The 60,948-nt window shown below is 33.9% G+C and overlaps 2 protein-coding genes across 2 annotated transcripts; both read right to left on the bottom strand.

Annotated features, from left to right (window-relative positions):
* Positions 1–241: 241 nt before the first annotated feature.
* Positions 242–2,598, bottom strand: LOC139096597 (EF-hand domain-containing family member C2-like). Its single transcript, XM_070648333.1, has 4 exons — positions 2,452–2,598; positions 1,424–2,143; positions 879–1,300; positions 242–581 (listed from the first exon to the last, which is right to left on the bottom strand). The coding sequence occupies exons 1-4, from the start codon at positions 2,596–2,598 to the stop codon at positions 242–244; spliced, it is 1,629 nt and encodes a 542-aa protein (XP_070504434.1).
* A 12,199-nt stretch (positions 2,599–14,797) lies between these two features.
* Positions 14,798–35,286, bottom strand: LOC139096536 (uncharacterized). The gene is made up of 3 exons (XM_070648273.1): positions 34,236–35,286; positions 33,460–33,710; positions 14,798–14,854 (listed from the first exon to the last, which is right to left on the bottom strand). The coding sequence occupies exons 1-3, from the start codon at positions 35,284–35,286 to the stop codon at positions 14,798–14,800; spliced, it is 1,359 nt and encodes a 452-aa protein (XP_070504374.1).
* Positions 35,287–60,948: the final 25,662 nt, after the last annotated feature.

The raw sequence follows: 60,948 nt of genomic DNA, 5'->3' as shown, positions 1-60,948 counted from the left end.
CCTTATAGATTGGATGCAATCGTTCACGAATTTTGGTAATGATCAGGTGTGGATGACTCATTGGATACTGAAAACGAGGAGAAAGGTGGAAAATGAGTTCAAGTTTTTGAGAAAAATAAAGTCATTGGTGAGTCATGTCCAAAATTTTGAGTCTTATGAATCTTTTCTGGGAAAATTGCATGACTTGCTAAATTATTTTGGTGAGTTTAATGCCATAAATCATGAAAATTCTACAAAATTCCTAAAAAATACTCACAACTTCCTTATTCTCCTCCATAAACTTAAGTGCAAACAAGTCAGCTGATACAATCTTAAAGATAAAATTCCTCAAATTTATGACAGCACCCAAGTAAAAATCTTGAGATTTATAAGCAATTGGACGTTCACTTGTGTATTTATCCTGATCTGGCCAATAGAACTTTGACTTTCCAAAGAATTCTCCTCCTCTGAAGCCTAAGTTACGACATGAAAGCTCATAGACTGAAATTGTATCTTCACTAAGGTAGTAAGTGATTATGAATAATCGATCGTTGTTCTCCTTGATTGAGGATATCATTTTGGCGCCGAAACGAAGGACCAGTCTGGAAAGGAAATTCAAATTTAAATGGAATATAGTGATGTAATGTCTTGAGCATTAAGGTGATCCTTGTCGTATTGACAGCAACTCTATGTAGTGATATAGAGGTCCAGTCTCTGGTAGGAATCAAACCTACGTACTCACAAGCAAGACATACAGATATCCAGTCTGTTGCCTAACCACATGGCCATAGATACCTGACAGATTCACCTATATAAGGCTCGATACCCAAGATTCCATTCTTACTCAGACATCACAAGTCCAACTACTATTCTAACTATTTAAAGCATCATCTACTTACTTGTCATACTCCAAGAACTTCTTAAAATTAACCTTCGGCAATTTCGGTTCAATTCCAGTGCAATTTCCTTCAGAATCTTCAAAGCTACCCCATCCATTGTACGGCGGATATTTAAACTCTCTAGCAACTGGTTCACATGGCTTCACAGTACACGGAGTAGAAATAGGAAAGAATTCTTCAATTCCATACTTTTCCTGATAATATTCTTTGGTCTTTCCATCACAATCAGTCATTACTACATTACGGCCATAGACATTGATGGACTTTCCAATCTGCAAGTCGGTTTCGTTGTAATATTGAGAATTGTCGCCAAAACTAGTTTCTCGTCTGTCTTTTAGGAATCTACCTTTAATCATGTTCTTGCCGAGGACATTAAGGACGACAAAGTTCTCTTCACCGACTGGTTTGAGTTTGCCGGCGTTCTGGAAGTTTAGACAAAATTAATGAGTATTATTGACACTCTCCCGAGTGGTACAGGCAGCCTTACAGGCTGCCTCGGGTCAGTAGACCACTCAAATCCATTCCTACATATCTAATTCACTTACCCTTGGCAACTTAGCCCTCTTCAAGAACATCCCATTCGAGTGCCGTCCACTATTTGGCTGCAACTTCTCCTTAATCTCAAAAGTGTCATCTGACAAATGAAACAGTACTTCCAGATTCCTAACATCACCATTATCATCCCAATAAGCTGAAAATCGCAAAACTTTACGATCATTTTGAAGAAATTTAGCAAATCTGAAGTCCTTTGAGGTTGCATGATTGGCAGCCATGCTTGCTCTTTCAGCTTTTCTTAATTCGACTACTGGATCTTTTGGAATCTCAACAGCTGGAGGAACGCAAATTCCGAGACGATTAAGGAAGTTCCTTGTGAATGTGTCGCACTCTGTGATGTGATAGGCTCGATCCAGAAGAGTTATTGTCTTGTCTACATTCAGGTCCAGCAAAGATACATGAGCATCTGAACGCAATGAATGTCCTTTCCTTATCCTTTGCCTTGATACAATACATTGAGAGCTTGACTCTGTCTTTAGTTCCGTAATTTGGATCGTATCATCATCAAGGAAGTAAGAAATTTTGACTTTCCTAATTTGGTATGGAATTCGATGTTCAGGCACAGTTTCCTTGAAATATCCAAAGAATCGGAGGACTTGCTTCTCAAAGACAATCCAGGCTGGAACTAGACCGTGTTGTGAACGTGGAAATAAGGATTCTTCTGACTTTGCTGGATGCATAAGCTTGCCTGATGATGATCGCTTGTTTCCCTGGAAAGAAAGGGGAATATTGTGAATTTTTGGGGATGTTTTAAGGGGTTTTAAGGGTATGGAAGGTACATTTAAGAGGCAAATGACGTAGGAATGGCCAAAAATCAGGTCTAAAGCCAACGTGATGCTGGCTTTAAGGCTAATTTGATTAAATCTGACTTCATGCTGAATGAAAGTTAGCCAGAGGTCATTTCTATGGTTTGTCCTTTTTGGGACATACATTGAAAGTTGCCAATAGCTCGAAGTTGACTTGACGTCGAGTGCAGACATCTTCCTGACCATATCCCTCAAAATCCATAAAATCTTACCTCAGCCAACATAGGAACCTTGTTAAAAACATCAAAATGATGAGATTTCCTGAACATTGAGCTATGAGATCGTCGAAATTGTGATGGATAATCGCCCAAACACAATGTCAATGCCAATGGTGTACATCGATACAATTCTTGACCCATTTTATTTAATTTTTATAAGAATTTTTCTAATAAATTAAAAAGAACTTTTTTTCACTGCACAACGATCAAACAAAATATTGAAAAAAATATCCAAGGTTACTATGTTTATGGTGGTATGTTGGAGACGATGTTATGAAGTTATTGTGTTGTGATGTTGTAAATTTGTTTCTTATCGATTAGGGTTAGAAATTTGATATTTATGATGAATGTCGGTGACTATAAACATGGATATTGACATGTGTGGGAATTGTGGATTGAGGAAAGTTTGGATCAGCTGTTTTGTTTGTTGTTTGACATATTTGGTCGTAAATCCTTCAATTTTGAGACGTGGATTTATGACTGAACTGCTGGATTGAGGTTTTTGACTTGGAAGAGGTTGAGGTCGACTCGGATTTTGTCAATTCTGCTCGATTCGAAACATTTGAGTCGATTTTGAGTTCTGTGACTTTAAAATCCCAAAAAAAATCATAACAACCAGCACAAGTCTGCATGCTTCTCACATTAAAGCAGCTTCGAGTTCATTCGCCTTCCTCAATTCCAACCTATTTTTCCATTTTCATTCATTTTTTACAAAACAATTTTTTTTTTGGACATAAATTCCATTTGTCTACAGTATCATGTAGTATCATAATAATAAAAGTAAAAAATATAATAAAATAGCGAAAAGAAAATGAAGTAAAATCATTAGCGAAAATATTTTCCGTTATTTTAATCGAAACTGATTTTTATTTTATTGTTGCTGTATGCAGAAGAAGAATGCACACGAGTGAGTTGAAAACAAAAATGTTTCGAAAGAAAAATTGATAATGTAAGAATGGTGAGAGTGGGTATTGATGTTCTGGTGGGGTTTGGAGCGCATTTTAGGAATTTTGGAGATTTTTGTCAATTTTGTTGAGATTTTGATGAATTTTGGAACATTTTCAAATTTTGTTAGATTTTGGTGACTTTGTGTTCAATTTTGGTAAGTTCATGTTCAATTTTGGTAAGTTTGAGTTCAATTTTGATGAATTTTTGGTTCAATTTTGAAGTATTTTTGGTTCAATTTTGATGAATTTTTGGTTCCATTTTGATGAATTTTAGGTTCAATTTTGATGAATTTTTGGTTCAATTTTGATGAATTTTTGGTTCAATTTTGAAGAATTTTCGGTTCAATTTTGATGAATTTTTGGTTCAATTTTGAAGAATTTTTGGTTCAATTTTGATGAATTTTCGGTTCAATTTTGATGAATTTTTGGTTCAATTTTGACGAATTTTTGGTTCAATTTTGATGAATTTTCGGTTCAATTTTGATGAATTTTTGGTTCAATTTTGAAGAATTTTCGGTTCAATTTTGATGAATTTTTGGTTCAAATTTGAAGAAGTTTGTGTTCAATTTATGGTGAGTTTATGTTCAATTTTGGTGAGTTTCTCATTCATTGAAATATATTCAAACTTCAAAGTTTTAAAGTCCCACCCAGAAAATCAAAATTACATCAATTTCCTCATCATCCACCAAATCCAGCAAACCTCAATAAAGAAGCTCAAGAGCACACACACTACACAATAAAGCTTAACTAATTTAATTTCGTTTAAAATGAAATTAATTTCCATTGTGCATTTCATTCACGAATGTATATAGGCATGGAAAAATGATGCCACAGAACTTCTTGTTGTTTTTTTATTTTTTCAATTTTTTTCAGGGCGCTTCGACAGCACCAAACAAGCAAAAAGCAATAACTTTTTTCAATATTATTATGTTTGCTTTAAAAAATAATAATATTTTTTTGCGGTCATTTGTTGTGGTTGTAATTTATTTTTAAGAAGAAGGAATTCGCTTCTTTTTGTTTGTTTGTTTGTGCTGCCAAATTGGCGGTTTATTTATTGATGAATTGAGCCATGAAATTTCTTTACGTTAACATGAAGCTGTTAAAATTTTACTTTTAAGTTTGGTGGATTTTACAGCCAGTTTTTAAATTTTAATGAGATTTTTTAAGGCGAAATTATCAAATTAAGGCAGTTAGTTGGTGCTGTTCACTTTTTGCATGCCTGTGCAATTTTGCATGAGTTTTTAGGCTCAATTTTGAGTATATACATGAACTAGATCCAAACTGTGTGCCACAGCACTGAACTAGATAGTCAGCATCATGTCTACATCATGTCCAAACCATGCGACACAGCCTGATCATCAACATCAATCCCTAATTACACCTCATAAATTCCTTTCACAAGCTACAAGCCAATCCAAACATTCATCAAAATAATTCAGCCTACTTGAGGAAAAAATCAATTTAAGTTCCTTCAGAAAAAAGATCAATCTCTTTCTTGTTTGTTACAAAATTGAACAATCAATTTCAATGAGCGCACATTATGACCCTCTTTTCTACATAATCAATGTACATGAACATATTGCCTTTTGGTCATTTTTTTCTTGTTGTTGTTGTGCTTAAGATTGAGACTTTTTTTGCTTTTTTGATGTAATGTGATCCTTTAGGTTGGTTTTGTGATGAAATTTAAATTTGACTAGTGTATCGGGTAGAAACCCAATGCGGATATATTCACACCGTCCATAAAAAGTCTCGCGGGTAGGCCAAGCTTCGCTTGGCAAATGTTTGAGGAATCGGGCTCCAGCGGGTAGGCCAAGCTTCGCTTGGCTAATGTTTGAGGGATCAGGCTCCAGCAGGTAGGCCAAGCTTCGCTTGGCACATGTTTGAGGAATCAGGCTCCAGTGGGCAGGCCAAGCTTCGCTTGGCAAATGTTTGGGGAATCAAGCTCCAGCGGGTAGGCCAAGCTTCGCTTGGCAAATGTTTGAGGAATCAGGCTCCAGCGGGTAGGGCAAATGTTTGAGGGATCAGGCTCCAGCGGGTAGGCCAAGCTTCGCTTGGCAAATGTTTGAGGTATCAGGCTCCAGCGGGCAGGCCAAGCTTCGCGTGGCAAATGTTTGAGAGATCAGGCTCCAGCGGGTAGGCCAAAAATGTTTGAGGGATCAAGCTTCGCTTCGCTTGGCAAATGTTTGAGAGATCAGGCTCCAGCGGGTAGGCCAAGCTTCGCTTGGCAAATGTTTGAGAGATCAAGCTCCAGCGGGTAGGCCAAGCTCCAGCGGGTAGGCCAAGCTTCGCTTGGCACATGTTTGAGGAATCAGGCTCCAGCGGATAGGCCAAGCTTCGCTTGGCAAATGTTTGAGAGATCAGGCTCCAGCGGGTAGGCCAAGCTTCGCTTGGCAAATGTTTGAGGGATCAAGCTCCAGCGGGGCTTCGCTTGGCAAATGTTTGAGAGATCAGGCTCCAGCGGGTAGGCCAAGCTTCGCTTGGCAAATGTTTGAGAGATCAGGCTCCAGCGGGTAGGCCAAGCTTCGCTTGGCAAATGTTTGAGAGATCAGGCTCCAGCGGGTAGGCCAAAAATGTCTGAGGGATCAGGCTCCAGCGGGTAGGCCAAGCTTCGCTTGGCAAATGTTTGAGGAATCAGGCTCCAGGTAGGCCAAGCTTCGCTTGGCAAATGTTTGAGAGATCAGGCTCCAGCGGGTAGGCCAAGCTTCGCTTGGCAAATGTTTGAGGGATCAAGCTCCAGCGGGCAGGCCAAGCTTCGCTTGGCAAATGTTTGAGAGATCAGGCTCCAGCGGGTAGGCCAAGCTTCGCTTGGCAAATGTTTGAGAGATCAGGCTCCAGCGGGTAGGCCAAGCTTCGCTTGGCAAATGTTTGAGAGATCAGGCTCCAGCGGGTAGGCCAAGCTTCGCTTGGCAAATGTTTGAGGAATCAGGCTCCAGCGGGTAAAGCTTCGCTTGGCAAATGTTTGAGGAATCAGGCTCCAGCGGGTAGGCCAAGCTTCGCTTGGCATGTTCGAGGAATCAGGCTCCAGCGGGTAGGCCAAGCTACGCTTGGCACATGTTCGAGGAATCAGGCTCCAGCGGGTAGGCCAAGCTTCGCTTGGCAAATGTTTGGGGAATCAAGCTCCAGCGGGTAGGCCAAGCTTCGCTTGGCAAATGTTTGAGGAATCAGGCTCCAGCGGGTAGGCCAAGCTTCGCTTGGCACATGTTCGAGGAATCAGGCTCCAGCGGGTAGGCCAAGCTACGCTTGGCACATGTTCGAGGAATCAGGCTCCAGCGGGTAGGCCAAGCTTCGCTTGGCAAATGTTTTGGGAATCAAGCTCCAGCGGGTAGGCCAAGCTTCGCTTGGCAAATGTTTGAGGAATCAGGCTCCAGCGGGTAGGCCAAGCTTCGCTTGGCAAATGTTTGAGGAATCAGGCTCCAGCGGGTAGGCCAAGCTTCGCTTGGCACATGTTTGAGGAATCAGGCTCCAGCGGGTAGGCCAAGCTTCGCTTGGCAAATGTTTGATAATTTTCATACGATGTTTAATGTTTCAAAAAATCGTAATAAACATTGATTTTGAAATTTTGTATGAAAACGAAAGTTTTTGGCTTTTTTAGAAGCAACGGCTGCACCTGCCATGCCCAAAATCTAATCAGCTCTTCTATAGATCAGCACGGATCGATAGCAAAAAACTAGAAGTCTCTACGATGTCTCGTTATTGAGATTTCTTGCTGATTAACTTGTTTGTTTGTTTGCTTGCTTACAGAAAACGAATTTTTCGATTTTCTCGGCAATGCCTCAACCAATTTCAAATTTGTTTTTTGATTATGGTGAGGAATTCCAGGCACAAACTTTTTGCGATATAACAAAACTTGCAATTGTGCTTAGTTTTGCTGAAAAATCCAAAAACTGATTTTTCAATCTGAACAAATTCAATACATTCACACGTGAAAACGGTGTGAATATAAAAAAATTCTTGAAAGATTGAAATTTCTCAAAAATTCAAAATTTTTCAGAAATTGAAAATTTGTTAAAAAAAATTGGAAAGTCTTCAAAAACTGAAAATTCCTCAAAAATTTGAAAATTCTTCAAAAACTGAAAATTCCTCAAAATTTAAAATTCTTTAATAGGTATTTGAAAATTCTTCCAAAATTGAAAATTATTCAAAATCTGAAAATTCTTCAAAAATTGAGAATTTCTCAAAATCTGATAATTCTTTAAAAATGAAATTTTTCAAAAGTTGAAGAATTCATAAATGTTGAAAATTCTTCAAAAATTTAAAATATTTCAAAAATTAAAAATTCATCAAAAGTTGAAAATTCATCAAAAATTTAAAATTCTTCAAAAATTGAAAATTCTTCAAAAATTTAAAATTCTTGAAAAATTCAAAACTCTTCAAAAATTGAAAATTCTTTAAAAATTCAAAACTCTTTTAAAATTGAAAACTCTTAAAAATTTAAAATTTGAAAATTCTTCAAAATTTGAAAATTATTTTAAAATTTGAAAATTCTTGAAAAATTCAAAACTTCAAAAATTGAAAATTCTTCAAAAATTCAAAACTCTTTTAAAATTGAAAACTCTTCAAAAATTTAAAATTTGAAAATTCTTCAAAATTTGAATATTCTTTTAAAATTTGAAAATTCTTTAAAAATGAAATTTTTCAAAAGTTGAAGAATTCATAAATGTTGAAAATTCTTCAAAAATTTAAAATATTTCAAAAATTAAAAATTCATCAAAAGTCAAAAATTCATTAAAAATTTAAAATTCTTCAAAAATTGAAAATTCTTCAAAAATTTAAAATTCTTTTAAAATTCAAAACTCTTCAAAAATCTTCAAAAACTAAAAATTCTTTAAAAATTGAATATTCTTCAAAATTTGAAAATTCTCTAAAAATTTAAAATTCTTCAAAATTAAAAAATGCTTCAAAGATTGAAAATTTTTTGAAAATTCAAAATCCTTCAAAAATTGTAAATTTTTCAAAATTTGAAAATTCTAGAAAAATTAAAAAATTAGTTTTAAATTGTTTCCAAAATCACCCTACAAGCAATATCCCAAAGAATCCCACAAATCATTGCAAAATACAAAAAAAAAAAATTTCTCCAACATTTTTTCACATAAAGTCTGTAATGTCTTCCTGGTTCTTTATCGATAAATGAGCTTTCTGCTCGCTAACTATCTATTTATTTGCAAACATCACGAAAGCCTATCATCATCTCCCAATCCATCTATCTATCTACAGATACTTAAACCATCTCATTTGCCTTCTATTCCCATTTTTTCTTTCTCATTCTTTTCCTAGTCTTTTTTTGCTTCTATTTCTTTAAAGAAAAGAAGTAGAAATAAACATAAAAGTTTACATCAGTTCATTGAACTTGTTCTTCTTTCTTCTCCCAATCATCGTATTCGCATTTCTTTCACTTCTCTGTATATCTGTTGTTATTCTCTTCTCATTCCGCGCACGACTATGATTTTGGCTTTTTTTTTGGATTGTAAGCAACAACAATTTCTAGAGACTTTTTTTGGCATAATATTGTAGAATATAGAATGAATGGCAATAAATTTGAATAAGTTGGGAGGGAAATGAAGCTTTTGTGGGTAATTTTTGGGAGGTTATGGAACTTCCTTGAACTGTCTTGTTGTGGATTTAGTGCTTTATGAGATTCTTTTGAGTTTGAGGCTGAAGAATGCTTTTGAGGAATTTCTTCATGGACATACATGTGGTCATACCTTAGTACCCCTCCCATACCCCCATCTATGCATCATCCATCAATAAATCCACAAATTCCATCAACTAAACGGTCATCATAAGTGAATGACCTACAGCAATTTCTGCACACATAGAACATCCGGTTCTCAAAGAAATTCCTCAAAATTCCTCCAAGAAGAACATCCAATTCAAAGAAGATTAACAAACAAGCTAGCTGAAGCCATGAATGAAAAGAAATGTGATAAAAATCAGTTCTTTTGAGGGATTATAAATTGTTCTACAATAGAAAAGAAAATCACCAACAGTTAACTTTAAAGCCGTTGTTCTTAAGAGAATTTAAAGCAACAAATAAATTATCATTGTAAGTGGATCTGACAAATCGACTTGTAGAACATGCTGTCAATTTGTTTTATATGACAGACTAGCTTGATTGGAGGGAAGTGGATGAGGTGATGTTGTAAATGATCTTGTTCTTAGATATTGGGTTTGGAAGTTGTTAGTTGTCGATTCTCTAGTGGATATGAAGAGATAATATGGTATGGGTATGTGAGATAGTCAGGTATTATATAGTTTACCTCAGTGTTGACCAAATTGTGTGCTACCAAATTTTTTTTTAAATGTCATGAACGCATATAGTGTGTGGTTTGAACATTGATTATAATCAAGGTGAGCCGGGTCACATAAAAGTTTGGACAACACAGATCTCACCGAATAGCATAAATCGGTTAATGAGTCAAAAATTTGATCCTAGGCTGGCATTTTGATGGCAAATTTAGTGGTTTAAACCCAGGAACATCCAAGAGTTACGCCAGTCGGTTGTTAGATTTTGGAACTATTAACCAAATTGTATTAGGATGAGCTTGAGCTATTTTGAGCACATAATAGATTAATTTTAGGATTAAGTCAATTGTAACCATATCAATCTTGTTGTCACGTTTCAAACTCTCTGTTTAATAGTTTGGTGTATTGCTTTTTGGAGGAAATTGAAGATGCATCCTAACAAGATCGAGAGAATCGCATATTTCTGCACTATTTCTTTTCCATTAGACTGAACCATCTTAATCCTAGAAATTGCAGAATAGTCTCCATAAATATCAAATTTAAGATTCTATTCTGGTTTGCTCTGATTAGCTACAAATGCACCCTATGTATTGGATTTTGTGTTTTGGTCCAATACAACATTAAGAGCTATGAATTGAACATTGAATAAAGAAGAAGGTTTAAGTAAACATTGTTCTATGCTCTCTAGCAAGTCCCAATAGCTCTGTAAAAAAGAGGACTGAACATGAACGTTTGTGTTCCATTCAGACTATGTTGTAAAGATGTCCACTTTTCTGCTCTAAAACCTAAGTATGTAGTAAGGTTTTGAGCACTATGTGAAATATTAATTAATTTACAACTTTAAGATTCCATTTTTGCAGTATTTTAGCCTTCAATTATCTCAATGTAATCATAATTTCTCCACAGAATTCATCAAAAAAATTCTATTCTTTCTAATAATTCATTATATCCACAAGACTAGAATTATTTCAATTGAATCAATTTTCATTTCACCTCATCTCTCACAGAAAGCAATTTTCATTTCTCTTCATAATCATTATTCGTTTCATCTCATAAATCAGCATAAAATTATCTAAGACAAAAGAAGCATAAAGAAATTCTTAATAAAAGAAATTTAAAATTAACAATCCAGAACTTTTTTCCTCTTTTATTTCTTCATTCTCGCTTAATACATTTTTTCGCTGTTGATTGCTGATTAATGAAATTGAAAAGATTCATCAAGAAGAGCCACAGCGAGGAACATTGAAAGAGATCAAAAACCTCAAGAAAGAAAATGTGTTTACCACCGAAAATAAAAAGTAAATTTCGCTCGTTGGCCAGCCACGGCCATTCACTCACTTTTCATTATATGTATTTTCAATTTTTTACCGTTTTTTAAAGAGCACAAAATTCACGTGCGTTGATCTTCTCGCTTGTTATCATCTATTTTTTTCCTTCTTTTCTCGAATGATGATGGGCGTCTTGCGGTGAAATTGTGTGGATTTTTCGGAAACTCATCATTTTTATGCTTTGGAATACTTTTGGAGACTTTAAATTTTTTATGAAAATTTAACAAATCTCCCGAACATCACATGTCCGTTACTTACTTTCTTACTGCAATCATGTTCCTATGTGGAGCTTAGATTACAACAGAAGGCTTTCCATCTGACTCTGTTGCTGGCTCTGTCACCTAGTTTGTACAAATTCTCTGTCCACACGCTCAGCTGACATTCTTTCATTACTGCTCTACACCAAGTAGCTTTTGGAGCTCCCGGACGCCTTTTCCTTGTGGATTCCATCCAAGGGCTGTGTAACAAACTTGTGTTTCTGTCCCAGCAATGATATTTTGACAATTGAGCAATGACACAAGTCGGTTAATTGATTCAAAATCTTGCAGAAGCAGCGTTACTTTGACAAGGTAACGAATTTAAAGGGAATTTGGCGCCAAGCAAGATTCAAAGGAACAAATTTTTGATCGAAAGTTCGATTTACGTTGATCTACAAGGGATTTGTACCTCCATCATAAAATATTGAGTACCATCTAGTCAAAGTTGCTCAGATTTATAACAAAATGACGAGAACTTGATGGATCAGACTTATGAGCATAACCAGGGACTAGGGAACAAAGTAACCGAAAATTCGAATACTTCCTAAATATCTACGTTCCATACAATTTTAAACCCTGTTGAAAAATTCCAAGTTTTGGTAGAATTGCAATTTACTTTGAGCCAGAGTTGACAGAACTTTAGGAATCTAGACTAAAAAATTCCAAAAAAGAAGCTCCATTATTGGTCGCCTCCAAAAAAAGTGGAGTCCGGAGTAAGTGGAAACACCTCCACATTGCAATCTTACCAACTCTATTTTTAGCCAGCACAATGAAATGCTGCTTGATAAGCGTTTGTTGCAATCAATCTACCTATACAGGTGACTGCATTCAGTGTATTTTGAGTAGAATGGGGCTGGTTTGCTTGCTCAGTAACCAGTTAACATATGCTTGATAGAATGATAGTACAAGAGCAGCTACTGCCACATAACATCATTCGAGATCTTAAGAAGAAGATTATGGATTTATTTGTCATATTTTAAACTACTTGGTAAGATTGTGATGACCTTCAATTCTAATGCTTGTATAAGGCTATTTTGTGAATATGTCTTGATGCCTTGCTATTATTAAGCCCAAAAAAGCTAAAAGCCCTTCAAAATTTCCAAAATTCTTCCCAAAAAAAATCCCAAATCATCTCCACAAGGGCTTCATTGCTTTTAATTTTGGCATCCAAACTACTCAATAATTTTTCTTAAAAAACCTCAACAACAACAAGTAGTCAGCATTCAATATCGAATAAAAAAAAAAAAAAGCAGCCAAGAAGAGCATCAACCAAACATAAAGAGAAGCAGAAAAAAAATAACAAATTGCGAATAAACATAAATCTCATTTGTTGGCTGTACGGAGTTCAATGAATTGTTTTTGGAGCAGGCAGCAATTAAACGTTCAATTTCTTTTTTACATAGCTTCTGATGCTGCTGCTGTTGCTCTTGCAATTGCGTTCTTTTTTTTTCATAATAATAAGCATGATGATGTTGATGATGATTGTGAATCAGGTTTTTCTGCATTGTGTCCACTTTTTGTACATTCACTTCCTGGTTCTTAAGTGCTCTCATATACACTCAAATTGTGCATATGGTTAACATATAGAATGCGATTCAACGCATGTTGAAAGTAGTTAGAGGTAATTTGAGATTGCATTGGATGTATGGATGTGGAGTGTAGGATGGGGAAGGGAATGTAGTGGGATTGGATGGAATTTGGTTTGAAGGACAAAATTCTGGAAATTTTTGAATTTGGAAATTGTTAAAAAGAATTATAATTTGAACGCTTTTTGGACATTGTTGGCTTCATCAAGGACATAGGCATTTTGTAGAGAATTTGGGATGGTACAACAAATCATCGATCGCAGTGCCGTTGCTATAAGCAAACCCAACATTATATTCTATTCTATTCTAGCTGCACATCTAGCCATCCAGAACCCCATCCCATCCCATCCACATCTATTACCTCAACAAGCAGAAAAAGTTACACAATAAGACTCCTAACAAGTCGTAAGATGATAAAAAATAGAGAAGAAAATCCCACCTCATACAACATCAATTACTAGTCAACTCAATGTCAAAATAGAATAGCAAATTACAACGGTTTACGGTGTAAATAAAAAGCAAATACGTAAGTGAAGACAAAGAATATTGACTTTAACGTTCTTTTTTCTCTTCCTTCATGTCACTTTAATGCATGTGGTTCTATGTCGTGATTTTGTTTGTTAATCGGTCGGTTCTCTTAATGGCTCTTCTCGCATTTCTTATATTTTTTCGAACAAGTCACTAAGTAAATTGAAGAGGTCGGATATGTGCTATTTTTGATACCAGGAAAAAAAAGTGCAATTGCGTGTCATATTATGCCAAATGGGATGGACGTTGCTGTTTTTTTCATTAGGGCATGCATTTTTAAAAAGCTGTGAATGTTTATGTCAGATGGATGTTTGCTTGAGGGTTTTTTTGGATGTAATGAGAATGTAAAGCTGCAAAATTTCCTGTTTTGATGTTGTTTTTTGCAATAATTTTTGAGTTCTGAATGTTGTGCTGTAATTATTGTGTGTTGTATTGATGGGTTTTTTGGGTTTTTGGGTACTGATGGGATCAAGCATTCTGTAATACATCGTCCTATTCAGATCTATTTTGTCTTATGAGTTCCAAGTCATTTAGGGAAGCAATCGAGGCTCTCATGAAAAGACATGGAGCATGCTGACAAAACTGAGCATGTTCAAGTATGCATATTGATAGAATATATTCCTGTGAATGCTTATTTTGGTGAAAATGCTGATTATCTCTCAGGAAAATCACACAGAGGTTCCATAGAAGCTCGTGTCACCTGAAAGTACATCGGCCCAGCCAACCTCCATCTTAACTACAACCCAAGCACCCCAAATGAGAAACCATGAGTCACAATAAATCTGTTCAACAATTGAAGCAACTAAGTTTTCTTTTCTTCCTCCTTAATATCCCGAACTGGCAGAAGGTTTCGAAGGATATAGCTGTCTTCAGACATTCCCTACGCGCGACAATGGGCCCTCGTGCGCTCCAGCCAAGGAAGTAAGCAACTAAGAAGCCTTCCAAGTTGCTAAGTCTATATACAACTACTCAATTCAACAATTGAATCTCCAAAATTCAATGCTAAAACCACAAAAAATGAACCTCACATGAATATCTAAAAATAAGCAATATCTCAACACTCTTCTTCATTGCCATCCATTCAAGTCTTTTCAGTTCAAATAAGGAAATGGAAACAATCGATAATTGACATCGTGAAGTAAAAATGTGACATCTATAGATGAAGGAATAGAGCAAAAATTGCAATGGAGGAGTTATGTCAAAATGTCAGAATGTAGATTTTAGAATTGGCCTTGATTGATTGTCTAGGGAATCAAGAAGATGAAGCAATTTGAAGCTCTGAATTTAGATTCGTACTCAACAGAGTTCAGCCATCACTGTCAGTTAGAACCTTTCACCAAAAAAATGCTCTTTGTTGTGTGCTTCTTGACTATTTATTCTGAACTTTTCTTTTCACAAAAAATACAAATTCTTTAAAACATGAAAATGTTCCTTTACATAACATGAGCGTCTCATTGTGCTGTTGGTGTCAACATCTTATGTTCATTAACCTTACATCTTTCGAGATTCTTTTTCAATGGTAATAAATTTTTTAGAAAGAAATGTTTATTCATTGATTTCTTTTAAGAATTAAGTGTTGTCATTGTGGGATAGAATTTATATATTTTTGTGGTTCTGTAATGAAAGATTTACTAGGGATTGGGTGGCGTCTGGTAAGGCGAGGGGTATCAATGGAATTGAATTTAATGGGATATTGGGTTTTCTTATGGCAAATTGTAATATTATTACAGATCTGTTGACTATCCTAAAGCTTCTCTCGAAAACTTACTGACTTACTTGGCTGGGGCGAACATGGGCCTTTTGGGGCTATTGAGATCCTTGGTTCTATCCTTCAAGAATTTCTGCCAACTCCGAATGTTGCAAATCCACAGAGTCCAATACTGTCAATCTACATACTGATGATATCTCCCGTTTGAAATTATACTATAGAATTTGATGATATAAGAATGCAACTGGAGCTCATTTGTTCTGGTCTTAGACAGTCTAAAATCGTCTTAAGTTCACTTTCGAATTAAGGAAACCATTTGTAGTGACCCTGAATATTCAAACATCACCCTTGCATCACCCTAAGTACCCAAAATCAGACAAATAATCAACGATAACTATTCAAACAGAAAGCTTAAGTTCTTTGTTCTTTTCTGGTGTTAATGTCTCTCTCACTCAGTACACAACAATTCTATCTCATTGACTTCATAAGAATAGCGGTAAACAGCATCGAAAAAATTGCGGTACTTTTCATTTTCATTACAAATCAGAATATTTTTTTTTTTCAATGTGTAATTTTGTTGCCGCTGTTGCGTTTTTTTTATTGCTATTAAACTGTGTATAGAGGTGCTGTATGAAGAAGAAGCTAGAGGGAAATGAATGACGTTCATACTATTCTCATCAACATTATTTGCTATTACGACGATGCGATGAGGTAAAGTGTAAATGTAATTTTTATTTAGCCTAGATTTGTGCCGGCTGAGGTCACTGACTTGTTGTGTTGTTTAAAATGCAGATTGTGACTTTATGCCTAGAATTTTTGGAATTAAATTAACATTTTTTAGATCCTGACTTGACAGCAAAAAAATTTATTCGAAATCCACGTGAAAAATTTACAAATTTAACATAAAATAAAATTCCAGGTCTTAAAAATATTCAGCACAACATTTTTTTTCTGGTGGGTCTCAATTTTTTTTGCAATATATTCAGTCCGTCCACGTATCAACCTTTTTGTGTCACAAAAACATATCCAATTTCATTACAAATTCATTCAATAAACTTCTTGCAGGCAAAAAAAAAAAAAATAGCAGAAATGAACTCACGATGTCGTCGACATAATCATCCATACATACGTTCATACTAAGCAATTGGAGACTTAGGCAATTGAAAGATAACTGTAATGTAACAGTGAATTTTGTAACAGAGAGTGCGACACGAAATAACAATAAAAAAAGAGAAGAAATGCTTTCATCGCTGATTTCCTTTTGATGTCTTGCTTCGCTATGCGAAGTAAGTGAGCAACTAGTCTTTGCAACATGAGTCTTCGGTACAGGTTATTGACTTCTGTGCTTACTTCTTTTATTTTTTTGCAGCTTAGAAATTAAATCTGTATGTGTGTAAAAGATCTTGATGTAACATAAATAAAAATGTGTAAAGTCTCACATGTTGCTTGATGAGTTTAGGAAAAAGAAAAGAAATTGTCTATTGCTGACTGCTTGTGTAATAATAAGAAGGTAGTTAAAAGGTCATTTAGATAGAAATTGTTTGGAAGGTGACTAATCGAGACATTAATCTTAAATTAATATTTTTTTGAGGCACAAATTGTGTAATTTATGACATGAAATGGACATATGAATTATTAATGAAGGGTAATTGTGGTCATTTAAACTGATTTTAGGTATAGTTGCTGATGGGTACGGTAATTGTCTTATTTGGTCAATTTTTAGAGCGAATTTTTAAAGGGTACATGTGACTTGAATGCTTGGTATTTAATTGGTTAGCTGTCTTACTGTTCATGCTTGCTGTTCATATGTCCGTTCTTCTGAATGACAGTTTATATATTTACCTGTCTGTCCTGCTTAGTCATTCACTTATTCACTTATTACAGTGCACAACCTTTTATTTTTCATGGTGATAAGCCTTGACCGAAATGGTATACGACATACGATTCATGGTATCTGCATAATTCTAGTTAGTAAGTAATTAAGTATCCATCTGCCATCCAATCCGTCCGTCAATCCAGAAAAATGCGCCATATTCAACCATAAGTGCCCATTTCACATCAATACTCAATTAGACCTGACCAAAGACTTGCTAAAGACCTTTTTCATTTCTTCCTCCTTTCAAAAAAATTTATTCCCAACATTAATCCATAAATAGCTCGTTCCCAAACCATAAATACTCTGTCCAATACGATCACCATCAACTATTCTCATGTTACAACATTCATAATTTTTCGCAAATAATCCGTCCATAATTTATATACGCACAAGTAATTAACATCTTTTTCCATCTTATACTTAATGATGCCTTTCACAATTCTTTTTACTTTAAGAGCCTATAATAAGATCTCATCATGATCATTACACGTCCATGACTCATATTAAAGTAAGAATAATTCTCAATAATTAAAAGACTCTGTCATGATTTATAGAACAGTCCTAATGACAAATGTCTTTAGTTCTTTTACTTCCTTATGTCAATTGAAATCTTACATAATGTCCATGCATTCTTACGGTTCTTGGTTAGTTTGCATCTCTTTTTTTTAAAGCACCTACAATGATATTTGAAATCCTACACGTACAAGAGAAAGAGAATGTGCGAAGGAGATTATGTGCGGCAGCTTAATTTAATTTCCATAACATTTCAATAAAATGAAAAGAATGAAAAGAATGGAGGAAGAAAGGAATAAGGAGGAAATGTATAAAAGAGAATTTTTTTTAATAACTTATGCAGGCTAATGGACAATTAACATTACACGCGTTTATACTGAAAGTAATTATCACATATATTTAATTTTGTTTATGGTTTGTTGAAGGTTGGGCTGATTGGATTGGAATTTATTGGAGGATTAAATGATATTTTTTTTTGTTTGTACTTTAAAGGTGGCGTTGTTTGATGACATTATATTTAGCAATTCAGGAATGATCATAAGGAGATGAACAAAGGGGGATTAGAGGGATAGTATAGGAATGGGGATTAGAGGGCTGGTTATTTAGGTCTTTTTAATAGAATTTTACGGATCTTGAGATTAAGACTTCGTAGAATTCTCTTAGAGTCTTAGTGTAGGTCTTGGTTTCGATCTCGCTCTCGATCTAGTCGCATCTCTAACCCGTCTCTAATCCTAGTCTCTGGATCAGTGATGCGCTACAAATTTTGTGTCACACAAGTGTACCGTGCCACATAGTTTGCCCACCACTGATCTAGTTCGACTATAATTATATGAGGAATAGTCTACTTTATGCAAAACTTTGATTAGACTTCGAATTTTTTAGTTTAGTGAAAAAAGAGCCCGTACTGTTCTGAAGGGTTACGAAACTAATAATTATTTAATAAGTGAGTGTAAACGATGCAAAAGTGCTGAGAATTAGAAACTGACAGAAGTTTTCTAAAGACAGATCAAGCTTCCGAAGAACTCTAAATGCGGCAATGATCATCGTACGTCTTCGTCAAGGAAGTAAGGAAGTTACAAGTGAGAGTGTGTGACAGACCACTAAATTTAGTTAAAGTAAGAAGGAGACTCTACAAATCAACAAATCTTGGTTTCATTCTCGAGAGTCCTTAATCGGAAACACTCCTTTGATGACATTACAGCCTTTAGTCTACTAAAGAAGGCTGTAAATTGTATTTCCACGACATTTGATTCAAACTGAACAGTTTGGTGTACCAAAGCAGCAGTTTAAGCCACTTCGACGGAAGTATTAAATCCTAATATTATCTGAATCTCTTTTAAATTTAAGAATCTCTTTTAAAAGAGCTGACGAACAGCATGAACCCTCGTAAATAAAACCACAATTGGCTATCAACTGCGATCAACTCCCGTGTATAAGAACTTTAATTATTTTTTAATAAATTATTACAATTTTTTTAATTTCACGTCCATAAATAATTCAAAAATTCAACAAGAATTTTGTGGAAGCTTGCAATTAAAATACACAGATTTGCATCGATATAATTATTAATTTCGGCATCCAAAAACAAGTCTGCAAGCTTCCTTCATCAATCATCTTTTGGCATCAACAATTACCAATTTAAATTGTCAAAATAAGTAAGGAAATTCTCAAAATTCCCTTCGAAAATGAGAAATCTTCTCAGAATCGATATGAATCAAATGTGAATTAATGCGTCTACAACTCATAATCATCTCATTTCCATGATCATATCAATTCTTTAATTTTTCTTTAAAAATTTATTCATATGGAAAGTGGTTTGTATCGTACAAAGATACTTAATGGCGAAAAATATAGTTTATTGAACTCGAGTAACCTTCAAAAACCAAAATTGTGTGTGTATAGTAAGCATAAGAGAGATTTCGAGAGAATTCGGTGCTAAGTCTTTAAACTCTTAAAATGTATAAATCTCATTTTGTGAGAATAAAGAGAAATAACGGAATTATAAAGCACCAAGTTCCATCGAATTCACACTTTTTCGAGAGACAATCACTTTCATATAATTTGTATATATGTAGAACCAGCCTTGGCATCACAGAAGAGGAAGAATAACAACAAAAAAAATTTTGTTTTTTTTTCATTCTTCCTTCTTTTAATTCTTAAAGACAATTTAAAGAAGAATGGAGAGTAAATTGGAAAGATACAAGTTGTATATATTGAAATACAGTTAGGATTTTTATTTTTTTTTGCGCAATCACACTTTAGGCTGCTATGGACCCGAAAATTTTGTATTCAAGAGTATTACTAAGTTTGTTAGTTGGGAATTTGAGACGCATTTGTCTGACATTTGGGGTATTTGATGATATTATGAGTCAGGAACAACATTTTGAGTCACAGCTTATAAAGACAACTTCGTTGGCTGTCTATAGAGTTTTTATGATGCTATGAGCGTTGTTTTCAGGTCCTATGATTTACAAATGTGTCAAGAAATGCTTTTAGGGGTCAAATCCGTGAATTTTGAGACAGTAATCCATCTTAAAGGCACCATGAGAGCTGTTCATTGAATCGATCAAAATACAAAAGAATTCTGATTGCAATCTTAAAAAATTCGTCTGGTCACTTGAACCGAGCCCATCATTTTATCTAATTTCGGCAAAAATTCTAGAGGAGCCTATTCAAAGTTTGGCCAAAATTGCATGAATTACAATCGAAACCAGGAACGGAAGGACTCAGCACTAACCAGCTAACCATGTCTGATAATCAATTAGCATTAGGTCGGTATGACTCTGATTCGGTATAAATTCTGTGCCATACCAGAGAGACGCCGGCCTAGAGTCGGAATTTGAACAATCCACTGGGGTTAATCAATTATATTTGGGTAAGCTATGAAGCTTCACGGCTTAACCTAACCTTCTAAAAATGAAAGCCGTCAATCCAAACCTCATAGTGGGGTGGATTTAAACGAGGCTCTGATTATTAAGGCTCTGATTATTAAGTAACAACGACGACCAAGTAACATCAACACCCAAACCGCAAAACTTCAAATCTCCTCCATCTCCCAAAAATACCAGCTAATATTAATTTGCTTAAAAATAATTTATATGCTGTACATAAATCGTCTGTAGGTCGATGGTGAGATGTTGACATTCTTAACGAAGATTAAAAGAGTTTTATTTTTAAAATAAAATATTATAAGAGCAATATCATGAATAATATGTCGTGAGCGTTTTAAAATCTATTTGAAAACATAGCTTTGAGGAATCGACACAATTTCAATTTTTTGCTATCTTCGGTGTCGATAGTTCAATGTGCTGAAATGAACTTAGTGAATTGGAGTATATTGATGAGTTTGTATGTGATTTTTTTCATTTATTTTGCAAAAGAAGGGGTTGTGAAAAGGATTTAAGAAGATAAATGGAAATAGAGATGTTATGCATCGATGATTTGCAATCATGTAAAGGTGTAATGACACTAATTACATCATTTAATGGTTTAATGAGCATTTAAATGGAATTTGTTGGCTGTTGACAGTATGAATTGGATGATTTTTATCGGAATTGATTGATTTTGTTGTAGATCCTGCTACAGTAAGCAGTTGAACAGATCTAAGAGGATATGCTCCTCCACTTAAGCGTGATTTATGGTTGATTATAGTTTGATGTCTTTGACAGGATTAGGGCGGACTTTTAAATAAAGATCTACAATTTGAAAAGAAACCAAGAACAGGAAATGAATTATGTAGTTTAATTGAGGAAGATATAAGAGCTGTAAACTCGCCGTTTAGGGATTTTACGAATCTAGATCACATACCAATAATCGTGAGTTCTAGCCAAATTCTAGCAGTTTATCGACTTCCAGATTTTATTAAATTGGACCTGAAGAAGCTCCACTAAATAAGGTCTTTAAATCAGACTTTTTAGATGGTAAGAGAGCTCGTGGTAGACCGAAGAACTCCTGGATGGAAGCTGTCAATAGAGACAGCATTGCATTTGTTATTGTCAATTGGCAGGCGGAAGCCGACGATAGAACCAGTTATAGGCGACATCTAAGAGAGGCCATGGATCACAGTTGATCTGTTCGAGGAAGTAAATAGGACCTGAATAACTGGCTAATTGTCGAATAATTTAAAAGGCAGCTGGCATAAACAATTAATCCAATATCTGTTGAGTTTGTGATTAGTTTCTTGACGTATACCCAAAGTTGGCCATACATATCAGCTGCGATCTATGGCATCTATCATTTAACGTATAAAATTGGCTCTGTCGCTGACTGTCCGAAGAGTACGCAGGGTGGAAAATAAACAGTGACCTATGCCGACATGACACTTGACTGAAGTCGGATTTTACCGAATTCATTGACTTAGCATTTCAGATTTCATGGACTAAAGTATTAATAATCCTCATAATCTCAAAACACAACAGCAACAAGCTTCTTACTTTCATCCTTCATTGGTCTCACATACATATCAATTGAAACCCATAGAAAGCAACAAGTTAATCCACAAAAATCACCACCTGATGTAGATTGTAGCCAATTATAGTCGAACATTTTCGGGATTCTTTATTTTCACATTATCAGTAACATGATATCCCTTCAAATATTTCAATAAGTTCCATCAATTCAAATAAAGAAACCGAAAACTTCACCGTATGGTCACAATCAATGCACGACCACAAAACGGTAAATGTAGAAAAATATCAAGGAACAAGAAAAATTGTACCTGCAACAGCAAAAGGATCTCTACCGGTAAAATGTTGTGGTAATATGATCCTCAAATTGCTATTTATATTTACACATAACAATCCACAGACGTATTTATTTTCAGAGAAATTTCTCACACACCAGAACATGCCGTGCATGTTAAATAAAGAATAGAAAGACAGAACATTCTAAAAACTTTACCGTTAGTCAATTCTATTCTTAATTCTTATAATATCCACTGAGCATGAACAATTTTTTTTACTTCTTCTTTCATTTTCGTTACTTTCTTTTCTATTCTTTTTCTCGTCATGCTGTTCTTTATAGCGAATAGATTGGAATAGAATGGAAAATTGCTGATAAATTGCTCCATTGTATATGCTTTATTTCATAATAAATCACAATCTATTTTAGCTCGGGAATATAAAAATATTAAATTTTTTTATTATTATCAATAAGGAAAGATCAGAAAATTTAAAAAAAAAAATGCAATTTTAACAATGCTTGAAGAATTTTACATCATGTTTGATTATACAACGCGAAAAATAGGAGCTAATAGGAATAAGGTATAATGTGTGTAATAAAAAAATAAATAAATCTGATTAAATTTTATTGCATTCAATTTTGCAGTTATTTATTCATTAGTTAATCATAATCTGGGAAATATGTATGTTAGTCAACTCATGTATGCCTGCATGTAATTGAATTTTATGGGAATTTTTTATGGTTTCTAACTTAATTTTGCTGCATTTGCTTAGAGCATTGGTGAGCAACCTGCTATTTTTCACAAGCACATTTTGTTGATAAGCTTTGACCGACATCGCACACGACATACGACACATGGAATTTGGAAAAAAAATTAGCAGCTCAAAGGTTGCCCACCACTGTCTTAGAATATTGGTTTAATGAATTGGTGATAAAGCTGTTGAGAAGGTTAATTGGATTTTTTTCAAGGATTAATGTGTAGTAGATGAGAATTTATGGCTGGATTTGACATACACTTCATAAGAAAAATGCTTGAGATTATGTAATTTCTGGGACAGAAACCTAAGTTTGCTATATTGTACTTGATTTAAATCCCCAACGGAACTTCGTTCAGGAGCTCCAAAAGGTACTTGATGAAGGAATGTCAGCTTAACGTGTGGAAATATACTGTAATGTGCGAACGAGTTCTTATTTTCGGAATTTTAATTTCGAATGGTTCTTATTTTCGGAAACAAATTTAAATTTCAAATGAACGTTAATAATCTAAACGAAAAAAGCTTTAGATTAGCTTTTAATTGTTAATTTTAAAGCAAGATTTTGCTTAAACTAAACTAAATAATTGTGAAAAATTTAAGAAAAAGTCTAAAATAATGAAGAAAAGTGAAATAAAGACATTTAAGTTTTTCATTGTTTTCTCAGAATGTTTGTAAACAAACAATGAAAACAAAACCAAAAATTTGGGATAATTTTTGAAAAAAACTAACTTTAAGCTGATAAGTTAAGCTTTAAACTTCGATTAAATGATTAAAAAAGCTTCAATGAACATAATTAAATTGATTATTTTGATTTAAATGAAACATTCAAGCTAAAAATCATGAAAAACTAAAAATTTTAAAAGTTTTGATGTTTTTCAAGATGGCGGATTTTTTTCCGAAAAAAACATTCGAAATATAATTCAAATTTGTTCGAATCAACGTCTGCATCAACTGTTCGCACATTACAGGAAATATAATTTAAACAAACTAAGTGACAGAGCCTGTCAACAGCTGCTACAGACGGATTCTAAAAATGTGGGTGGATTTGGAATTAGGAAGACTGGTCATCAAATAGTATATTATTAAAAAGAGCTGGCCAGGAAGACATTTATGATTAAATACTCTATGCATAAAACAGGAGAAAATGTCAATTCGGGGGAAGAAACGCACGTTTGTTTTACAGCCCTTGGACCCACAAGGGATTAGACGTCCTGGAGATCCAAAATTAACATGGTGTTGAATGGGTCTTGGAAAATGCCAGTTAGAAGTCAATATAGAGTGAGATATATAGCCTTTTGTAGCAACCTAAACTCCATATTGTTCCATGGCTCTAGTATTTGAATAATTGACAGAGCCAGTAACAAAGTAAGATGGAAAGCCTTTCGATTTAGTCTTAGCTCCAGAATGAAATGATTTTGTGAATGTATAATATTGCCCATACTTACTTATTTGCTTCGCTGGCCGTACAGATCAAGTGTGATTAATTGCCTCCCTCAGTCGGCTCCTGTAGCTGGCTCTATCGCTGGCTACCGTTTGTCAAATACCGATTCTAAGTGTGACACCATCTCTATCGACAGCTTCTTTCTATGAGTTCTTTTGCCTACCGCGCGATATATTGCCCTTAATTTTAACATATTCTACCTCTAGTATGGCTGATCTAGGCAACCAGATTTGGTGATGCCTTAACAGACAAAGAGTATTTTTTCATGGTACAGAAATATCACTACAGTACCTTAATAAGGTTTCTTTGTCTATTAAGTTGAAGGTTTTGTATGGGCATTGTGAGCTTATAATCCAGTAGTTCTCTTGACATGTGATATCACATTTAAGTATCATCGTACTAATCATAAAGAAAGCAGCCAAAAACTCACTACTTCATCATCACATGTTTGTCACATTTTCATACCTTTTCATCGTTCCCTCAAATTATCTATGCCAATCAAACAGCAAAAAGTCTGCCAAATAAATATAAAAAAAAATTAAATGTACCCGAGCATACACATATATATGTAGATCAAGAATGATGAAAGTGTTTCTTTTAATACTTTCAAATTTCGCAATGAGACAGGCATGACTAATATTAATTATGAATTTTCATTCTTTAATCATTATTTTTATCGTATTATCGAGATTTTTGTTTTGCTGATCTTCAATTTTTGATTTTGATCGGGCTGTTACATTCAGCTATGGATTTAAACTCTAAAGAGGTCGATGGAAAGAAATACTTGAAGTAGTTTCAACACTTGAAGTTCATTGCACTTATCTTCTCAGATGTGAGAATTGTTAGAAATGTGAGTAAACAGAAAGAGAGAGGTTGGGCTCGTACCATTAGCGTAAAAAAGGTAATATTGGGATATAAAATTTATTGTGTAATTTTTAAATAAATTTGCTCATTGACGTCCTACATTTTTGTGTGGATTTAATGTTCGATATTTATTGATATTCTAGAGAATTCTGTTGGTTAATAGATAGAAGATTGTTGAGAGATGCTAGATGGAGCAGATTGAAGTAGTTCTACTGAGAAGCACGTTGCGAAGAGCTGCAATAGCTGCATTTCTAGGCGTTAAATTGGGTCAAAATCAGCGGTCATGGTGCCTTGAAGGTAACCGTTGAAACGGCAATGTAGCAGTATGCTTTCTCGAAATCCTGGTTCCGATAAATTTTCGGGATCGGGATTGAAATTTTCGGGATTTCCAAGGATATCCCGATCCCGATCCCGATAGCGAGATTAAGCAATGAAAATTCAAGTTTTCATCAACTTCTTAGTCTCTCCAACCCAATGCACCTTCTCGTTGTGCTTCCTGAGGCTTCCTGAATACTCATAATCATCTGAAATATGAGGTACTTACGGAAAAGATTATTAGTGAAAAATTTTGCTGTTCGGGTCTTTTTCAGTCTTAAAGTTTTGGAAACTTCGAAAATACAAGTCAAATTGAAAGTTTTTGAATTGTCTGAGATTCAATATTAATCAGCATATTTACAGTATATGTCCAGGAATCAGGTAAAGTCGAAAATTCAAAATCGAAGACTGCACGAGATCATCCTGAAGCCAGATGTAATCAAATCTTACTCTAGGTCAGAGGCACTTGAATAATACAGTTTTAGGATTGTGGGAGATTAGTTTGAAGCCAAATTTGGCCGATTCTAGTTCCAGATCAGAGTCACATCGGTCAGTCGACGAATTTTTGCCATTTCCATATTTTGTACCTTTCGATCTAATAAAAAAAATTAGTTTTTCAGATAATTGAGATCCAGAGCTATGCTAGGACGTTTTGTGGCTAAAGATTGGTTAACGAATCAGGTTGCACTTAGTAGACTTACAGTTTATAGTGGGACCATAACCACTCCTTCTTCTTATAGGTTATATAATATTTATTAAGACTATCCAAAAAAAAAAACCCGCCTGGACTCTGACTTGAAGCTGAATTTTATTAAATCTAGTCTGAAGCTAAAATCACCCTGTCCTTGTCGTGGTACACAAGACTTAAATTGACAACCCTGTCCCTCACATCATTACACTCCTGTCCTAATTCCATAAATTAAAATCATCAATCTAGTTAACTGCCATCATGTTTTAACAAAAATCTTGACCAATAAACACCAAAATTAGCTCAGTCAATTCCACACTCAGTCCCAAATTATTCGACCTTTCACGCGTCCGTTACATCCACAAACATGTTTAATCACACAATTACTTAACATTTGCTTAAACTCAATAACAAAAACTTCACTTAATAAAATAATAAAATAAAAATTACCTCATTTTTCTTTTGGACATTAAGAACTGCTTCTTACAGGTTCCATCATTTAAAATTCAATTGAATTATTTATAAATAATTTCCATTCAAAGCAAAGTGACTCAATCTCCTTCGTAGTCAGTCTGAAGAGTAAAATAATAATTACTTATTTTGCTTTGTCATTCATCGACCTAATTTTATCGTTTCTCCTTTTACGTTCTTCATCCAGACATTGACGATATGAAGTAATAACAATTTATGACATATTGGGACACTGTATATGCATGTGAAATTTTTACCGTTATTGCCAAATTTGACCTCAGCTCCTGAAATGGGAGGATCCTTCTTTCTTCTTAATTACCTTAGGTAGACTTGTTTAATAATTGATTTGTTTCAGCTTATATGCATCCTTAAATGGTCGAATGATGGAGGTAGAAAATGTTTGTGTTTTGTAACGGAACGGAAAGGAAAGTGAGTCCTTGAGAACTTCTTGAAATGTAAATAAAAACAAAGTCATAAACAAATCCTCTTAAATGGGGTCATTTTGGAAGTGATGGAAATTGAATTTTAGGACTTCTTTATGGATTTTAGTCATTATTTAAAGTATAAGGATGTATATAGGCACTTAATATCCTCCATATCCTTCTAAACGTGTCCGTAGTCACCTGATTAAGTCTGTCTTTATTACTTACTTACTTACTTACTGGAACCATGCTCCGATGTGGAGCCTAGGTTTCTACAAAACGCTTCAATCTGCCTCTGTTGCTGGCTTTATCACAAAGTTTGTAAAAATTTTTCGTCTTTGCATCTAACTGACATTCTTTTAAAACCTTCCTACGCAATGTTGCTTTTGGAGCTCCAGGACGTCTGTCCTGTATATTCATACTCATTCGAATAGCGCAAATCGATTAATCTATCAGAAACTTAGCTCCAGACCAGCGTGAGTCTAACTTACAGTCGAATTTGGTTTAAACTCGAGACTATACCAGTCATGAAAGTCATACAGGATTGATGTCAAAATCGGTTTATAGCCTGCACAATGCCTCATAGAAAGAAGCTGTCGATAGAAATAGTATCACACTTGGTATTGGTAATTGGTAAGCGGTAACCAGCGATAGATTCAACTTCAGGCGCCAACAGAAGGAGGTTATTGATCACACTTGATCTGTCTGATCAGCGAAGCAAGTAACTAAGTACAATGCCAAAGTCACGCTGGTTTAGAGCTGTATTTTAGATTGATTTAATGCCATTTAGATGAGTATGTATGTGAGGACAGACCTAATAAGGTGCCCATATAATTCCAACTCGGAGTCAGAATTCGGATCGATCAACCAACTCATTCTATCAGATTCATATGTCCTTTAACGTCCATATGTAAAAATATCCTTATCCCTTCAAAATTGGGCATCACCACTGAACTACCCCTAATTTATTGCTCACTTTCCTTTATCCCCATTTATTATATCCATCCGACTTTCATTAGTGAAAACTTTTTTTCTCTCTTTTTTGCAATAATTCCAACACGCAAGAAAATAACAAGAATTTGAAAAATTTCATTGCCATCAAATAAATGAGATTCTTTTACTGCCTTTTTTTTCGCTTTTTTTTGGGATGGTCGAAAATATATTTTTGCGGTATCTTTCGGTTTTTGATTGCATTTTGAAGAGAAAGATTTTTTTGTTGATTTTTCTTGTGTTTCTGTCGGCGCTCATCGATGGATAATAAACTTAGATGGAATTATTTGGTTAGTCTTGTATGGGACGAATCTCATTTCCTTTTCGTTTGAAATAAATTCTTTTTGGCTCTTTTTTTTTTGGTTTGTTTTGCTTGTTGATTATTTAATAAAAAAAAGTGAATATGGGAAATAATACTGTTGGATGTTCAATGAACTTGGATTTTTATATTATGGAATTTTTGTGGTTTTGGTGTATTTTTGGAATCTGAATTTTATGTAGGCAGACGTGATTCTGATTTCTATCTGGTGTGATTCATCAATATTTGTGTTCGCTGTTGTTGCAGAGGGAATTGATGTGCAATTCTAGTAGGCATCAATTACTTAGCCTCTCCTACACAATACACCTCCTTTTTGTACATCCTGAGAGTGACTTTTTGCGTCGACAGAAGTTCTGCAGAACGCAAAATGTCACAATCGTGCATCCTGAATATGCACGACCATCTGAATTGTGTGGTACCTACGGAGAAAGTAATTTGTGAATGTGAAGGTTGGTAAATCCATCAATATTCCGTAAAACAATCAATAGCCACGATACACAAAGCAAAAATTCTACTGACGGATTTACTAATGAAACAAAAAAATAATTTAAAGTCCTTTACATTCTGAATTGACAGAAGTTCTCGAAGAATACAACTAGCTTCAGACATTCTCTCTGTGCGGCAATGGGTGATTCTCAGCCAAGGAAGTAACTAAGCTGTATTATCAGCTAAATATGTGTACAACCCTAGACTTAAACACTCATCTGAAAATTGTTGAAACTGTACAATTTCACAATTTTTTCGACGAACGGTGAAGGAATCAAGTTCCTTTTAGTCAAAAAAGTCAGAAGATAATATTATTTTATAAGTAAAAAAAATGAAACTCTAAAAAAAAGAAACAATCAGAGACGCGGAATTTAATTTTCTATAATCTAAGGATTCGAACTCAAATTTAAATTATAATTAATAACTTTTCTTCTCATAAACTCTGTTTGAGAATTAACAAATTCACTTCATAGTAACTTTCTTGACTAAGACACACGTAAAAACATTGTCTTGCGGAGAGAGCTTCTAAAGCCGGCTCTATCCTTCGATAACTGCTCACAGTTTGGAATGTTAAGGATTTTACCCTAACAGGCAAGAAGCATACTCTGAGTATACTCGCTTTTGTAGGCATACTTATTTGTATGTAAAAAGCATGCATATTATTGTGAATCTTTGTATTTTAGGGTTAGCGTCCTTTTCTACACATCCAAATGTGAATGAAATTCACTCCTGCCAAATATGAAATCAATTTTCACTTAAACTTCCTATTCTATCCAATAATTGCTACAAAACATGATTGATGTCTGACTTCATGCTAGCTTCTACTATATGACATTCATAACTCATTCAAATACTTCATCAAAATTTCACAGAACATAAAAGCTAAAGAACAGCTATGTCAAGTAAAACAAAGTCATTCAGGAAGGAATAAAAAAGAAAGTCAAAATCATAAAAAATTCCTAGAAAATAACTGAAACCTTTTGCAAATTTTCATAACAGCTCATAAATATTTTAGCATGACAAAGGACAGTAAATAGAAGACATTCCAAAAAGAAGGTAAATTATTCACTTTCTAGTAAGGAATATTTGTTTACAAATTTAAGGATGAGAAGGCTGACAGTCAAAAAGGACACTTGAAGATGTGACTGGAAGGGATTATCCCATGATAAATGACTTTTCAATTCCTCAAAAATTACCACAAAAATATTTTTAGGTAGAAAAAAGATTCATTTCCTATTTACTGTATGGCAGTTTAAGGCACAACATATGTTGATTGATGAACATCAGCATCTCAATTAAGTACCGTGATTCCACATCAATCCTTTTTTTCCCCTTTTTTTACTGTAAAATAATTTTTAATAATTGATGCAACTTCCTCATTCCTGCATTTCATTCATGAATATTCCTACTACCTATAATGATATACCTTCACATCCACCCCAACATCCATTCATTCATCATTAACAATGAATAAATTCCGTTTGTTTTCGGAATAGCTGATTATTTGTGCCTATGTAATTATTACATAATACAGGACGAGGAACCGAATGAAAAGAACTGTAAATCGATGTAAAAAGGAGAGGATTAAATTGTGTGTGCCGACATTGTCTCGACAGCAGTTATACATAATAATGAGCATATGGTGTGATTCAATCCTTTTAACCCAGATAAAGTTTGTTTGATGTAAATTCAGTTCCTCTTTAATAAAAAAGTGCAGTCTTTTGATTTAGTTATTGAAAAATTTAGTGAAACTTATTTGGCAGCAGGGATGGGATTAAAGGGGAGTTTTGAGGAGCATCAGCTTATTTGAACCAGAGGGATACAATAGTCTTGAATTAAGGATCTATTTAAAATTTGAGGGACATGGACTTGGTGGTGGAATGGTATAAGATTCAGTACATACCCAATATTGGTCCTTCGATCATCCGTTGGAAACTCGATAGAAAAATTTTAGATTGTCCTTTTTCGTTCTTCCTTAAGCCGTGGTGTGTGTCCTAAACACCTTTCTTTGTTAAAGGATGACAAATGAAGCCAATATCTGCCTAATATAAGGATGAGATTGATAGAATATCGACCTTTCAATCTTAATGATCATGGTTCAACCCTCAGTAAATTCAAATGGGGTTCTGTGTGCTTTAAAGTCAGGTTAACGAGGTTTGTGTCTTTTCGATACTAAAGCACTGCTACGTCGTTGTATTAGCAATTAGACAAGAAGTTGCACTGAAGGAACCGTGACGGTTAATTTGGATCAATTTTCAGGCCGAAAAAGGCCGCTCTACTATGTACATTGTATTGTGTTGATATAGTCTGGATCATCAACAACAAGGGTTAACAATTGGGTCTACAATGAGGTTGCCATGTGCCTAATAAGCAACAGCTATCTCGTCTTTAAGACCCTTAGGAAGGGTTCTTACTGTTTCGACATTGAATAAGAAGTTTGAATTCTCGAGATCAAGACAGTGTATAGAATGAGATATCCCAGGACTGTCTTTGACGATAGAATCATTTTGGAACATTCCCTATGTTTGTAAATTTCAAAACATTAAATTCAGCATCCCCAACTCTGTAAATCTTCAACATTATTTTTCTCAAATTTCATTTTTCATATATATTTTTATGATCGATCCTATCACAACAAACCATAAATTTTTATTTCTCAATCCTTTCCTTTTATTCTATTTGTTCCTACACGTCCTTCGTTCCAGAACCAAAAAAAAAAACTATAAATTTCCATTATTCAAATTTGTATAGTTCATAAAAAAAAGGTAAATAGCAATGTCAGACAGCAGTTTTTTATGGGAGTAAAAAAAAATAAGTTTTTTATGGCATTTTATTTATTCTTTCACTGTGCAATTGCATAACGGTGCACCACCGTTACTTCTTCATTTACTTGATCCTTTCCATTTATGGAATATAATAAAATAAAATTATATAACACCAAATGTTATGGATGAGGATTATGATGATGTAATATAACAATTGAAATATAGGATAATGTTACCATTATTCAGCATTGTGGGAATTAGAAGGTAGGTATAATGTAGGAAATTGATGCATCAGGATGTTCTTTAGATTTTATGGACCATTTTTTATTGAATTATTGAGTGCTGTATCCTTATAATTTTTAATAGATTTATTGAGGATATTTAAAAATTATTTTTTTAGTTCACTTATTGTTCATTTTTTAAGCACTGCTATATATTTTTAAAAAATGTAATAATTTAGACATTTTTGGGGTACTTTATGGGATCGTAAAAAATTATTTGTGCATTATTATAGAAAGCGTAAGGAAATGATCAGAAAAGATAAAATAAGTAACAATTTAAGGATAGTTTTTTGAAGGTTTTACAGTTACTTAATGTTGTTGCAATAAAAGGAAGAGTAAGTGAAGTGTTTACAGGAAGAGTAGGATATGAAATCTAGAAAAACAAAAGTACTTCCTTGATCGTTTGATTGTTCGATTGGGTTTTTTAAAGGCGTGAGAATTTGCGGTACTTATGAATAAATGCGTAGGCTGAGATGCACAACATATCTTTATTATCGACATAAGATCGTCCAGAATACGAAGGAACACTATTGTTGTTCAAAATGGCTTACTACCACCTTGTGTTGCTTTTGTTTTATGTATCTAAATAAGTAACGTTGAAGTAGAACCTCTTAGTATTCACGGTTGTTGATCTATCTATTGTACCAAGTATTAGGTACGTAACCAAAGTATTTTGGACTTTAATCAATCCATACTTTACCCCCTTTTTCAGCAAAATTCTTCAATTTGTTTGAATTGTTTGATTGCTTTACAGATCAACTGTGATCCATGGCCTAATAAAGCATGGCTTATTAAGGTTTAAACTCCTGAATGTTTGTGTTCCAAGAAACTTATCCTATAATACTAGTAGTAGTGATCCTATAAATAGCAGTGAAGATTTATTAAATGCCAAAAAACTCAAAACACAAACTCAAAGTCGACTCGAATTTTATATGGAATCGAGACAATTAGAGTCAATTTTTCTTTATAAAATTTACTTACTTACTTCCTTGGCTGGGGCGCACGGGGGCCCATTGCCGCGTTTAAAGAATGTCTGTAGACAGCTCTATCTTTCGATAACCTCTGCCAATTAGGGATATTGAGAACTCTAGCGTCCTTATCCACACAACCAATCCAGGACATTTTCGGTCTTCCTCTTGATCTTTTGCCATCCACAAAGTCTGCAAAGGTTACTCTATATACTGGGGCATCCTGTGGTCGTCTGTTCAAATGCCCTGCCCATCTCAACCGATTCACACGAAGAACAGTGACAATATCAGCATCCTGGAAAAGCTGATAAAGTTCATGATTATGTCTACATCGGTATACTTCACCTTCTTTTGCAGGTCCATAAATCGCTCGCAGTATTCGTCTCTCAAAGACACCAAGTGCTTCCTCGTCTGCTTGTGTAGAATTCCAGGTTTCCGAGCCGTACAATGCAATGACCCGAATGAGCGTCTTGTATAGCATCACCTTTGTGCCTCTAGACAGACTCTTGGACGTAAAAAGGTGCTTTAAGCTGTAGTATGCACCATAAGCTGAGTGGATCCGTTTGCGTACCTCCATGCTGACATCTGCTGTGGTGTTAATAAAGGATCCGAGGTACTTGAAGTCTTGCACCACTTCGAATCTTCTGCCATTGACACTAAGATGACTGCCTACTTTCTGCTTTGTTCTGTCTGATGCAGCGACCATTAGAAGCTTAGTCTTCTCCTCATTTACCTTTAGTCCAATGCGTTCAGCTTCACGTTCCAGCTTCGAGTACGCATCTGTGATAGATCGTAAATTCCTTCCGACGATGTCAATATCATCTGCGTATGCCAGTAATTGAGTCGATTTGTTGAATATCGATCCACTAAGTTCCAACCGTGCCTTCCTACACACACCTTCCAGCGCAATATTAAAGAGCTTAGTCGACAACTCATCCCCCTGCTTAAGTCCAGTTAATGTCTCAAAGCTGTCGGATAGCTGCCCTTGGACCTTAACACGACTCTGGACCTTACACAGTGTTGTTCTAAGTAGTCGAATCATCTTATGAGGAAATTGGAACTCGGTCATGAGATTCCACAATCCTTCTCTATCAACGGAATCATAAGCTGCTTTAAAGTCGATGAGCAGATGCAGCGTTTCCGTGTTCTTGTCACTACTCTTCTGAATGATTTGTCTCACGCAATGTATTTGGTCTATTGTCGACCGGCTCTTCCTAAACCCCGCCTGAAACTCGTGCAGAAATTCTTCGTAGAGAGGCTCTAGCCTTGACGAGAGAATTTTTGAAAATATTTTATACGCTGAACTTAACAGTGTAATGCCGCGAAAGTTGCTACATGTCAACTTACACCCTTTCTTATGGAGCGGGCATATGACTCCAACTGTCCATTCATCTGGCATTTTCTCCTCATTCCAGACTTGTACGATGATTTCATGCATCTTCTCCTCTAACATAGAACATCCAGTCTTAAACAGCTCAGCTGGTAAACTGTCCTCACCTGGAGCCTTGTTGTTCTTTAGTCTAGCAATTGCTTCACGTACCTCACTCAATGTGGGTTCAGGGCATTCCTTGCCATCATTCCTCTCGTACAGTCTTGTTGTTCTGCTTTCTTGACAAGCTTCACCGACATTTAAGACCTCTTGAAAGTGTTCCTTCCATCTGTCCAATACTTGAGTTTGACTGCAAAGCAGTTCACCATTCTTTGATTTACAGATAGCTACTCTTGGATGGAACTTTTTCCTTGCGAATTTGACAGCATTGAAGAATTTCCTCGACTCATTCATTGACTGGAGCTCCTCAATATCATCAAGACACTGTCTGTCAAATTCTCTTTTCTTTCTTCTAAAGAGTTCTTTTTTGTTACGTTGAAGCTGTTTTATTTCTTCAGTTCGCGCTCTCGTTGTTCTCATATTTTTTGCCTCAATCAGTCTCTGAACAGCTTGCTTGCACTCGTCATCAAACCACTCTTTCTTTTCTGGTTGATGGTACCCAAGGCATTCTTCAGCAGCTTGCTTCATTGCAATATGACAATCCTGCCATATCGTCAGTTCGCCATTTCTCTCCTTCAGTTGTTGTTCCACTCGAGCATTGAAATTTTCCTTAACTCTGTTGTTCTTGAGCTTTGTCACATCATACTTCTTTTGTTTTGTGCTCCTTATTCGTCCAATGTTGCTCAACCTAAATCGAATTTTAGCTCCAACAGCATAATGATCAGAATCATGGTGTTCGATGTCCGCTTGTGTGTATCTGAAGCTTCTTACATTCAGAATGTTTGATGCATGACGGTTGTCGATCAATATATGATCGATCTGGCACTTTTTTCCTCCTCCAGGTGCACTCCAGGTTGCTTTGCGGGAACTTCTCCGTTGGAAATATGTTGAGCTTATTCTCATGTTCATTGCGGCGGCGAATGTGATAAGTCTCAGTCCGTTTTCATTTGACTTAGGGTGAAGACTAAAGGATCCAATCGTTGGTTTAAATGTCTTTTCTCTTCCAATTTGGGCATTTATGTCGCCGATGACAATCTTAATGTCACTTCTAGGACAGTTGTCATAAAATTTAAGTCAGGTTTAAGTTCTGCACAAAGCTGCACCCAACAAACGATAAATTAGACATGATCTAGAATGGAACCTCAGACCTTTGGCACTTAAAGAAATTAGTCAACAATTAGGTTTGTGAAAGACTTAAGTCGATAAGACTATTTTTGAAATTCTATGTGCATCCGAAGACATAAGAATTCAAGGATATGCTAAGATTCGGATGCATTTGTCCATTTAATGTCAGTAACATATCAGAGGCTAATTTCCTAAGAGAACAAAAAACCGGTAGAACTAGATATACATCAACTAGACATTAACTTCCCTATAACTAGTTATAACGCATTTGATGTCCATTAAAATGCCAAGGGTCAATTTTACTTCATCATAGAATTATTAGATATATATCTATCATTGGGGATTTTTAAAGCCTGTTATTGCCAACAATGATTTTAAGGAAATTTAATAATTCTGAGAATCATCGAAGCACCTAAAATCCCTGCTGTATGAGCGGAATTCTAAACCCCAATGATATTCTAAGCAGAATACAGTATAGATTTACACGTGACTAGCCTACAAATTGCCTTCTCAGATTCTCTCTGGAAATCCCCTTTGATCAACCATGACAAATTCCATTAGATCCACCTTGAAGCTTTTTATTGTGCATGAATGAAAATTCTTCTTAAAAATTCTTCTTAAAATTCCCCAAAAAAAAAATCCAATTTTAATTCCCGCTGAACAAAAGTCTTCAAAACAATGAAAATAAACAGTTTTTCCTTGCAAAAAAAAGCTGTTCCACACATATTTTTCGGTGCCAGTCAATGACTTCTACTTCCATTTCACTTCCACTTGATGTTATTGTACCTAACATTTATCTTCTTGTTCCTCTCATAAGCAGTAAACTTTGTTGCTTTTTTGTTACATTTCACTGCTGATTATGATGTTGATGATGCCTATTGCGCGTGCAATAAAATAAAATTAAAATTGAAATGAACAAAAATTTCTTAATTATTTTACGTTTTTTTTCTCTCTATTTCCTCTCTTCTGTGTGTTATACCTCGGCATGTGCAGCCTAATTAACAATGTTTTTTTTTTTTTTGAAAAAAATTCTTCGTTTTTTCGGCTGAAATGAGAGTAAAAAAAAAAGAAAATCGAAAGATCTGTGAAGAAATTATCAAGGCAAGGTTATTGACTTGTAGATTTTGTAGAAAAATAAATCTCGCTTTTTTGTTGATATTAGAGACTGATGTTATTGAACTTTATTTAATGAATATGAAAAGTGATAATTTTTTCCCTTTTTGTCACCTTTTATTTATCTTCTTATTCTGGTTCTATGATTGAAATAGTTGATGGTATTCTTTTGTTGGGCATATGAGGAGAATTGGAGGAATTAGAGATTGAAGCTGGTTCTTGTCGGGGATAATACATTTCATTTGCTTTGTGACAAAATAGTCCATGAATGGACAAAAATACTTTAGAACCGTCAGAACTAGTCATCCACTGGACATTAACTTGCCATCATCTAGTTATAATGTATTTTTGTCCATTCGGGAGTAGATTTGAGACCTAAATTACAGTTGAACTTGCTTATTCGCTTATTATACAGTTCGCAGTTGGGTTCTTGGGTGTGCTGTCCTAAAATCTCAATTTTTACTATTTTTTAAATCAAAAATTTGGGATTGTTCACAAATTTTCAAGGCAGAGGTAGAAGTCGGATGATTGTTAGTCGGCTGTAGTCCACTAAACCAACTTAAATCGACTATAGTCGACTAAGACCGACTTTGACCTCTGTTTCAAGGGTTCTTGTTCAAAACTGCAATGAACTCATGCAAAGAAGCTGTTAAGGATCGATCAGCGATTAAGTACGCAATTACTAACATTAAGAGACACAATTGATCGAAGCACTCTCATCTGGGACCTATTCAAAAATAACTTCTCTACCCTCCAAATACTTCAGTCTACCCTTCCTGTCAACACGTTGACGCGACAGAATCCTGATGTCTTCATTATAGCAGTTGCTCGGGATGATCATAACTCTTAGACCAGTGATGGTCTTTTTTTTAATTTTCTGCTATACACCTTTGTGGTTAGCCACGACCGAAACAGCAGACGAAACACAGTTCATCACGGACACGCTAGTGTGCCGCAATATTCATTCAATTGATCACCAATGTCTTAGATTCATAGAACAAAACCAGTTTTTAAGTTGAATTGATTATGAAATTGAAATTTGATTATCAGAATTTTTAACCTTGGTAGATCAATTTCAATAATTCATAAATTTATGATATCCAACCTAAAAACACCTTAACTAGCATCAATTTATAGCCCATTCCAATAATTTTGTAATTTGATCATCAAACTTTAATGCCTTATTAAAAAATAATTCTGTTTAAAAACAAACAAGATTTTATATCCATTTATTCCCATAATTTGGACTATAAAATTAGCTCACGTCCATATACTTTACACTCAAGCAGTTCTTCTATGTTAAATTCTCAGACATTCAACACATTTACTCATTCATAGACAGATTTCGTTTAAATGATTCATTCATGGCTGCTTTTTTTTCATAGAACCAGAAATAAATTTACAGCTCATACTTTGTTTGGTTGTCGCACTTTCGAATATACAGCAGTTCTTTTTTTTCTGTTAAATTGGTTTATTTACATTTCGTGGATTCTTAATTACTCAAATATACATTGTGTTTATGAGCGTGTTAAACACGATCTTTCTAGAAAGTGAATGAACTTGAGTGATGTGGATTTAGAATTTGTGTATGACAGATGTAAAGCTATAGTGGTTTTTGGGTATTTGGAGTCATCCGACAACCGCAGTCCTGAATTTCCTTCATTTTAGATGCATAGGCCTTCAGTTTTGGGCTGTATCTCATAGCTCCTCCCAGACTGCAGGCCTACAACTTCTGACAAACCTTAGATTCTTGTAAAATCGACAAAAGTCTGATCCTCGCCAGATTCTACTCACCTGACCCATATTCACTAAATTAATCCTTCATTTCCAATCAAAACAAACCAATTGCCTCAATAATTTATAATTTTATTCCCAAAAGTACATCCAATCTTAAAAGTTATTGTCGACATATTTATTTAGGTTAAAAATAATTTAGTGCACTTCTGCAGTTCCAAAATTATCCAATAATTTCTCAACATCTTTGCATACCTTTTTAAGTCAACCCAGAAAAAGACACAACAGAATATTTTTTTTAACTGAATCCATTAATTTACCTTACTTTACTTCTGCTCTCGGTACAAGTTCTTCAAGATGTGTGCAAATAAATATTTCAAAACCTACTGAAAATTGGGGAATATGTGGATATTTTTGCAGGGTTGGGAATTGATTGGCTGATGGGGAATTTTGAGGATTTGCATTTGGGGCTGTTCACTTGTTACGTGACGCAACCATCTTCTTGCCTCCCTCTCCCTTCTAGAGAGTTACCTAATAAGCCTCATTTTCGTTCCTTTGCCCTCCTAGAGCGCTACATAATAAGTATAAATGGGCGCTGTTGGAGGGCCAGGATGGGATATCAGCACTAAGGGGTGCTCTTGGAGGGTGAGGGTGACATGAGAAGGAGGCTTATTAAGTAACGCTCTAGGAAGAGGAAGGGTGTTGTTGCATTACGTAATAACTGAACGACAGCTCTTCGCTCTTCTAAATTTATTGAACTTAACCTCAAATTTTGAACATTTTTGACAATTTTTGATCAAATTTAGCCCATCAATAATTAAGATTCCTGTAACTATACCCCAATAAATCCACACCATACCCCACCCCTGCCCGTCAAACACACAAAATTTATGTAAGAAATCTCAAAGGATAAGGAAGTGAAAGAACAAAATCTGTAACTTGCACGCTATTTTTCATTCCACAATCAAATAAAAATTATATCTCATTTATAAAGAGGTGCTTTGGGGCTTAAGAACATTTTTAAATGGCAAATGGGTCGAATGAGAATTCAATAAATTTTGCATTCGGTGACAGCTTAACAGTAAGACTCAATTTAAATTTTTTTTTACTCTTTCTTCTTGTGCTGTTTCATTGGGTCACTGTTGATTAATTTTTGTTTTTTTTTTCTTCTTATATAATGCAATCAATTGAATTTTTTATTATATTTTATTATATTATATTGTAAAGAGATGCAATGGGAATTCAATTGTTGCTTGACATTCAAAAAAATATTGTGGAAGTAGGAGAAGGTATTGTGGATGAGACTTATAGTGCGCAGGTTTAGTGATCAAAATTGGAGATTGACTTGATTTGGTTGATGAAGCATTGACTTATACCACTCTATCCTTTAATGTCCTTATCCCGGCACATAAATTGGTCGCCATCGACGTATTTTATACGTATTTTCAACGTAATTTAGACGTATAGGGAAAAGGTAGACACTTGTCATTTGGTCAGCTTCAAAGGCTGCTTTCGGCTTGCATTTACCCAAAACTTCAACTTCTTCAATTTCATGCCAAAGCTTAGACAAGAGTCAAATTGAGCAACTTGACGACTGAGCTTGACAAAAAACTTCAAAGAGCGATGACTTAGATTGACTTAAATTGTGTAAAGCAACGACTTAGTTTGAATCAAATTTTGTAAAGGAACGACTTAGATTGAGTCAAATTTTGTAAAGCAACGACTTATTTTGAGTCAAATTGTATAAAGCAACGACTTAGTTTGAGACAATATTGATAAGAGCGACGACTTAGCTTGAGTCAAATTGGTAAAGCAACGACTTAGCTTGAGTCCAATTGTATAAAGCAACGACTTAGCTTGAGTCAAATTGGTAAAGCAACGATTTAGCTTGAGTCAAATTGTGTAAAGCAATGATTTTGATTGAGTCAAATGGTGTAAAGCAACGACTTAACTTGAGTCAAATTGAGTAAAGCAATGACTAAGCTTGAATCAAATTTTGAAAATCAACGACTTAGTTTTAGAAACAATATGTAAAGCGACGACCTAGCTTAAATTAATATTGATAAGGATTGCGACGACTTATTTAATATTAAGTACCATAAAACAACTTCTAAGATTGTCAATTGCCATTTCCTCCCATCCAATATCGACATAACAATCCTATCCAACCCAACATTCCTCAAATGCTGCACACGATAACAAAACCTCAATAAAATTTAACCTTAAATTATTTCTGCAACCTCATGTAGCACTAACGGCAATATTCCAGTCAATTTAATCAATCATCTTGTGACAATTTTATGTAAATTTTTGCATTCATAAAGAGCAAAAAAATATTCTATTATAGTTGAGGACAAGACGTAACAACCAGCAGATGAGAGGAACAATAAAACTACTTAGTTAGTCTTTGGATTTTTTTCTATGCTTTTTCAATCTTTTTTATGAAAAAAATGAGAAAGAGAGAAATAAGTAACTATGAGGTTACTATCGGCTGTTGAACTACTTACCTAGTATGATGCAAAAAATAATGTGGAAAAGAAATTTTTATTATTATTTCTTTCACTAAATACAATTACCTGCCTATGTGCTAACAAATAAAGATAATTTTTAGCGCGAATATGTTGTTTTTTTTATACTTCTTCTTGAGGGATATAGGCGGGGTAGATTGAAATTCTTTTGACTGATTTTTTTTTTTTTAGATTTTGTTTGGTTAAGAACAAGATTTTTAATGTAAATATGGTTCTGGGTGAGTTGGAATTGATGTGTGTCCTACTTAATGGGCAAGTTTCTTTCGGAAATTCCCTTGATTTTTTTGGTGATTTGCTGATATTTTGGCTTGTTGTGTTTTTGTTCTCTTGAGAGCCTGAACTAGATTTTATCAAAATATCCCAGGAACTTGTTTAGTGATGAATGTTAAGATGCACGTGATGATTATGATAAAGATCGTATATTGTATAGATAGCCTTGAGTATCAGGATGGCAATAAAATTATATGCATTTGCAGGGTTGTTGAATACGAAATTTTTGGTGTTCTTAAAATATGTTGACACATGACACATGACCTGGAAGGAACTTCCACACGGTAATATGGGGCTACAATCCTGAAATTGAGTTGAATGCAATCTTGAGATCAATTCTAGGATTCAGTACATTTTAATCCTCAGATTGAAAGCGGTAACAGTGACGAAATTGCCAAAAATCAGACCCTAGACCAGCATAACTCTGAACCAAGACCAGATTTGATAAAATATTGCAATAGACTAAAGTAAAATCAAACTTAGCTCTTTTACTTCACTACAAAGTCTAGGGAATTCACGAAACCTTTGAATCTAACTCGATTATGACTTATGGCTAAAATTTGTGGATTAAATAATCACAAACTCCAATTTTCTCAATAATAGAGACCTAAGTCCATAATAGAAATATGATTACAGTAAGTAAGTTAGTAGTAACAGACGTAATGAAGTCAATGCTCCAAAATAACAAACAAATACATGATTTGTTTCTTAAGAAAATACTCAATTAATTTCAAGTATTGCTCTACCACAGCTTGATTCATCTAATACTAAAAGAAACTCAAACAAAATAAAAAAATAAAAAAAAATCAAAAGTTCAGTGACCGAAATATGCAACACAAAACTCTTAGTCATTCGCAGCTGGAAAAAATTTCTCATGATCCACAACTAATCACCAATTACTAACTCATACTTAGTAAATAGAATATTGGAAAATCACAGCATCAACATGTCACTTACGTCACTGCTCTTAAGCTCAACAGAAGTCTCGTTTAACATTACTTGATTTTCTTCTAACCTGAAATTGAATATGCCGTAACAAATATTGCGCTAAAATATATATTTATAGAACGTCAATAGGAATTTCCATAAGTATACATGAACACATTATCATCACTGACCAACTCGACAAGTTTTTTGTCGTAGCTAGTAATCAAATCATGGCATTAGGCCTAACAGAAGTGCGAAATTCTTAGTTAAATAAATTAATGTGTTTAGCTTAATTAATAAGGCTATTGTCTAGTTGAGAATAAATATATGCCCGAGTGACACAAATGAAGATGGATCTGCAATGGAATTTTAAAGGTTCTCCTAAACCGCATTCGCAGCATTAAATGGAAATTGCTTAAATTTGCGAATTCATTCACGTCAAAATGATTCAGCTTCCATTTGATGTTAATAAATGAGATTTTAAGTTTCGTTTTGGAGCCTTTAAATTGCCCCTGACGGAGCCTTTAAAGTACCCCTAACGGAGCCTTTAAAGTGCCCCTAACGGAGCCTTTAAAGTGCCCCTAACAGAGCCTTTAAAGTGCCCCTAACAGAGCCTTTAAAGTGCCCCTAACAGAGCCTTTAAAGTGCCCCTAACAGAGCCTTTAAAGTGCCCCTAACAGAGCCTTTAAAGTGCCCCTAACAGAGCCTTTAAAGTGCCCCTAACGGAGCCTTTAAAGTGCCCCTGACGGAGCCTTTAAAGTGCCCCTAACAGAGCCTTTAAAGTGCCCCTAACAGAGCCTTTAAAGTGCCCCTAACAGAGCCTTTAAAGTGCCCCTAACAGAGCCTTTAAAGTGCCCCTAACAGAGCCTTTAAAGTGCCCCTAACGGAGCCTTTAAAGTGCCCCTGACGGAGCCTTTAAAGTGCTCCTAACAGAGCCTTTAAAGTACCCCTAACGGAGCCTTTAAAGTGCCCCTAACAGAGCCTTTAAAGTGCCCCTAACAGAGCCTTTAAAGTGCCCCTAACAGAGCCTTTAAAGTGCCCCTAACAGAGCCTTTAAAGTGCCCCTAACAGAGCCTTTAAAGTGCCCCTAACGGAGCCTTTAAAGTACCCCTAACGGAGCCTTTAAAGTACCCCTAACGGAGCCTTTAAAGTGCCCCTAACAGAGCCTTTAAAGTGCCCCTAACAGAGCCTTTAAAGTGCCCCTAACAGAGCCTTTAAAGTGCCCCTAACAGAGCCTTTAAAGTGCCCCTAACGGAGCCTTTAAAGTGCCCTGACGGAGCCTTTAAAGTGCCCCTAACAGAGCCTTTAAAGTACCCCTAACGGAGCCTTTAAAGTGCCCCTAACAGAGCCTTTAAAGTGCCCCTAACAGAGCCTTTAAAGTGCCCCTAACAGAGCCTTTAAAGTGCCCCTAACAGAGCCTTTAAAGTACCCCTAACGGAGCCTTTAAAGTGCCCCTAACAGAGCCTTTAAAGTGCCCCTAACAGAGCCTTTAAAGTGCCCCTAACAGAGCCTTTAAAGTGCCCCTAACGGAGCCTTTAAAGTGCCCCTAACAGAGCCTTTAAAGTGTCCCTAATGGAGCCTTTAAAGTGCCCCTAACAGAGCCTTTAAAGTGCCCCTAACAGAGCCTTTAAAGTGCCCCTAACGGAGCCTTTAAAGTGCCCCTGACGGAGCCTTTAAAGTGCTCCTAACAGAGCCTTTAAAGTACCCCTAGCGGAGCCTTTAAAGTGCCCCTAACAGAGCCTTTAAAGTGCCCCTAACAGAGCCTTTAAAGTGCCCCTAACAGAGCCTTTAAAGTGCCCCTAACGGAGCCTTTAAAGTGCCCCTAACAGAGCCTTTAAAGTGTCCCTAATGGAGCCTTTAAAGTGCCCCTAACAGAGCCTTTAAAGTGCCCCTAACGGAGCCTTTAAAGTGCCCCTGACGGAGCCTTTAAAGTGCTCCTAACAGAGCCTTTAAAGTACCCCTAGCGGAGCCTTTAAAGTGCCCCTAACAGAGCCTTTAAAGTGCCCCTAACAGAGCCTTTAAAGTGTCCCTAATGGAGCCTTTAAAGTGCTCCTAACGGAACCTTTGAAATTCAATGCCAGAGGCTTTAAAATTCCATGTCGGACAAGTTCCATGTCGGAGCCTTTAAAGTGCCGTGTCAGAGCCTTTAAAGATCCATTACAGAGCCTTTTTCAGCTTGTGTCGCTCGGTATGCCTAGATGTCATTAGGACATGCTCAAACATTTTTTTGAGATTAAGAAGTTCTCGTAATAAACAAAATTAAGGTTAATATCCATCAGCATATACAAAATTGCTTATCGGCAAACTTTAATACAACATTAATTAGCAGTTTTCAGCTTCGATTCTTCATCATCTTGTGACTCATTATGACACAAATATTTTAATTTTTTTTTTTGGCAACTTTAAGAAAAAGTTTGTTTTTTTCGGACCTGAACATCGGCAAAAGTCATAAACAAACTTGATGAAATCATCGAATGATTTTACAGAATTTATTTATACATTTTTTTGCGGGACACTGCGTATTATTCAACTGCGTCACGTGGAGAAAATATAATCGTCATATCGGCATAACCTCCTTTCTCTTTTTTGAGAATCTTTTGTTGATCAATTCTTGTAAACAAAAAATTATCACTCGATTACACGTCACTTGGAAGGTCCAAGATGTGGACTTAATTTTGTTTTTCATTGATGGGAAATTATTGTGTTGTAAAATTTTGAGTGAGGCTGTTTTTTGGGGGTCTGGATGAGTGTTAATTAGTTATTGGAGGTAAAGTCATTTAAATACTAGATGAACAAATTATACCAGCTTATACTAATTTTGTATGAATCTATGAAGTTGGCTATTCCATGCAAAATATTAGACTGGATGCAACAGTGATCGTCTGGATGATAGTTATGAGTGGCTTTTTTTGTGTAGGTTTTGTTCAGGGATTGAAGTTGATCATATTTTTTCGATAAATTTCTTGATCGGTTAAAAAAATTTCAATGAAAAATTTGTCGATCAAAAGTCGATAAAAATTTTATCGTTAAAATTTGTCGACAAATTTATCGAAATATTTTTTTTTATCGAAAAATTTATTTTTTTACCGATTTTTTTTCAAAAAAAATGTTTGTTTACATTTTTTTGTGAGAAAATTATTAAATAAATAAATTTAGTCGATTTGGATGCAAATGAAGACTTTGCAATCTTACTGGAGCATGGATAATTGGAACAATAGTGAATAACAAGCAAACTACGAGGTTTTTCGTTCGAATTTTAAGGAAAAAAGGAACATTTGTTAATTTTGAGAATTTTCACTGTAAGTAAAAGCAGAAGATGGAATTAAACAAACTAAGGAAGCACAATTAATTAAAAAACAGACGACCTAATCAAAAAATAAGTGATTTTGTACGGAAATTCAGCAATTCCATAATATTTCTGGATCTTTTCGGGCTATATTTAATTAATACATTCTGTTAAAGACAAAAAAGTGACAATCATTTGTAGTCTTGTAAAATTCTCCATTTTATGTTCATGCAGTTGAAAATTTCTCAGTAAATTATTTGTCGATCAAAAAATTTTTATGTAATTTTTAATCGACAAATTTTCTTACTTGGTTTATTGATGAAAAATTTGTCGAAAAAAATTTTCGTGAATTTTTTTGATCGATAAATTTTTCGGTAAATTTTTTTTCAAATTTTGACCGTTATTTTTAATCGATCAAGTCGACTTCAACCCCTGGTTTTGTTTGTAGATAGCTGTAGGTAGAAGTTGTAAACCTGCTAGCCAAAGCTTGTTTGTGGGGCTGTAACCCTGCAAGCGAGGGTTTGAGTAGGATTTTAATCTACCTTTTTAAGTATTTATCCCGGAACAGCTTCGGGAAACATTTGACATTTTTTCAGCTTGGAAGTTAGACTTCGGCTTCCCTATTCCTCTCAGTTAATTATGGCAGATTGTAGTTAAAGATGGCGGCTTACCAGCCCAACGCATCATGTTATAAGCCTCATTAGATTCCGTCCAACAATGTGGCTTGGATTGAAGGAAGGCTTCCAACGTGAGAAAGTGAGATTGGTGCATGGCGATGATAAGCTAGATGCAACATAGAGCTGCATATATTGCACTTTCATCGCCTTTTAGGACACCTTGGATGATAGTTGCAGATTGCTTCAGGACATGAGCTGTTGGATAGAACCAGCTTTTTGATATTGACAATTGACTAAATCTAGTAGAATATTAACAGCCGCAGAGAAGTTTTCAAATGTAAAAGAAGATGCTTCGGAGCACTCGGAACATATTTTACTGAACTTTATGAGGAATAATCCACAAATCACATTCAAATGCACGATAATGACAAAATTTAGAAAAATTCATCATCAATTCATCACAAAAATAAAGTTTTCTTTCCTATCCCGATATTCAAATCTTTCATGTTCCATGTGATTCTTTCCTCTCTTCTGTTTCAGTTCCATATGAACTCAATATGTACAAAAATGCTGAGAAAAGAAAAAAAAAATGTAATTTACTGACTTGATATATTGGCAAGTTTTTTATGAAATTTTTATTTTATTATCAAAAAATCTAAGTTCAAACATTTTGTTTCTCTGCTGTATATGCTATAAACTTTGTATGTTTGTTTAGTTTCTATGCTGGATAGAACGAGTATTTCTCTTAAACTATTAACTTTTTTTTTTATTGTTTCTCTATAGTTTAAGATAAAAATTGCTTGATTTAAGCCTACTTATGGTATTATGTAGTACAGGTCATTTAACTTGTAATACTTTGTAGCAAGATTTGAGATTGTTTGTTTTCAGATTGTGTCGATTGAAGTGTTTTAAAGGTTGTGAAGACTTTGTATGCCTTGTTATGACTTGTTTGTTAATAAATTCTTGGCTGAGCAGAATAATGCAGAAAATTATATTTTGTGCCATATAAAATGGATTGAAACTGGTCGTTATGATGCAGCCAAGGTAATTTTGGAGGCTTCCGTTAATACGATGACGTATCTGACATCTAGGAACATGGATATAACCAGTAAATTTTACTAGGAGGATCGACCTTTTTTTTTGAATTTTTTTTAAAAAACCACACAAAAAATTTTAAAATAAAAGAAACGTTACAAAATAAACAGGTTTCCAATTCACTGAGGGGTGGCCCGTGTCCCTAATGCAACCCTCTTCCTCCCTTTGGCTATGCGCCTGCCAAAGAAGCACTTTGTAATGTTCGGATTGTATTTTCATTAAGAAGAAAAAGGATAAATTAGACTTTATATTGAGCTTGAATCAAACTCGAATTTTGCATCCAAAAATTAATTCAAGCAAACTAGACGCCATATAAAGTTCAAGTGGAGTTCGAGCTCTGATTAAGAGTCAGGATGACATGCTTTAAGAGAATTAGTGTTACTTGGTCTAGTCGGCAATATAAACTACACAAAATACCAATCTCTGTGCTCATAGAGCATACACCATGGACAGTTTATAGATTTGTAGTAATACCCAAACATACAAAGCATTCTCAAATTGATGAGCTTACTCAAAGCATGACTTTCTCATACAAATGAGCATGCTCACAAAATTGAGTATACTCAGAGTATACTCTTTGTCTGTTAGGGATAGTTGGACATTATTGTGGATAAACCGATCAATTAGACCATCAGTACCAACCAATCTGACTCTATACTCCCCTGAAACCCTTTCAAAACCCTAGTCTATCCATCTTCCAACCAAAACTAGATGACATGCCTCCCATTCTAAGTCAGAAACTTCAATCACCAACATTTAACTTTTGTCCCACGTTCTTCTTTCTTTACAAAACCATTTCCATCAATACAGAAAAACTCCATCATAAATTGTTCTTTCTAGCACCATATTTAGCTGTTGCAAAAGAATGTTTCCATCTCAAGCACTTAAAAATCATTTAATTCTTGTATATATTCTTCAAGCATACAAATCTTCACAACAAACAATGAGAATGAATCGTGAATGACAAATGCATTTCAATCATAAAGATCGAAAAATAAAAAGTTGTGGATGAATTTAAAAAGAGAATGTTAAAGCTGATCATGTTAAAGGTATGTAGCATCTTCAATTGTTATTCTCATCACATAATAAAAAGCTTATTGAAGAATAATATCAAATTTTCATAAAAGAATCTATATCGAATGAAGGAAAAACGGTACATTTTGTGCCATGCAGTATGCGCGCACTATTGTATATTAAAGCTTTATATTAAAGCTTTAATTCAATTCGCGATACAATTTTCAATTTTGTTGGTCGTCGACTTTAAAATATTTTTTTTAATATATTTATTTTCTCTCTTGATATTGAGTCGCGCGAGTAGCCAACTCTCTGACGGTCGATTCGATCGAGTTCACCAACCTCAAGTTGCCTCGAAAACACATTCACTCATTCACTTCCCATCTGAGGTAGAAAAGAAATATTAAATGAAAAACAGATTCCCGTTAGATCACGATTGGGTCGCGCATTAAATATTGTATATATTTGTATATACGACTCATATCACTGCTGCCTTGTTCGTTGTGTCTCTTGTTGCTTATTCTCTTCGTTTATAAAGTGGATTCGCGGGATTCCTTCCGGAATAAATCAATGGACTTTATAAATATGATTTAATTTGCATGTCCTTATGAAATGGAATTGAATGTTGATTTGTGATTCACGTCAAGCACACGTCGAGTTATTATCATAATTGTAAAGTTCAATGGAACTAAATCATTACGAGAATTTCATATAAAATTAAGCGCGAAAAGAGAAAAAAAAAAAATACAAAAAAAAATCTTTACGTGTTAATGAAAAATCGAGATCAGTTCAACGACCGTAGTCAGCCTCAGAAATCTCTTCTCAATTCCGCAAATAACACAAAAAAAAAAGATTTCATCTATTAAAAGCTTAAGAGAGCTTTTTTTCTGCAAAGAGAAGTACTCTCGTGATTATTCATTTTGCGCACGATTTATGAACATGTAACCCACTTTCTGACATCATAATTATTATAGACTTTATAGTGCATTGATCTTTTGGCCGCCAATTTCTATCCTCCATATAGATACACTTACATTATAATGTGTGTTTATTTGTATATGTAGTCGTTCACGCAATTAGAAAGTCATTAGTGTGTTATGGAGAGAATTTTTATGTTTTTTTTCTTCCTTTTAGAAGAAAAAGTGAATGTCTGATGTGGGAATTTTGGGTAGAATTCTAATGAAAAAAGGATGAATTATTTTTTTTAATTTCTAAAGACTAATTTTTAGGAATTTTTTAGGCTGTCTGTATTTTTGATTGTTTGCCAATTTAATTTTTTTAGGTTTATTTCAAGTATATCCTTGCTAGAGACACTATCAGGATTTTTAAATTTTTAATATGTCTATATTTTCAAAGGACTCATGCAAATTAGAGATATTTAATTGTCAAGGGGGAGAGCGGTTGATCAAAATTACTCCTCAATGTTCGTGCCCATGGCTACGACATATAATATTAAAAACGCGAAAACTCTGCTCTAGAACTCAATGTCGACAAAATTTACAAAAATATGTTGATTTCTGGCAACGGTTGATATATGAAATCTGCTTGAATCACCGAAGAGTTATAATCGAAAACTTGAATTTTAAGAACTTTTAATAATGCCTATATATCAACAGATTTGTCTAAATAGTGACTACATTTTGATAGAAACAAGAAAACATTCAATAAGACGATATGACACTGTTTTTATAGAGCTTATCAAGGATAATGTTCTCAAACCAACCTTCTCCGTTCCACTCATTAGGACTAATATCTTCAATTTGTTAGGAGTCAGCGTGATTTGGGTCAAATTCCAGATTTGGTGAATTCCATACTTAAACCATAGTCAAGTCGATCTAAGAACGAATTTTCGACCATTTGCGTTTAAATCTGTTAGAACCATTTCCTAACTTCTGTTTTAATCTGGCGGTGTCATGCCATTTTCACGCCGATCCTAAGCTTACATTCAGAGATTGAAGTCGACTAAAATTTTAAATAAAATCAACTAGAATTTTCCTTAAATATATTCAATGAGTTTGAAATATGTGTCGATCAAAATCATTTACCATTAAAGAGCCCAAGAATCAGAAGCATCCCCTTCGTAATGCCAAATTCTGTCTCACAATTGCTACCCTTAGAACTTGGGCATGGCCGTTTAGAAATTCACACTCAGTAATTTGAAGTTAAAGGCATTTTTCTCCTTAGTTGGACTTTTTAGGATCACTTTTGAAAATTATAATTGTAGAAATTCATTAAACCAACATTTTGGCATATAATTTGCTATGATTAGTGCTTTAATTAATGCAAAAATTCAAAAAATATCTCAATTACTGAGTGTGAATTTTTGTTCCATTTTTCAAAATTTTTCAAAGAAATTAATAAAAATCGCTAAATTTATGTGTTTATTATGAATTAAATTGTGGGAGCATAAAGATTTTATGTTTCTTTTTAAGATTAGATTACTCTACGGAAGCAAATCATGCTTTAAATTAGTTTAACTAACATAATTAGTAATCTGTTTTTGAAAAAAAATATTTTTTTCCGTTGAAATTTTGAAAAAAAATGGAACGTTATTTGCGGCTAAGCCCACTTATAAATTCAAACAAATCATCCAAAATTCCCACAAGGGACCTTGAGAGCCGCTAGAATTGCACAAAAATAAACTAATTAAAAAGAAAGAAAATTTCTTCTTTCACCTATTGCCATCTGTACCTGTCGTTATTCTTCCTTTTTTTTTGTTGTTTTACCACTCATACAGAAAAGAATTTCATCACCATGGAATGGTCTCAGGTTGAAAGAGTATTGAGTCATAAAATGTTGTAATAAGATGCCGATACCGTTATATCATAGCCCCACCATAATATTATAAAAAAAAACTTCATAATATCAACAGAATGAAGAGAATGAGAGCCTCAAATGTGCAATGCACGAAGAGAAAGAAATTGAGGGAAGCGCATAACATTGAATATTGTTTCAATGTCTCTTCCTCGATCGTGAAACTTCTCAAATTACCACAAAGACAAAATTATTCACACGCACACATGTAAAGATGATAAATGTGTGGCTGTGTGGGTGTAAACTAGAAGAATATCAGGTAGGAAAGAGAAATGAGAGAGGAATAGAATCACCTTGACCGTAACATGTAACACAGACATGAACAACTTGTTGATGAGACTCTCAAATATTCGTAAGATTCTCTCATTCCCGGAATCTCTCCCAAAAAAAGCTCTTCTTCCCTTGCTTGCTGTTTTCATGATCATCGTATTTTTTTTGAGCTATTGACTGTATACATGTGAGGCACCTACATCAGTGATAGTGTTAGACAATAATTTTTTTTCCGATCTTCCCGTGATTCAATCAGTTTGAAACGTAACGAGCAATGATGAAGACATACCTTTAATGTGCGCCGGAAAAACCTTTTTTTTTCCAAAAATAAGCAAAAAAACATTTTTTTTATATGGAATTATTATTTTAAAATTAAGTGAAATATTGATTGAAAAATTAAATTAAAGATTAAGTGAAGATTAATAAAGATTATAAAAGTGAGAAACTGAAAAAATACTAGAAAAACTGTGATTTTTAAAGGTCTGAATAGAATTGTGCAAATTTTAAGTATTAACAAAGTGAAAAAAATTAAAAATTTTATGAAAACATCAGCAAAAAGTGAAAAAGAACTCGGCAAACTTTGCAATAAATTTGTTAAAAAAAAGTTGTCAAAAGTGAAAAAATTCAAGTGCGGAATAAAGTGAAATACGCAAATAAGTAACAAAACAACAAATTAATTAAAATTGAATTATTGACAAATAAGATAATAAATAACAGAACTGTTGATAATTAACTAAAGATTGTGGATAACTCGAGTGTTTATCAACATTAGTGACAATCTTAAAAAATTCAAATTTGAAATTAAGATTTAAAAAATCATTGGACTGAGAGTTTATAGTGATAAGTTACACATAAAATTCACAAAATTTGTGCAAAAAAAACTTAAAAAAAAATTAAAATTTAAATCAATGAAAAAATTTAACAAACAATAATCAAAACTAAATGGAAATAACTCATTCAATTGGGATTACATTGGACTCCATTGTCAACAGCAATCATCGATCATCAATGTTACATGATCTCTGGATCTAATTTACACATTTATAAAAACAGACATATTAAGGAGAATAATACATACAATTCAAGGTGAGTTTTTGCATCATCAATTTAGTCTATTTGTTGTTATGCCGGGGGCAGAGTTGGTGGTTTTGAAAGGGTTGAATTGGATGGGGTTGATAAAGGTTGTTGACCTTTTGGGGGTTGAAATAAATTTTTGTAAATTCTTATATTTATGATTTTGTTTCATGTTTTTTAAGTTCTAAATTTTTATTTCATAAAGATTTGAATTTATTGTAATAAAAATTTGAAAAATTCAATTCATTTCAAATTTTAATATTCTAAAAATTTTTGAATTTCAACAATTTGTAAGTTTTAAATATTTAAAACTTTGATAATTTCAAATTTTAACAGTTTAAGGTTTTATAATTTTCAAAATTTAAAAATGGTTAATTTTGATAAATTTCAAAATTTAAAAATGGTTAATTTTGATAAATTTCAAAATTTAAAAATGGTTAGTTTTGATAAATTCAAAATTTAACAATTTTCAATTTTGATAATTTCAAATTTTGCAAAATTTCACATTTCAAATTATGCAAAATTTTGATAACTTTCAATTTTGATGATTACAAATTTTAAAAATTTTTCAAATTTTCAAATTTGTTAAAATTTCAAAATTTAATAATTTCAAATTTTACAAAATTCTAAATTTTAATAACTTCAAATTTGAAATATTTTAAAAATTTTAAATTTTCAAAATTTCAAATTTTAAACCTTTCATAATTTCATTTCAATAATTTCAAATTTTATTTAAAAGTTTGCAATTTTTAAATTTCAAAAATATTTAAAAACCTTATAAATTTTTGAAAACTAGAATAGAATTTTTTAATTCAAGGAGCTCAAGCCCTCCACACAACCCCAACCAACTCTGCCACCACATGTAAATCTCAAAATATTCTAAAAATCCCATCAAACCATTCTTATTTACTGTAACAAAAAGATCAACCTTGCGACTTGCTAATTTGTCAAAAAAGACAAACTCAAATTTGACGATAATTTTTTTTTGTACTTGCGACGAGGTCGACCAACGTTATCGCGATATTATTTCGTCCAAAATGCGATCGTCGTGCATGTATATTTCCTCTACAAATAAAAGAATATTAAATATTACTGCAACAAACTCGTAAACTAAGAATTATGCATTAGTAGCCTACAAACTTGAATGTATAAAAAAACTCAATATTTAATTATCGCAGTTAATAAACATTTTGCATCATACACGAAAGGAAGCATGCACGAAAACTAAAAAAATGAGCTTGCAAATGTATGTTAAGCGAACAAAACACAAACATCACATGGAAATTGAAGCACATCACCTGCACACATGTCTTTAATAATAAATTGACGGTTATTTTTGAAATCAGCACTTTTTTTTGGACATGCCGTGCGAGATAAAAAGAAGATTTTTTTTTAAAATCCTTGACAATGACTTTAAATGACTCGCACAAAAAATACGTAAGAATATGAAACAATATGTGATCGTTGCTCATACAGCAATACAAAAAATATTTTAATATATACAACTCATATCCACATTACTTTAAACGTGGCCAATTGTGGTTTTGTGGTGAATCAATTTTTTTCATTCTTGTCTTCTTTTTATGTCTTGAATTTTGAATAAGTTCTTTATTTTTTTTTGTGTTTTCGGAAATTGCGATACTGTTTTAATGTGTTTTGCATGAGTGTAAAGTAAGCGATCGATCAATTGACATGGGTTGTCGATGTTAGGATTGCATTTTTGTGTTATAGTCGACTTGAGTGTAATGAAAGGGTTTGTGAGGGTTGTAATCTTTAATCTGACTTAGACTAGTAGACTGGATGACTAGAATAAGATTGATATCTGAGTAATTTTCCATCTTTTATAATTTTTAAAGTCAAATCAAGCTTGACAAATCATGACAAGTTCAACAAATGTCAATTTTATATCTAGACATGCAGTCAACCAGACATGCAGTCGACTAAACATGCTTCAGACACTCAGTCTGTTTCATTTGAGAATCTACCATTTAATTATCCTCTTGCTGACTAAATCTATTGTAAACTTGAGTATTGAATCATCAAAAATATCATAAAACATTTTAAAATTAAGCTCACAATTTTGAACTACAATTGAAGCAGTTTCTGCTCTGTTCTGTTGTCAAGATCAGAGTCAGCTGAGAGCAATGCTCAAGAACATTCTCATCTACTACATTTAAGGTTACCAATCTCTCAAGAGCATGCTTATGCCTACTAAGGCAAGATTAAATAGCTTAATAAGATGAAGAGCCTCAGAGTAGTTGACAAGATCATCCAAATGAATTTGGAATTAACACTTAAAATATGATCAATCTTCCTCAAACTTATTATTAATAACAACATGTCATAACTCCAACCATCAATTACAACTCCCTTTTACAAAAAACCCTTCAGTAAAACCTTCAAAGAAACAAAAGACATCAATTCTCGTTCCTCACATCATCTCAAAGTCTAAAAATCATTTTTTCGCATCATCTTAAGAATTACATTGATATTCAGAATAAGTTTATTAGTCATTCCGTAAGAGTATTGAAAGCATTTGTACATCTTGACAGTTAAATGACAGACATTCATTGTGATTCCCCTATTAATCATAATGTTTATTGCCGCGACAAGTTTTTTATTCGTTCTTGGATGATGATTTGTTGTTCTGGTAGTTGGACAGATACATGGACGGTCTGGTGAGGTGAATATTAATTAAAAGCTAGATTTGAGATGGATTTAATTCTTATTTATTTCAATTTATTTAATTAAAATTGCACGATTTTAAATTCAAAGTTCAATTTTTGGGGTTAAAGTTCCTTAAATCTACTGAATTCTCATCAAATATCATATAACATTCCATCATGTAACATCAAAATCGCAAAGATATTGAAAATGAAATTTATATGATAATGCACAACTGTAAATGCAGAATTGTAAGCACTTCCATAAAGTTCTGAATAAAGTATGAGTAATTCGAAACTTTAACGGTATAAATCAAGCTAAAACTCAATATATTTTAATATTCGAGCGCAAAACTGTCAATTTAGTGCCACAATGTGATGATTAAATTATTGCAGATGATCAACATTTAAGGTGATCGTGTGGAATATATTGAAGAGAAAATAGCATCAATGTCCTCATTAATGGTAATTTTTTGTGAATGCTTACGTGATTTCAATGTAATGTTGTTGATTCTTATATGAAGGAACAGTTGCTGTAAATTTAAATTGATGTTTTCAATTTTAAATAGCTTAAAATTCTTTAAAATTTGAACTTTTGATGGACAATCTTGTTGTTTGAATTGTTGCGAATCTGGAAATCAATAAGTTTGTGATTTGCTTTTTAAGGACATTGATCTGATGATAAGGATTCTGTAGATCAATACCCAGACTTAAGAGTCTCAGTCTTGATCCCGGTTTCGATTTAAGTCTCCAAAATTCACCAAAACCGACACTTTTCATCACTCAAATCTCATAAAGATCAGCAATAACTACACAACCTCCAATTCCAGATCATTATTCCACATTCCAAAATACCAACAACCTCATCAGAAGTCATCAAGTTTTTTTGTTTTGTTTTTTTGCGTCCTTAGCACGATTCAAAGGCATTTGAACAAAAAAGTTTAAACATTTTACAATAACAATCCATAACCAATATTTATAGAGTCTGAATCATTATACTAAATGTCAGTTACAAACATTCAGTTCACTTTTGGTCTACCTTTTTTAAAAAATGGACTCGGATCTGAGATAAATCTTTTTGTTTGTTTGAATTAAAAAATGTCATAGTTTTTTTTGGGGATGATTGTGAATGGCGGTCAGAATAAGATTGTTGTATTTGGGGATCATTTCAATATTTTGGTTATCCGGAAGGCTTATAGAGGAAGCTAGGCTAGCGTGACTCTAAGTTGACTCCAGATTCAGTAGAATCCGATCTCATGCCACATCAAGACAGATCTAGGGATACATCATGTGCCTCTCAGACTAAATGCAGTACATCACTGTCCCAAACCACATCCCATAATTTACAAACTACTGCACATACCAATCTCTAATCCACATCCACAGTCCTCCACTAGCAATAAAATTTAGTGACACAGATTACATAACAAAGCATCTAATCGCAATTGAATGTCATTGATTGTCATTTGAAATAAAACTCGTGAATTGTTTCCCATGATTCTGCGATATTCACTTCATTAACTTCATCTGCAATGAGATTGACTGACTAGTAGTTTAGTTGTGTGACTGAATAATACACAACTTTGACATTGACATTGTATGGAAAACAATTGAGTTGTTGTAGATACACATGCTGATTATTCACAAAGTAACAATTCATTCTAGACAGACGAGCTGCGAGAAACAGAAATGAATGAATTCAGCACGAAAAATTCTGAATTCTTTATGACGCATTCCTGACTCTTATTACAAACTTTTATTTTATGCCTCTGTGCATATTTTGCATTTTTTTTCGTCTTTTCCTTTCCCTCTCGTGTGTGTTGATTTCCTTTTGGTTACACACGAAAATAAATTGAGTTTCTGAACAATCCATTGTTATGCAATCTTGTGAAAATTAAGTTATTCTTGGTTTTATTGCAACTTAATTCCGTTTTTTTGGAGTTTGATGTGTTGCCGGCTGTTGAATAAGGTAGATTGAAGATCATTTGAAGTTGTGAGAGTGTTTTGAATAGTTAAAGTCGGGTAATTGATCAGAAATTGAGCAATAGGCTGGGATGATTCTGTTATTGTGCAGGATATCAGTTAAATCCATAGCCAAATCACAGAAACACCGTATTGAGTCAAATTCTTCATCATTTCGAGCTATTCAGCTTTTAAATCGCGATTGTAACGTTTGAAAGTCACATGATCCTCAACATCCTCTACCACAGCTTCCATTCACGACTATTAACCTCTATAGTACATCCACAATCCTATATTGAAAGTAAAATCGTCGCAAAAAAAAAAAACGTTAAACTTGTTTACTATAAATTTATCAACACTAAGAACACTTCTTAGTTCTCTCAATTTTTTAGTGACGTTACAATAAGCTATATTATTCCTGGGATGATGATAATTGGAAATTCAAATATAATTTCTACTGAACACCTATACAGTCATCTTATTATTCTCATTTTTTATTAGTAAATGATGAGCTTTGAAAGTTCTTTGACATCGTACAGATTATTGATGAATTAATTATCATTAATTTCTCATTCACTTACAATAATGGTGATGGAATGATGATGATCTGAGAATTTATTGTGAAATTATTTTGTTGCTTCTGAATTGTCGATTTATATCTTCATTTTATTGCGTATTATTGAGGATTTGTTGTTTTTTTTTGTTGAATGAGCTTTGCGTTAAGAAGTTTTTAAGAGAATTTTTTTTTGAGGATTTAAAATGTCAAGTTGAAGATTTTTTCTGTGATCGATTGAAGGTTTAGGAGATTTGACCTTCAACTTGAGGTAGGTTTGGAATTTCCAAGATATATGTTTGTGATTAAGAGGTTATTTAGGGGGGTTGGGGCAAATTATACTTTCTATCACTTATTTTGGAAATAATTTGACAATTCTGTTGGGTTTTTTACTATAATAATCTCAAAATTTCCCTAATTTTTTATGATTCCTGCAAATTACACCGTTCTTTGTAATGCCATGCAATTGCGAGCTTGTTGTGAGCTGAGGTATATTCAGGAGGCTCAAATGCTTCTTCCATGTTTTGAAATAAATTCTTCATTTTGTTAGAGTTTTTAAAATAAAAATTCAAAGCAAATTCCTCAATTTTTGAGCGATTTCTCGTTACATCCCTAGCGGGGGGTCTACATGATCTGACTGACAGTTCATGTAACTTTTTACATGAATTATATATTTTGATACATTACAAAACCATTGCCCTAAGAACAATCCCTACTTCTTAACATATATCATAAAACCAAAATTAAATTCATGATTATAAACATAAAATTTACATGCCAAACCACATTCTTGACAGGATATAACCCTCATTTACACGTCTGTTAAACATCATAAAAATTATTAGGCCTAGCAAAAATTAAAATTATTAGCCATTCCTTCATTCTCTCTCATTCTACCAAAAAAAAAACTGCTAATTCAGTGAAAATTCATTGACCCCAAACTCGTCATCAATAGCAAAGCTTTCCGATATTTAAAGAGCCTGAGTATATCATCCATTTATGCTCACAATACACATCCATAAGACTTAATCATTAATGACAGTCATAACATATAATTTAATAGATTTGATCACCAAGCAGAATATTCTTGATTGAATGGATTGAATGTCCAAAAAAAAAGAGCCGAGTATACACATATGAGATGTTTGACTGTAGACACATACGTGGAGTCATTAAACTCGTTAACAAAAAAATAAATATATATTGTTGAGAGATACGCAGTATAAAAAAATAAATGCTGGAAAGAAGAACTAACGAAGAAACGCGAATATTTTTTTTTTCCGTACCTAACACGCAAAAAGAGATTTGAATTGAAAAGGTAAACACAGCCAAAAAATATCATTTGTGAGCTTTATTAGCAAATTTTTTTGCTTCGTTGTATTTTTATATTATTTTGTGTGACCGAACGCAAGGCCAAACGTCGTCATCGATGTATTGTTAAATTATTTTTGGGGAATATAAGGAACAACAAGGGAGGGGACATGAACATTTTCGGAATTAAAGAACGTCAATCAAGAAGTTAAACTTTATTAAATCGAGCTATTGGCGATGGCTATTTGTAAGATGATCATATGGGTAATTTGTTATGTGGGTTTTTGTTTTGATGATTTAATTGATGATGTCGAAATATTTTGGGGATGATGAGATATTTTTGTGGATATTGGAATTTTGGAATTGTTGATGGTGGTGTCGGTTGTGGAATTTAATTTTGAGACTTATTGAAGTTGTAGATCAATTTTGTGATTTGATGTCTAATTTAGAGTTTTTAGAGTAAATTGCAGTCCTAACCACAATAATTTTAATTTGAGTTTAATACTTCCGTAATTTTTAATGAAAGATTCAACCATTTGTTGACTAATCATGCCAGAACTCGAAATTGACTCAGATTTTGACACAAAAAGTGGACTCGAATCAGCTTTGAGCACTGAATTAAGCCGATTAATTGACAATAAAGAGCTTTTTGCTTAACCCCAGCAACACAAATGAAGAATACTCCACCGAGTAGCTTTTAGGGCTCCGCTAAAGCCTTTTATTAGCATTTAATGTAAACCACATGTTTTTGACAGCCATTTAGAGGCTGCTTCCATTTGTTGTTAATAAAAGAGCTTTGACAGAACCTTAACAAAGCTACGTGGACAAAGTCTTCATCATTTATGTCGCTTGGCATGCAATAAATTTGAAAAATTGAAAATTTAAATTTTCAGTGGCGCTAGTCAATGAATATTTATTCATCAATGCATACATGTGCTGAAATTCAGTTTGTTCATTATGTCACGAGTCTCAGTAGGTGTCTTGCCAAAAATTCTGAATTATCAGCAAAATTCGTAGTTATCAGTTTTCGAATTTAATGATTATGCAGTTAATTTGAAGATATCAATTAAATTTTTAATTGAAATTGACTGTTTATTGGTTAATATTTTCATAAATTGATGAAATTCAAAGTTAATCTTATTAAGTAATATTAGGAAATTCAAAATCTAAATTTATTGCATTTTATCGGAAATAAATTTAAAGATTTTACTTATTAGGAGTTTATTGACACATCAATTTATTTTATTCACAATTTGAAATCTTCAATGTTCTCAAATTTCACAATAAAATTCATTAAAAATCTCAAAATCCTCAAAGTTTTATAAAATAAGTTCTCAGCATGCATTAATTAAAAATCCTCTAAGCAAAACAGCCACAAACTCAACAATAACTTTATTAATCACCAAGTAAAATTACACAAAATAAGAAATCAACAATAAAGGTCAAATTGAAAATTTACACGATAAATTTCACCATTTTCAACCCAACAGATTTTTGCCCAAATTTGATCACAACTCGTGTGGATTTAAACACATATTTAACTTTTTTGTCATCACTATCGATGCAAATTTATGTCGTATCTTATTGAATTGATCATTTAAATGCAAATTAACTCTCTTTCTTATTTTCGTCTGTCATTTGTGCAACCTCGTGGAAAAATCTTCTAAAAATATCAAACTGTTGACTTTTTTTTTCGTTTTGTTTGTTTAGTCGAGCATTCAAATTTTTCTACAAATTTTTGCCGGCTATTTTTGTTGACTGTCTTCTGTCTGGTGTTGTTTAAAAATGTGTCAGAATTATTTGATGACATGCTTACACCGGCTTATTTGGGTATGTCAATATGTCGATACGATTCACAGCGGATCAATAGGAAATAATCAATATGTCAATATGGTTGGTGATGATAAGAGAATTGACAAATTTTGAGTGGCTTAAGGCAATAGTTGTTGAGGTTCTGAGGGTTGGGAAGCAGTAGTTTGCTTGTGTTCTAGATAAGACTTAGATAAGGCATGTATTTAAGCTCCTTAATAGCTTTAACTGCTTGTGTCATTTACCTTAAAGACAATTTGAGGCAAATTTCATTATTTGACGTAAAAATGAGTCGATATCAGCAGTTTTGTAGCTAGCAGAGCACTTACCTGTCCTGTTGTCAACGAGAAGACATATTGATGTGATTTCAATGTGCTACTTGGATTATTCACTTACTTAAATGGTC

This window comes from Chironomus tepperi, unplaced genomic scaffold (genome assembly GCF_022539635.2).
Source record: "Chironomus tepperi strain 1889 unplaced genomic scaffold, CSIRO-AGI_Ctep_v1 contig_395, whole genome shotgun sequence".
Lineage (NCBI taxonomy): Eukaryota > Metazoa > Arthropoda > Insecta > Diptera > Chironomidae > Chironomus > Chironomus tepperi.
Note: the sequence above shows the minus strand (reverse complement) of the source record. Positions and strands in the feature narration are given on the sequence as shown.

What these genes read in the sequence shown, in the direction of transcription:
- LOC139096597 (XM_070648333.1), bottom strand. Translation starts at nt 2,598, where the DNA reads ATGGGTCAAGAATTGTATCGATGTACACCATTGGCATTGACATTGTGT. An exon ending in AGGTTCCTATGTTGGCTGAG is followed by an intron (nt 2,144 to 2,451) that starts GTAAGATTTTAT and finishes CTTTCTTTCCAG; the next exon opens with GGAAACAAGCGATCATCATC. An exon ending in AAGTTCTTGGAGTATGACAA is followed by an intron (nt 582 to 878) that starts GTAAGTAGATGA and finishes TTTCCTTTCCAG; the next exon opens with ACTGGTCCTTCGTTTCGGCG.
- LOC139096536 (XM_070648273.1), bottom strand. Translation starts at nt 35,286, where the DNA reads ATGAACATGAGAATAAGCTCAACATATTTCCAACGGAGAAGTTCCCGC. An exon ending in CCCGCTCCATAAGAAAGGGT is followed by an intron (nt 33,711 to 34,235) that starts GTAAGTTGACAT and finishes TGGCATACGCAG; the next exon opens with ATGATATTGACATCGTCGGA. An exon ending in CAGCAGATGTCAGCATGGAG is followed by an intron (nt 14,855 to 33,459) that starts GTACGCAAACGG and finishes CCATTGAAAAAG; the next exon opens with AATCTCGAAAGATGTAAGGT.